General features: G+C 35.1%; 2 pseudogenes; both read left to right on the top strand.

The window, feature by feature from the left end:
• The first annotated feature begins 18,192 nt into the window (after positions 1 to 18,192).
• On the top strand, positions 18,193 to 29,256 carry LOC114735580 (casein kinase 1-like protein HD16; annotated as a pseudogene).
• A 1,875-nt stretch (positions 29,257 to 31,131) lies between these two features.
• On the top strand, positions 31,132 to 33,810 carry LOC114735581 (protein NEN1-like; annotated as a pseudogene).
• The last annotated feature ends 38,279 nt before the right edge of the window (positions 33,811 to 72,089 follow it).

A 72,089-nucleotide genomic window follows, 5' to 3' on the forward strand; every position in this document is an offset into this window, starting at 1 on the left:
TTCATCGTGACATATAGTCACGAGAGGGGTTAGATGTGCGAAAAATAGAAAATATGAAAGAAGAGAGAGAGGCTCTACTAGGGTCTTGAATTTTTGGCTTGGAGGGGGCATTTCTAAGGATCCATTACCTCAAGTAAGTGATTTTAACCTCTAATCTAATTTCTTTCTTGGAATTTCTGAGGATTTATGGTGAAACCCTAGAGTTCTCTCGTTGTGATGGAATTGAGGTTTTTGACCAATTATTTTGAGCTTAATTGATTGCTTTGGGTTAGTCTAAGTATTTAATCGGTGTAGTTTTCTTAGATTTAAAGAACTTTGAGTTTTGAAGTTAGGGTTTATGAAAATGGGAGGCTTGTGTTTGAGGATGATAATGTGGAGGTTGATTTTGAGTTTTGTGATTTGGGTTATGTTAAGGAGGGTTAAATCGGATGTTTAATCAGTTTAGAATGTTGTTAACACTTCAATTGTTCAAATGGGATGTTTGGGTGTTGAATTCCTATAGTGAGTCCTTGAGGTTATGAATTTTAATTGATGTTTAGAAAGGAATTAAGGTTTTAATGGATTTTTATGACCTTGGAGTGTTGCCTTGATGGTTATACCCCGTTTTAGTTGGGTAGAGTTTTGGTTGGAGCTAGGAATTTTGTGTCCCCAAGTGTTGTTTTGGCCACATTATTAGTTGAAAGCTAATACATGATGGTTGTGTGCCTGTGTAGACCAGTTGTGAGCCTTGTGGGTGCACGCGGCCGTATTGTTGGTTTGTTATTCCTTGCTCAGGCGAGACATAACTACTTTCCAATCCTTTGTACATGCTTTTGTGGTATTATGAATGGATTTATGTTTTGTGCTTTGAGTAACAACTGTGTTCAAAGTGTATGTTGTATATTGAAAAGGAAAACCGTCTTGTGGGGTTTCAATTGATATTGAATGAATCTGGAACTTATGAAAAATAAGCGATTGAAAGAAGTTAATTGTGAAATGATCATTTACTCTTTGATTATGGTTTGAGCATGATGCATGAATTGGGAATTGACGAGGGTTTTGATTATTACTACCACGTGGTAAGGCCTCCATTAATGCATGATGGTTGGCTCTTCACGTCCCCCCCATAGTGAGGGATAGGCCTTTTTTGGCTCCTTTTGTCCCCCATAATGAGGGATAGGCCGGGTTCAGCTCTTGAAAATCCCTAAAAGTGAGAGATATAGTTGATCGGATTGTACCATTGCACTTGCATGACTTGTTGTGGCTATCATTTATCATATTACTTGTGAACTGCCCCACTTGACACCTGTGACACCTCACGAGCACCTATTTAGTTGTACCTTAAATTGGAAAGGCCGGTTACTGGGACGTTGTCTCACCTCATGGTTTACAATGTTTTCAGGTGGTTTACAATATTTTCGGGTGAAGGTTTTAGGCGTGTGCTTTCGGGAGGAGACGCAGAGGCTAGTTGTATATTGCCACATTTAGGGCCCCTTTTTGAAATATTTTGATTGTTGGTCTTATTGTAAGCGGGAGGAAATGCTATCTCCTTAGTTTTGGTTGGCCGGAGGCCATTTCTAGTGTTTTGTGAAACTTTGATATACATTATTGGAAACCATTCGTATGGGCTAATTTTGATGTCTTTTGTTACCCGGCAGAGTGGATGTTAATGAATGATTTTAGTTGCATGCAACGGAGTTTGAGTTTGAACCGAGTTTAAATGTTAATTTCTAAAATTATGCAAATTTCTTTCTACTATGGTAGTTTGTTGTAACATCCTTCCTTTTCTACCATAGTAGTGATTTTATGACGAGTTTATAATGTTTTGAGATAAAGGTTTTACATTGATCGATTAGGTTATCGATAAACAAAGTGTTAGAACAGAATTTAGAGAAATAATTTTCGAACACATTATCGATAAATAGATGATAGATAACGTTATCATATTCAGTGAAAACAGGTTATGTGGGTTAATCAAATAGGTGAGATCACTTGATTGATAAAGAGGTTTAATCTTGTATAGTCAAAGAACTGATTTATCGATCACGTTATATGAAAAACATGACAAACATGAACTGCGGTGATCGACATATTATTGATAATGTGATTATGGTGATCGAAGAACCATGATTTAGGACGAGATTTACCGATGATTAATCATGTGATTGATAAAATATCATTGAAAACTTATTTTAGAAGCACTAGGAAAAACCTTGATCGTTATGTGAAAATAGAAGTTTTAGAAGATTGGGTGATCAATCAATTCATCGATAATTATCAATCAGGTGATCAAAAAATATAGCTTAACAAGTAACTCAGTGATCGATAAATCACATAAATCACATAAATCAAAATAGAAACAAACTGAGAGGGTTATTAAACAATGTTCGATCTGGTTATTTGATCAATAAAGTGATCAATAAATGGTGACTAAGACAAAACATAGAGTGAGTAGAGCGTATTATCATTTATTTGTCTTCTCATCGATAAACCATTTATCCATAATGTTAACCTTGTTTATAGATAAATACATTTATCAATAACATTATCTGAAAACTATTTATCTAACAGGTTATTGATAAAACCTTAATAATGCATATGAAGATAAAAGAGAAGTATCAAAGAGATAGTTCCTATCGAGTATGTAGTTGCTTGATCAGGCTAGAATAATATCTGATAATGGCTTTTTATTTCCTCATTTCTTCTAGTTCTTTTACTCAATAACATGTTTGAGTAGCATGTTACTCGAGAGCTTAATCAATCAATGTAGAACTTTTGGTCTTTGCCTCAATAAGTTCAAATTTTGATTCAAGCGAAATGAAGGTCAACTTTGAGTGATCATAAATCTTCCAATTCAACTCTAAATTTTGCAAATGACCTATGCTCAGAAATCTCTTTGAGTCTACTTTCTAATGTAATAAGAACCACCCCAAAATTCATTGTAATTACAAAGTTATCTTCATCAGAGTGACTGAAGGTTGGAATCAAGATGTTAATCCTTACTGCAATGTTTTGAACAACATATCTCCCTCATATGAAACTCTTTAAAGTTGATTTTGGTGTCTATGAACCATTTTCTGAGTCTAGTTTCATATGAATCAAGTTTTACCTCAAACAGATTTGTGGTTTAAGAGATATTAGAGAAATACCAAACCTATACTAGAGCTGAATGAAGAACAGAGCATAACAGAGTATGTGTTTGATAGATGGATGATCGATATAATTACCTCTGAAGCTTATTTTCAATGTTTATATGAATGGTGGCTCAATATATCATGGTATAACTTCTTGGTTGTATATTTTAGCTTCCGATTGAGCCATTCAAACTTCTGACTGAGCATAGCAACCTTTAACATCAAATCTATGAACTTGAATCTTGATATTTCCATTTGGTCTTGTAAGTTCTTCTTTTCTCAATCTCTCTTCTTCTTATTCCTCTTGATCATTCTCCACAACTTAAAGTTCAACATAATAACTCTTTTCTTTTCTTGAGGAAACTACACAAGATATTAAGTATGATAGTTAGTCAAAATATAAGGCAAATAATTTATGCAAATTTTTTGCTCTATTATTTGACATCATCAAACCTAATCATATCTAACATTCTCCTCCTCTTTGATGATGGCAAATCCTTTGTGAAAAAATATGGATGATATGAGATCAAATTAGATGCAACATATTTTTCATGCCTATCTCTCCTCCTATTTGACATTAGCAAAAAGTTTAAAGGACATCGCTCTGGTGTGAGAACTAATCTCTCCCCCTATATCATTTTCATCTCTTAGTACATGTAAACTATGTAATGCATCAATATTCATAAACTATAAAAGAAAGGGTTTAGAAATGCTCATTTGACTTTGGCAAGTTGATAAATTGATCCATGAAGTCCATTACGAAGCTTTGTATTGGTACTGGTGATTATGCTTTGAAAGTTGATGCCAATAATCTTTCTATCTTCAATCACTTTCTCTTTTCTCCATATCCTGATTGCGCATTAAATTATCGATCCTCAAATTTGATAATTTATCTTTGTAGTCCAGTAAGGAGTTTCTTTCATAGCACAAATTCTCTTGTTATGAATTCAACAACTTCTTACAAGGAGAATAGTTAGTACAATCAAACATCAAATGTATACATAATTCTTTCTATAAATTGTTTTTGAATCAGATCATGAAAAGAAAATGTGAAAGCAACTCATCATCAAAACTAATCAATTGACAATGAATACGGATGAGTACACTATTTTGATAAAGGAGATGAGCTCTTAAGATATAAGACACATGTGAATGTGAAGTTTTCCTTTAATCAGAAATTGATGAGGTGGGGACTTACGATGATCGAATAAGAATAGTAGAAATACAATACATAATTATAGTCAAATTATTGAAAAAGCAATTGATCAAATATGTCATGAATAATTTTTGCAGTGAGAAGTCATACCTATCTAAGTTGATCGATCACATTAATCAATGTTTGATTAATAGATTGATAAACCTTACCTATTTGACTAATTGACTGAAGAGTCTCTTTCTGCTATTGATTGATAAACTGTTCGATAATTGAGTGATTGATTAGGTTATCCATGATTCTACTCCCTATCATTTCTAGTCAGTTCCATATATCTTGTTGATCGATGAGTTGATCGATAAATTGGATTTATCAATGAGGTGATCTTCTTCGAGACAATTATTGATGCTTTTATCTATCAATCCCTACTCTGTTCACCTTTGTTTTTCAACGTTGAAACAAAGCTTTGTGGAAAATAAATTTCTATCTACTCTGATACTTAAGTTAGTTTCCTAATCATCAAAACTTTAAATCTAAATACTCAAAATAAAGAAGTAATGCAGAATTTCTTACAGCTCATTGAGATTTACATTCCCAATTCTTTTATGAAGTATTTGAACTTCTGGTTGAGAGGCTTTAGGAAAATGCTTGCTATTTGATACGGAATGAATTCTATCTTCACATCTTTCTTTTCAACATGGTCCCGAATGAAGTGATGTCAAAAATCAATATGCTTGGTTCGACATGATGAACTTGATTCTTAAACTGGTTGATTGTGCTTGTGTTATCACACAGGATTGGGATTTCCTTCAACTTGATTCCTAAATCTTGTAATTGTTGTTTTAACCATAAAATCTGAGCATAGCAATTGGTAGTGGCAATGTATTCTAATTTTGTAGAAGATATGGCCATAGTATTTTGTTTCTTACTAGACCACAAAACAAGACAGCCTCCTAGGAATTGACATTATCCACTGGTGCTTTTTCTGTCTGTTTTGTATCCTTTGTAATCAACATCTAAGTATCCCATTAGATATTCTTCTCCTTTCTTTGGATATCATATTCCAAGATTTGGTGTTCCGACAAGATATCTGAGGATTCTCTTCACGACATTTTCATATGATTGCTTAGGAGCTAATTGATCTCTGGCTTACATTCCCATCTGCTTGCTGTGAGGTAGAGTAGTGATCTAATCATTCCTCTATATTTAGTCAAGGTCACATCCTTGCCATTTTCATCCACGTCCAACGATATGGTTGAGCTCATAGGTGTATTTGCAGTCTTGGCTTGCTTCATACCATATTTCTTCAGAAGTTCTCTAAGATACTTTGTTTGAGATATGAACATCCCATTCTTCTTCTATTTGATTTGCAACCCAGGGAAGAAATTCAATTCTCCCATCATTGACATCTCCATCAATAGAATTTTATCTTATAATTCTTTAGGATGCCTACAACACAAATATTAGTTCTTTGGTGCCCAACTTCTCTTGGGTCCACACCATGTTATCAAACCATATGATTTTTGAGCAAAGAAGATATCAAAAGATTTTTATAACTAAAAAATCATCAATCATAAATTCTTTTGAAATCAGATTTGATCAGATCAACTTTATGAAAAACTAATAGCTCGCATGAAAACAAGTTTTCATGATGGAGGCTCAAAGACTTTTCACGATAAGATGTTAGCTGAAAGGCTTTTCATGATTTCATGATGGAGGTTCAAAGACTTTGCTCACACTCAAATACTGGATTTTTGAATGATGAAGTACATTAACTTATTAGTCCAGATGACTAGCAGGTTAAATAGATTCTAGAAGCTATAAAAGTCATTCTATTGAAATGGTTAATTGCATAATCGTGCTTGGAATAACTCAGTCAATGAGGATAAACACATTAAGCATAAGGCTTTGACATATTAGAATCTTTCTGTAAAGATAGACTTGAAACTCACATGGACGGTTAACTTGTTAGACTGAAGATCTAACTTGTTGAAATATAGGATTTAGGAGTTCAAGTATAGGATAGCATATTAAGATCATGTTAGAGATGGAGAAAGCTCTATTAGAAGGATTTGAAGCATTTCTGACTTTTAACACTCAAAATATTAACTTCCAATTTTGAAAATCATTTGAAACAAACATGAATATCTTTCAAATCATTTGTATGCACTTTCACAACGAGTTTTAAAAAAATTTGGATTGTGCATTTGAAAATACAAACATATAGAAAACTATGCACAATTCTATTTTTGGTCCATTTAGCAATTGGAAAATAATTTGAAGATCATAAAAGATTGATTGCTAATGGAATGCAACAAGGAACAAGCATTCATTACCCAAATATGAATTTCATATCAGCACAATAAAGGGTAAAGATTAGATATCATCATATTTCCTCTTATCCTTGTGACAACTTGCTTGATTTTGATGGATTAGTGTTGATTTTTTCGACATCTAGTACCAAAATCCATATCATATAAGTTTTCTCAAGATTTGTTCATCAATTCGTGTGTGGTCATGATCTTGAGGAAAGACTTGCTCCCTTCTTCCTTAGGTACTTGGAGGATTGCTTTTGTATACCCAATGCACCTTTCCGTGAGATTGAAACTTTTGATTCCTCGCTTTAGGTGCTTACAATATTCTCTCATAAAATGTAAACTCAAGAAGTCTTCTGCTTAATGCTTGAGAGATCCTCCTTTTCTTGTTCTCCTCAAGGTAATCAAATTTTACACTGTGGTAGTCCATCCTTGAGGTGCAACGCACTCCTTTGGCTTGTATCCATTGCTTCCTATGATTAGACTTTGCAGTTCTAGCAATGGGTGCTCTAAGAGTTCTCTTATTGATTATGTGAGTAGCTCTCTTAAACACTTTCTTCTTCTTTGGGCCAATATATCAGTTCTTAGAAATATCCTATAAAATTGAAAAACTAGAAGGACATTTTGGTACCCATTTTGCTTTAGGTCATTGAGTGTTAGCATTGGACCTTACTTGTCCTTTAGGAACCCAAACAAATTTAGTTCTCACATTAGGATTTCTTCTAAAATAGCATGCATGAGAAATGTGACCCGATTTACCACAATAATTGCAAATAACAGAATGATATCTATTATGAGATTTTATGCAGATATTGCATTGGTCAAGAGAATGCAATCTTAAATGATTTCTCTTTGTAAGTTCTTTCTTCTCGATAAATTTTCCAGCGTGATTAAAATCATATATTAAGTCACCCTTCATGTAATCAGAAGTTATATAATCATATATTAATAAGCTTGATAGGTGATTTTCATGGACATTTATCGATGAATTGATTGATCATCCACTCATCGATAAAACACAACACAAAACACATACTCTCTTCTGTTCTGTTCTTTGTTTAGTTATTCAGTTGTGATATACAGTTGTGATATAGGTTCGGTATTTCTCTAATATCTCTTAAACCACACATTTGTTTGAGGTGAAACTTGATTCATGACACCAAAATCAGCTTCAAAGAGTTTCATATGAGGGAGATATGTTGGATTAACGTCTTGATTCTGACCTTTAGTCACTTTGATGAAGATAACTTTGTAACTACAATGAATTTTGGGGTGATTCTTGTTGCATTAGAAAGTATACTCAAAGAGCTTCCTGGGAATATGTGATTTGCAAAATTTGGAGTTGAATTGGAAGATTTATGATTACTCAAAGTTGTCCTCTTTTTTTTGCTTGAATCAAAATTCGAATTTATTGAGGTAAAGACCAAAAGTTCTACATAAGCTCTTGAGCAACATGCTACTCAAACATCTAAGTAAAAGCACTAGAAGAAATTAAAAAATTAAAAGTCATTATCAGATTTTACTCGAAGCCAGTTATCAAGTAAACTAATGTTTGAGTTATCAAGTAAACTAATGTTCGAGTTGATGATCAAGCAACTACATATTTGATCACTTTATCAAGTTCTTGGTACTATCTTTTTAATTCTTCTCTTATATCTTCATATGCATTTCTAAGGTGCTCAAGTTATACACAAGTAATCGATAACATTATTATAACATTATTGATTAAAAGTTAATTGATCAGATAAGATTTTGTAGTAAATTATCGATCATTTAATCAGTAATTAGTTGACAGAAAAAGAAAAAGGTTCAACTTTCTCCGTCTCATAACAAAATTAACAAAATCAGGAGGTAATCAATAATGAGTAGCTTATATCGATATATGATATATCGCTCTTAAATCATGGCTCTTCTATCACTAGATCGATAATCTATCACTGCATTTGCATATCTACCTTGTTTTTCACATTACGTGGTCACAAGATTGAAAATTGAACCTCTTTATTGATCACCTATTCAATTAGCCTCAATTAGTCTGTGTTTTTACTGAATATACTTTTACTTATTATTTATCATACTTTTGCTTATTGTTTATCGATAAGGTTATCCGTCATCTATTTATCCATAGGTGTTCAAAAATTAGTGATTCAAAATTTATTTCTATAACACTTTATTTGTTCGATCACTTGTTCGATCATTACACAAGTTCATTTCATAACAGCATTTCAATTTCAAAGTATTTTATCTTTTTATCTTTAAGCTTTTCTTAGCCTTCTTTTTACACATAACTCTCTACTAAAAGGACACGAAGGCAAACGTAACTTGAAAAAGATTATCCTTGCATAATCCATTTAAAGCTCGCTGTATTCATGTTTCATCAATTATCTCATCATATGATCCATAATCTATTCAATAATTGCATATATCTACTATATTTTTTCTTTATATAATTAATATGATGGATCAAAGGATTATTGATTAAGAGATCGATCAAGTAAGTTCATCTTACCTTATCTTACCTTTTGAATACCTGAATATCTGATGATTGATTCTATGTTTTCCACCTTATTGTTTCTAAGATTATCATATACTTATCACTTGATTTGAGGAAGATTATTTTAGGTAAAGAGCCATAATGAATTTATAACGTGAAGAATCAACTTTTGTAATGGCTAGTTTGAATGGGAAGAAGATGCTCAACACTCAAATGCCTAATATCATCTATAAATAGAAGAGCATTCAAAACAAAAAAAAAGAGAAGAAGAGTCTGAGCTTACAGCGTCAAATGCTAAAATACGAAATCAACATATTTTTATTTAAAGCTCCGAGAGACGAGAGACTCCCTGTCTCTAAAACATATGTATTCATAAGATAGAGAGGAGAGTTTCTCAAACATGTTTAAGATTCATCTATCACTTCTCTGAGAGAAGAAATATTCAATCTTTCTTTACGGTGAGTAAGAAGGAGTATTTACCTCGGTGTGAGGTTGTTGTTAAATAGACTAGTTAGGTGAAATCACACAATATTTCACAATATTTCTGTAAGTCTATGTACACAGAGGAAGGTGAGCATCAAGAAGAGCTCTACGAATATGATGAATCATTATTTGGAGATCAAGATGTACGATCCCAATTCTTCTCGTACATTACTTATGAAAAATGATTTTGAAAGTTTGCATAAAACTGTTGATCAACTAGTCATTGATTCTATTTTCTATTTTCAAAAGTAAAAATATTTTTAATCATGCTAGAATGCTGGAAAATTTACTAGGAAGAAAGAACTTACAAAGAGGAATCATTTAAAATTGTATTATTTTGACCAACACAATATTTGCATAAAATCTCATAATGGATATCATCCTGTTATTTGCAGTTATTGTGGTAAATCAGGTCACATTTCTCATGAATGCTATTTTAGAAGAAATCCTAATGTGAGAAATAAATTTGTTTGGGTTTCTAAAGGACAAGTAAGGTCTAATACTAACACTCAAAGACCCAAAGCAAAATAGGTACCAAAATGTCCTTCTAGTATTGTAATTTTGCAGGATTTTTCTAAGAATGGACATATTAGCCCAAAGAAGAAGAAAGCGTCTAAGAGAGCTACTCACATGATCAATAAGAGAACTCTTAGAGAACCCATTACTGGAACTACAAAGTCTAATCATAGGAAACAATGGATACAAGTCAAAGAAGTATGTTGCACCTCAAGGATGGACTAATGGATATGAGTCAAAGAAGTATGTTGCACCTCAAGGATGGACTAATGGATACGAGTCAAAGAAGTATATTGCATCTCAAGGATGGACTACCACAGTATAAAACTCGATTACCTTGAGGAGAACAAGAAAAGGAGGATCTCTCAGGCAATAAGCAATAAGCAGAAGATGATCTCGGTTATGTCTCTAAGCCTTAGGTTGTTCTAAATTTTTTGTGAAGAAGGTTTATCTAAATCATTTTTGTTTTCTAAGCATTCTTTTGAAGGAAATTTGTTTAAAGACTTGCTTAAATCCAGTTTTTGATTTAAAAATTTTGAACGATCTCAGCATCATCCTAGATGTTTTGAAATCGACTCAGTATTAGCAAACGCAAAATGTATTGATTCTTCAATTGTAAAAGTTTGTTTGTTGAACACCCTATAGGCTTTACTATGATTAGAGTAACTAAGAAATAAACCTTCATCACTTGTGTAGTTCATATGGTGTTTTCCCAAGTAATGTTCTGATGTAAGCTCTATTAGAGATGTAGCAAGCTGTGCTTATTGCTTCTGCCAAGAACACTTGTGAAATTCCTTTCTCATTTGCTCTTGCCATTTGTGTGAGCACTCTGTTTTCCGTTCAACAACACTATTTTGTTGAAGAGTTCTTGGCACTGAAAAGTTGTGATCAATTCCATGCTCATCAGATTCATTGTTTTTAAATTCTCCTATGTGATCAGACCTGATTAACACAATGGAAATACCTTTTTCATTTTGGACCTTTTTGGCAAAAACAATAAATGTATTAAACGTTTCATCTTTAGAGGAAAAAAACAAAGTCCAAGTGAATCTTGAATAACAAGAGTGTACAAGTTTCCACCAAAACTTTTCACTCTCGATGGACCATGAAGCATTTGGAGTGGCCTTTCGGTTGAGACTATCTTCTTTGATTTAAACATGTTTGTTTACCCTTTTGACAAGCATCATAAATAATATCATGTTTGTACTCAATTTTTGGTAAACCAACAACCAAATCCCTTTTTGTTAATTTTGAAAGTTGATTCATGTTAACATGTGCAAGACGTTTATGCTACCCAACTTTTCTCCTTTTTGCTAATAAAACAGTTTTCATAAGATTTAGAGTCAATTTGAAGTGTATAACAGTTACCGTCCCTTGGAGCTCTCAGCTTTATATTCAACTCTTTTTTCTTCAATGGCAAGTCATCTTTGCTTATTACTAAGCACTCTTCTGAATCGAAGATCACTCAATTACTTTTGTCGGTACATGTGAGTAGATTGTGTACATAGTACACATTTTCAACCTTCATTTCTTTGTTACTTCCTATCTCTCTAATTTTAGCAATTCTTCCGGATTGATTGCCACCGAAGCTTACTTTGCCTCTGTCTTTTGGTTTGAGTGATATGAACTTCTCAATATCACTCGTCATATGTCCGGAGCGTCTACTGTCGATGTACCATTTGTTCATTTTGGATGCTTTGAGGCCTTATCTGTCTCTGATTCTTCGCCCTCCTAGGCCACAAGACAGATGTTGGCGGTTCTTCTTCGTCACTTTCTTCTTCTTCTGAAGAACTATCTCCCTAAATTGATGTGACAAAGGCTTTCTTCTTTCTGAATCTTTCTTTCTTCTTTTCTTTGTCCTTCATCTTCTTAGATAACTGGACACTCTGGTTTCTTGCATTTAAAGTAGATGATAGTTCTTTGGACTCATTCTGAGAAGTTGAGATTCTATGTTTTGACTGAAACTTCCTTTCAGCTTTGCTCTTGTAGAATTTCTTGAATTTTCTAACAATAAGACCATTTCGTCATCCTCCAGGTCTTCTTCGTTGTCATCTTCGCTCTCTTGAGTTCTGAGAGCGATACTTTTGCGGTTTTTCTCGTTCATCTCCTTTTTATATCTTTGCTTGCTCTCATATTCTGTAAGGCTTCCGAATAGCACTGCAACAGAGCCAATTGATTCTCCCTTCGTTTCTTCAATTACTATTACCTTCGGCTCCTATTCTTTTGTGAGACCACTTAAGATTTTTCTTACTTGATCCTCCTGACTATAGTTTTTTTGAGTGCCATGAGATGATTTATGAGATGCGAGAATCTGACTTCCATATTTTGGACACTCTCTCCCTCCTTCATTTTGAATAGCTCGAATTATGTGGTGAGAGTGTTAATTCTGCTATGTTTTATACTGGTGGTCCTTTCGTGAGCTATCTTTAGTGCTTCCCACATAACTAGTGCTTCCCAAATTTCTTTCATGATTTCTAGGCTAGAAACTCAGAAGTATTCCGTTGGCTTAGTGCACAGGTAAGTATGTTGATGGCTTTGTTGATTAGGGTCACCAACTTTCTGTCTTCTTCATTGAACTCTATGTACTTGTTGTCCGTTTAGGGTTTTCATAGGACGTAGTTACCATGCTCTATCACGTCCCATAATCCATACTCAGTCATCTTGATGAAGATTTTCATCTTTATCTTCCAAAAAGTATAGTTTTCACTGTGGCAGTTTGGACGTTGAACACCCTTTGGGTAGCATGCTGTCTCCGAATCCTGTCATGGATCTCTCTTTAGACTATTAAGTCTTTATTTAAGAGACTTGTTCTGATACCAAATGTTAGTGGCAGTTTCACTCAAGACGGGGTGAATTAGGTGAGTTATAAAAATTTTGCAAAATTAAAACAATGAACTATCAGAAACAGAGAGTGTAAGTCGGAAGGATATCACCATAGAAAAAAAGACAAGATTTATACTCATTCGGTCTCAACCACTTGACCTACATCCACTCCTCAGAGGTGCTCTCAGTATTCTACTATGTTCTGAGATTAATCGGGCTCTTGGCGCCTCAGTACAGTAATTGATACTCTCAATCACTCTCTCTTACTTCCTGTAAGGTTACAAACCCACTCAACAGTCCACACTCTTGAGTTTCACATAGATTGTAATTAATGAAGAAGGGTACAGCCTCTCTCTTATGGAGTGAATAATGATAATTACTGAACCTCGGTGTATGGAAGAACAGAGTATTGAATGCAACAGAAAATAATCATCAGAGGGTAGCTTTATTTAATGGTTCTTCATGCCTTTTTATAGTTGAGGTAGTTTAGTAATCGTTGGACAGAAGAGCTTCTAGCTGTTGAGAGTCCTGTTGCGTGTTTTCCCAAAATAGCCATTAATGCTTTTGACAAGGTAGGTTAGAAGAGTTGTTGGGTTTTTTTTCGTATTTTGTAATAATATATTGATTCAATAAGTTTTTCTTTACAAAGTAAAATGAAGAACAGAATCGAACAAATGAACAACGAACATTCATAGTTTATAAGTAAGATCATTCAGTTGTTAAATGTGCTGAGCAATAACTAAAAGTGCTTGATCAATTACTGCTTGATCGATCAGGTTATCGATTATTCTGAGTAAGAGTTTTTGAAGCAGATACCTGAGTTTATTGATCAAGTGATCGATCAATGATTTATCCATCAAGTGATTGATAAAATGACATAGTGACTTTCTATTGATATGCAGAGAAAAAGAAGATCAAGATCACTTTTGATTTTTAAACTCATTAAATAGAAGATTAAGACAATCATAAAGGCTGAAAAAGGCTTAAATGAAATAGATGATAAATTTTGAGAACATTGTAACTGATTGAAGTTTGAATTGAAAACACCTTCTGATCGAAGGGTTTGAACAAGTGATGGAACACTTGTTGATGGATCATGTTATCCATCAGGTTAACGATAATCAAACTGTTATAGAAATAAATTTTGAAGCATTAATTTTTGAACACATTATCGATAAGTAGGTGATGGATGGACGATGAACAATAAGCAGAAGTATATTAAGTGAAAGCACATGCTATGTAGGTTGATTGAATTTATTCTTGTAAAATCAAAAAACTGATTTATCGATCACGTTATGTGAAAACAAGGTAAACATGAAGTGCGGTGATTATCAATAATGAGATTAAAGAATCATGGTTTAAAAACGATGTGCTGATTATCGATGTGATCAACAATTTGCTGATCAAACGGGTGATCGATAAGCTACCAAAATAGATAAGTTATCGAAATAAATGCCTATCAAATTTGTATCCTAACATTTGATCATCCTGATTACTCCAGATTTTCATACACAACTAAGTTAACAATGCTCAAATTGATCGATCAACACATTATCTTATTTTAAACCATGATTCTTTGATCACAGATCAACACATTATCTTATTTTAAACCATGATTCTTTGATCACAGGATCGCTCATTATAGATAATATGATCAATCACCGCACTTCATGTTTACCTTATTTTCACATAACGCTATAAATCAATTCTTTGATTTTACAAGAATAAACCTCTTTAATAACATTATATCCATCAACTATTTATCCATCGCCTATTCAATCAACCTACATAGCCACTGAATATATTGCTTCATCCATCAGATGATGATCAATATTTACTTGTTATCGTCCTAACCGAGGTTATATATACAATAACGCGTGCCGCACGCACACTAGGACGGCCAATACCTTTCAAAAAAAAAATCATCCTCTAAGTTCGCACAGGAAGACACATCGCTGCACGCTGTAATCCATCATCTCGAGTTTTCATATTTTTTCGTCGTCCAAAACTACAACCATACCTCAATGCTGCTAAGTTCTTAGAACATGTTGTGACTGGGTTTAGATCCATGAGAAGCTAAATTCCCTGTGCTCTTTGGGATTGAATTTAGTTTGAGAGCTACAAAGGGAGTTTAATTCTAGTCCTTAGTTTAGACTATTTTGTTGATGATTTCTGGTTTGAAGTTTGTTATATTTGGTTTAAAGTTAGGAATTGGTAGTTGTAATTGTTGGGTTGGATTGGAATTGCTGAGATTTGGATTGGCACACTTGGTTTATACATATATTTATGTTTATGGCTTTGTTAATTCATTGTTAGTGTGATTTTTATGCAAGTTGTATAGAGATTATGCTTGAAGTAAATTTAACAAGTAATTAACGTTCTAGTTGAGTATTAATTTAAAAGGAATAACTTATATAAACCAATCATAACCACTTAAATTGCTCCCATATCATTAAACAAGCTACGATAGTTATTGATTCAATCCTTGAGATTTCTTACAATTCAAATTTGTATTTTTCATTCTTTCTTAAAAGTACCAAAAAAATGGTAGTTTAAAATTATTTCTTTATTTTCATAATTAGTTTTATTAAAAAAATTCTTTTTTCAAACCCCTCCTTTCAATTGTTAGGAATTAATAAAAAGCTCTTAAAACTCGACCCCGACCCCGAGCTGTGCTTTACTAGTTTTATTTTTGATTTAACAAAGGGCCAATCACTTAGTTTTTTTTTTTGAAATTGTGAATTATTAAAATTATTATTAATTAACTTAATAATGTGAATAGGTGGCTGCCAGGTAGATTATGGAGTGAGTTGTTTTTTCCTGATTGGACAGACCATGCCACTCCAGGTTCACCTAAGAATGTGGGCTGGCTGACGGGACCTTTTTGTGAAGGATTAATAAGATTGGGCCTTGAGCCTGTACTATTCACCAAAAAAAAAACGCGCATATTAAACCGGATAATAACAAGCGATTTTAAATTATTGACTTTTTAAATGATTGACTTTTACTAACCATTATTATAATAAAAGAATAGATTAGTTTTGAGGAATTGGTGATATTGTATAAGTTTGCATATAATTTATTATATGTGAGTAGGATGATGATAGGTATTCTGTTTTAGTATATTTTGGTATATTGTGAGGGGTTGAAGGTGGGCTACGTGGGAGAGGTGAGAATTGATAGGGGAGATAAAGATTAGCATGAGCTTTACATGTATTTTGTAGTAAAATATGTTTTGATTGTCAATTGACTTATCAATGATACCTCTATGTTATGTGTCATGCAGATTTACATTAAATGTGTTGTGCAGACACAGCTCATAACCTTCATCCGTAGAGGTTGAAGAACCACATGAGGCAAAACAAGAAAAATGGTAAAAAGAAAAAGCACAGGAGCAAAAGAATTTTTTGCAAGTAAAATATAATTACATGTATCTAATATCAAACTAATTATTTGTATGTATTGTGACAACTTATAAAAATATGACAACTTAGAAGTTTGGGGTTTTATCTTCTTGCTTGGGATTTTCAGACCAAAAAACATGGCCACTTAGAAAAGTACTTCTAATATGTTTTAAATTGGGAAAATGAGATTGAGGAACACAAAATAACACAAGAGGTCGAGAAAATTTGATAATGAATCTGAAGGGCGTTGAGTGTAAAAAGGCTTCTCTACTCATTCAAGTTAAATATTGCCTCCGGCTGTTTACACATTTATTTTGATTTCATATTTATTTATTTTTTTCTCAAATAATAATAACTTGATTAACAAAAATATTTTAAGAAAACCATATCTATTTATTTCAAATAATTAATTTAATTACAAATAACTAATTTAATTTATTTTTTTACCTATTTAAATTAGTCAACTACCTGTTAGTTTTTTTATTTTTAAAAACATTTTTAAGACACCAATATGTATATATATAATTTCCATGATAAATGTATTAAATTCTTTTACTTCTTCTTTCTAATTATTATTCATGCATTTATTGTACTTATATCATTTATATAAAATAATTTTTTTAACTTAATTATTAGGCTAAAGCATATATTTGCTTCTTTAACTTTGTATAAGATTTGAATTTGGCCTTTTAAAAAGCATACATTTACCCCTTAACCTAAAATTATTAGGCTTTTTGTAACAGAAAATTATAGTATTTGAGAATATTTTATTAATATCATCATTTTTTTAAAAAAACTTTTAGGGTCAAACACTAAAGTATACTTTTTAAAGGATGAAAAACCTTATACCTTAGCCTAGTTGTTATATTAACCCAACAACTTAAAAAGCTTCTAATTTGAGTGAGATAAAGAAGTTATATTCCGCCCTGCCCACTCAACCGTTCATACCTTAAATCCCGGGGAAAAAGAGTTAATAGTGGGAGAAAGAGAGAGAGGAGATGAACTAGAGGGATGCTTCAAAGATAAAAAATGAGAGTGAGGAAATTAAATATGAAGTAATTCACTAAATAAAATAAGAGACCTAAAAGGGGAGTCATTTTGTTAGAAATTTTGGAGGGAAGGAATCTCCCCTCCCCCCAAAAAAAAATTAGGGTTTTTTTTGGAAAGATTGCCCTCATTTATTTTATTTTATGATATTCCATAAAAATAAAAAAACTCTTCACGTTGTTCACCGTTCCAGACCCTTCTCACGTGGCCTAAACTCTCTTCTGATCCATTGGCTACGACAAACGAAAGAAAAAACACAATGCCCACCACTTTGTTTATCCATAGGATACCATTTATGGTGAGATTTAATATCAACTAGTCATTTTGTTTTTTTTTCATCTGAATTCATTTCGGTTGAACCAAGTTTAAATAAAAAAAAATTAATAATTTTACTAATGCTACCCAAGAAGTACTATAATTTTGATTTTCTGAATAACTATTATATCAACTAGAGATAGAAAAACATTGCTTTATACACATATTGACACGTTGCCATGAGAGTGAATTTTTATAAATTATACAATTTGAAATAAGATGTGAATTAATTTATATAATATAAGGAAAAAAATTCTAAAATAACATACAATAATAAATTAGTTAAAATCCCTTAACTCCCCTCCCTTTCAACTAAAACAAATAAGCTTAAAAACTCCCTCCCCATTAACTCTTTTTCCCCTTCCTGAGAGTGGGATGGGATTTAAGGGATGAACGGCTAGTTGAGTGGGCAGGGGCTGAGCAGCAGCAACCTTATCCGACGGAAGAAGGCGAAGAAGCAATTGTGAGAAGCTAGAGGAAGAGAACAGCGGTAGAGGAGCCAGCGGTGGAAGAAACAGCCGAGCAGAAAATGGACGATCGTGACGATAATGATGATAGTGGTGCTTGGAGCAGCGATAACGTCGATGCTGGTGACACCCCTCCTTTCCCTGAGGTTTGTATTATGTTGACCTGAGGTTTGTATTATGTTGACTTATGAAGTGTAATGCATTTCAAGCAACTTTTTTGGACACTTTTAACATTATATAAAAATCATCATGCGTAGTCTTACACCAGAAAGCTTAAATGCTTAAATGGATGCTTTCTTTTGCTTCTAGTTTTAAGCGTCAACCAGAAGTTGCGTCTGTGTATTCTTCTCGTTGACACAGAAAGTTTGAAAGCCAAACAATTTGTTACTATACCATTGGGTTTAATTTTCTCACATGTAATTTTTTTGTTATCATCCCATTGGTTTGGAGGCGCAACGCTCCTCAGAAGTCAGAATTCGTTTTCATTTTTTTATTGAGCTTTTTTTTTTTAGTTGCAGGATTAAAGGTAATTACTTTGGTTTCTATAATTGCCTCTCCCCCTTTCTTTTTTCCATGTTACTTTCTGAAAAATTTCTCATTTTCCTATGCTCGTTATGGTGACAGGTTCAAGTGGGCGGTTCCCCTTTGTATAAAGTAGGGAAAAAACTAGGGGAAGGTGAAAATGGCGAAAATATGAACGAGAAATCTGGACCTGTGGAGGTATAATTCTCCTGCCATTATTGGATAATTCTCCTGCCATTAGTGATATTTTTTTTAAAAAAATTATTATCTTTTTTATCTTTTTACAGGTTGCATTGAAATTTCAACATAAAAGTAGTGAAGGATATGAATATGGACCACCAGAGGAGTGGCAAGCATACGAGTGAGTTAGATGGTTGATTCTTTTTATTCTTCCCCTTTGTTTCTTGATTCTTAATTCTTATTTTTCTTTAGTTGTTTCGTGGAGTAGATTGTTGTGTATGATTAATCATACAATAAAAATGTTTTAGAATTTCTCCAGCGCTTTAGACGGTAGCCATGGTGTGCCAAAAGTATACTACAAGGGTAGGCAAGGTGGCTACTATATCATGGTATGTGGCTTGGTCATCTTCTTCATTTTTGGTTCTAAGTTTTGGGGCTGCTAAATTGGTTTTCTTCTATCTAGTTTCGCCTTGTTTGTTTGTTTGTTTGTTTGAAGACTTGAGACCTTTATGTGACTTGAGACCTTTATGCTTACAGGTTATGGATATGCTGGGACCTAGCTTGTGGGATGTGTTGATTAGCTCTTATATGTGAGTTGGCCTACACACACTGTCCGTTTGGATTGGATTGGATGGGAAGAAAAGCTGAAAAGTAGGAATGGGAGAAATTTTGGGGGGGGGGAAAGCAAATAAAATAACTAAAATAAATGTATTTACAATCAAATTAAATTTTACAAGGAAAGACTATATTAGCATTAACATCATCAAATTATTTATTTGGTGAAAATATATTTTCATGATGTTAATTTCAAAAGCAAATAGTTTAATAAAAATGTTTTTTTTCTTTTCAAAACCAAATAGTTTAATAAAAATGTTTTTTTCTTTTTGCCTAAGTTCCGATGTATTTTTCTTAGTTGAGAAAAGATGTTAACCAAATGTTATTTTAAAATCACATTTCTTTTCCAGAAAATCCCAAAAAAAAAAAATTCATTTCAAAGTTCCAAAAAACAAATAACAAATAGTTACTATTTGGAATTTTAAAATTGGATTTTCCCTTTCTTTTCGGCAGCTTCGATAAATCATCGTTTCAAATTTAATTGGGCAAATGGGCTTCCTGCATGGCATTATCTATGTGCAATAATGATCATGCAAACCATGCTTAATGAATCTATCCCCAATTTTCCCAAATTTCCTCTCAATTAATTAAATAACAAGGTTTAATATATGGGAAAGCCGTAAATGTATGCTTTTATCTCCGTAAATGTATGCTTTGCACCAACCTGCTTTGCGCCAACCTTTTTTTAAATTTTCAATTTGTGAGTTTAATTGTTGTGAATTTCAGAATGTCCGTTCAAACGATTGCATGCATTGCAGTTGAAGCTATATCCATATTTGATAAGATGCATTCTTGAGGGTAATTCATTTTTTATTCTGGGGTGTGTATTTGAAAATCAATGCATGGCAGCCTTTTGATAGATCAATATCTACTTAAATAATGCAGGTATGTGCATGGGGATGTGAAGCCTGAAAATTTTCTGCTTGGTTCTCCGGGGACCGCAGATGAAAAGAGACTGTTTCTGGTTGATTTTGGATCAGGTATTTTTAGGTAGTTCAATTAGTGTTTTGTGTGACTTTCCCCATCTTATTGCAGCATTTAGTACTCAATTTTTTTTGGCCTATAGCCTCTAGATGGCGGGATGAATTAACAGGTTCACATGTGGAGTATGACCAAATGCCAGGTTACTTTAGGTAATCATTGAAAAGTTCACCTATCTGTCTTCATGTTTACAACTTTTATCCATATTTAACATAACATTATACCCTATCACAATTGTATATGTTTCATATGAATGTGATTGATATGAAAAATTTAATGAACTCAAAAAATAAGTAGGATAAGCAAAATTAAATAAGATAGGATAAGAGAAGTAACTGGGGTTTACGTGGATTTGAGGGATAAGGAAAGTATTCAACACGAGTGAAGCCGCGAGGTGGTAACATGGAGGTTTTCTTACCACCTTCCCTTGTAAAAGCTCTTTTTTCCCTTTTTTTAATTAATCTAATTATAGTTTCATGATTTTTAATTAGGCCCCTTCCTTTATTTAAGTCCAAACTATTTATTAACTTTATTCTTTAAAATTAATTTCATTTTAAAATTAATAATTATGTGATTGGACAAAATAATTAATATAGTCATTTAGTATTATAAATTATTATAATTGTATTCTAATTTTAGAAAATTTTATTATTATAATTTGAATTTTATAATTATAAAAATTAGAATTGAAAAATAAATAATATATATGTTTAACTAAAAATTTAAAAGAATATTAACATAAGATTATTATAGTAATTTATTATTTATGGAATAAAGAATAAAAACTACAAGGAAAACAAAAAAAAAAACTATAAGGACATGTGAAAAATAAAAAGAAAAAAATAAAAATAATAGGGAGCTGATTAAAATTGGATTGACTTGCATATTAATTATGAGATTTTGATGTTATTGGCACAAATGTTGCATTTTTTAAATATATATTTATTTTCTTTGAAAATTTGTGTAAAAAAATCCAAATCTCCATCATCCCCCCAAATATCATGTCATTTTCTGGTCCTTAAAATGTCATATAAATATCATTTCATGTACATTGGGGGGGGGGAGAAAAGAAAAAGACATTTGGGAGGGCATTAGAGGCCCCTTACCCACTATGGCTTCCTGAGTCATGATATTCCATTTGGTAGGGGCACAATCTCCTATGCGAGTGTGCATGCACATTTAGGGAGAACTGCCAGCAGGAGGGATGATCTACAATCCCTTGCTTATACCTTGGTTTTCCTTCTTCGAGGTCATCTCCCCTGGATGGGGTGCAAGGTTAGACATCTTTTAAATTATTTTTGGTGTTCTCATCCCTTCATTCGGAAGATTAGTTTTTTAAATGTACGTTTTTGTCAGGGAGAAGGAAGTGGGTTTTTGGTTTGCAAGAAGAAGATGGAAATAACTCCAAAGCTCTTATGTGGTTTCTTTCCCCAGCCTTTTAGGCATTTTGTTGAACATGTAGTAAATTTGAAGTTTGATGAAGATCCTGACTACGCAAAATATATTTCTCTCTTTGATGGGATTGTTGGTCTAAATCCACATAGTAGACCAATTAATACGGAAGGTGCACAAAAGGTATTGATAATCTTTTTCACTATTTCGAGTTTGAATTGTATGGTGTCAACATTGAATTCTAAGCTATCATTACTCTTGGTGAAGCTCATTGGTCATAAGAGAGATCGTTTGGCCATGGAAGAAGAGGATGAATGATATAAGGTACGGATACGGATCGGCTAGAAACAAGTTAGGAAACTAGACGAACGATCAAAGGTAGGACCTTAAGAGAACCTGTCTCTTACAACCCTAGCCATGGAGACACCACAAGGATGATCAGTCCTTGATACAGTCGAGTATTCCCACGAGAATACGAGGCGGCAAGCAAAGCTCACTCAAGAGAAATAAAAATTCTCTAAAATTCATTCATTCAAATCTGATCCCCAATTACAAAAAAACGTAGCCTTACATAGGCAGCAAAGAACAATCTAGAATAAAAAAAACCTAGGTCATAAATGCCATAAATGTGCCTTAATGATGATTGACTATCTTGGTTGGCACCAATTAAGGCTAAAGGAAATAGGAAATTACCTTTTCTTGAAGAAAAAGGCTTCTACCTAAAAATAGGAAACTAACCTAAAATATTCTTATGCAATCTTTGACCAAAAGGCCTTATTTAATGCAAATAAAAATGGAAACTTAAAAAAACGAAATTAACCATAACTAATACATAAAGACGTCTTCTTGATGCTTCTTGAATATTCTTGGACCTTCCAAATGGATCTTCATAATTACTATTCACGTCCATAAGCATGCATGGGCCTTTTAGGCATCCATTTGGGTTTGAATATATTTGAATCACGTTCTGAAACTCCCATGATCCATAACAAAATGCATTTGGGCCCCAATTTAAAAGATTATAGCTCTAATGGATTCCTCCAGGCACATATAATTGTGTTGGGCCTTTAATAACATGAGAATTGGCTTCAAATGCTCCTTTTGGGCTCTTAGAACGTGCTCTTATCTTTCTCAAGGTCCAAGTGTTCATACTCCAATGACTTATATGCCATGGTGGTTTTCGGGGTGGCCTTCCATATGTCACGTTAAGCTCCGCATGTATCCGTGTCATCATCCAAGGAATGATCCATGTCCTCCTCTATGTAAGCATTTTAGAGCTATAAATCCCTTGAACATTCTGGAGGGCTTGCTGGGTTTCTAATTGAGGGAGTGTTATTTGGGCTTCATGACCTTCATATTCAATGCCTCCTCGTATGTTATCATTCCCTTCCTCTTTGAAAAGATTCGTCCTCGAATCTTGACCTGGATCAAAAGGAAAGAAGTTAGAATTTGTAAAAATAATTTGAAAACAATACTTACTGAGTAGAAAAATCATGTAAGTTATGTTATGGGTCCTGGCAAGATCTTGAAAAGGATCTTGATTCCTTGAAGTCACATGAGGATACTCTAATATTGAAAGTTGGTGAAAATTGCTCTGGGTTAGAAAGCTTTTCTTTCTCACATGCACCCAAATATAAATGATCATTTCAATTCCTCGTGCACCGACAACATAAACTAAAGCAATAACAAAATCCAAATAATAGGAAAGCCTCTTAACCACAATATGCATACGATAAGAACACCAATGAACAACAAAATTCATGTAACAATTAAAATCCAATGTATGAAGTTCACAGCATCTTAAAGACAACAAGTCATTAGGAATAACAAAATTTAGGCTATCAGCATGTTTTTCAACATTGCTTGAATGAAATGAGAATCCATCGGGTGGCACTTTAGGAATCAAATCAGTTACCTGCAACACACCAGAAACACAGGGCAAAGGATGATTAAGATGGTTAGTAATAAAAGAAATATCCTTGCAATCACCTTTAACCTCATTTTTCTCACAACTCTTTCCATGTTTCTCTTCACTCAAAGAAACACTCTCATTTTTACTCTCATTGTTTTCACAACACTCAATGTTCTCTATCGCACTTGTTTCTTTGCTCCAACTCTCTTCTTTTTCACAATTATTCGAAATAATGGAATCCATCTCCTTTGAATTTGATGTAGAGATGACATCTTTCTCTTGATTATTCTTCTTTGAAGAGGAGCATTGTCTTTCTGAACATTTCTGTCTCTTGAGTTCTCGCTCATGCTTACTAAGTAGAGAAACCAAATCTTTAATCTCCATGAAGCTGCACATCTCTACAACACAAGCTAATCTAGGATTAAGCCCATGTATAAAGCGATCCATAGTGGCTTCTGGAGTCTCCTTTATCCCAGCTCTAATCATTGCTAACTCCATCTCATTATGATAGCCCTCAATAGTCATGGAGCCTTGTTTTAACTCCTGCAATCTTCTATGCAAGTCTCTTTTAGACTTGGAGCTGCGATTAGACTTCAAATGGTCTACTTCAGCATTTAGCTTTTGGACTTCTTTTAGGAAGAAGTTAAGATCTTCCCTAAGCTCTTTATGACCATACATATTTGGTACCTGAAAGGTTAGAAACAGGGAGAAGAATGGACCTCACCACTCTACTCACGTGTTTCACTCAAAACAATTTATGCCACTCATGTTTCTCTCAAATTTGGCTTTTAAATTGATGCATAGCACTCTTGCCTTTTACCACTCAAGCTTGCCTCTTATAATATTCTTGATTGAAACTCAACAAAATCAAGAGACAATGTCAGTTTGTGGTAATCTTCACAACCAAAATTGGTAAGAAACCAGTGACTATGTGAAAGAGGGGAAAAGAAGGATAGGCCAAACGTGAGGATGGAATAAAAGGAGGGGCAAAATGAGGAGAGAAGAAGTTTATGATTTAAAAAAAATGGATAGAAAAAAAAAAGGTGGAAAAAGGGAGGCAGAAATTGCAAAATGAAAATAAGGTTGTGAAAGTAAAGGAAAATAGGAAACAAAGTAATTAGGAAAGGTACTACCTTGAGACAACTTTAGGAAAGTGAGTACCTTGCAAGAAAAGAACTGAAATTAGGAAAGTAATATGAAAAGGAAGGAAAAGGAATAGGAAACAAAAGAAAGAAGGAAACTTGAAGAAAGAAAATAGGAAAGTAATATGAAAAGGAAACTAATTCAAAATAGGAAACTAGATAAAATAAAGTAAAGTAGAAATAGGAAAGTAGGAGTCTTACCACCCAAGTATAAAGATTTAGGAAATTAATTGTGACTTGCAATGGAAGCTCTTTCAAATTAGGAAACTTGTCTCTTATGCTGCAATCTCCAAAATCTGAAACTTTCTCCTTTTTTTTTTTTTTTAATTTTCGAATTTTTTTTCAGCAACTTTGCAGCCCCTTTTTTCTTCTTTTGTTTTTTTTGGTCTCAACACAACAGCACTTTTTTTTTCTTTTTTTTTCACGAATTTTTTTTAATTTTTTTTTTTTGCTACTCAAAAGAGCAAAGCAAGTCAAGTGAATAGAAAAAAAAACAATGGGTGGGAAGGAGAGGAAAGGGAAAAAAACGAAAAAAAAATAACAAAAGGAATGAAAATAAGGAAGAAAGGAGGAAGACAGAATGAGAAGAATGGAAACGAAAGGAAAACGGAAGCAATAGAGAAAGCAACAAAAATGAAAACACCAAAAGGATAGAGCTTGAAAGCTAGCAAACCTTAGCTCTGATACCAAATGATATAAGGTACGGATACGGATCGGCTAGAAACAAGTTAGGAAACTAGACGAACGATCAAAGGTAGGACCTTAAGAGAACCTGTCTCTTACAACCCTAGCCATGGAGACACCACAAGGATGATCAGTCCTTGATACAGTCGAGTATTCCCACGAGAATACGAGGCGGCAAGCAAAGCTCACTCAAGAGAAATAAAATTCTCTAAAATTCATTCATTCAAATCTGATCCCCAATTACAAAAAAACGTAGCCTTACATAGGCAGCAAAAGAACAATCTAGAATAAAAAAAACCTAGGTCATAAATGCCATAAATGTGCCTTAATGATGATTGACTATCTTGGTTGGCACCAATTAAGGCTAAAGGAAATAGGAAATTACCTTTTCTTGAAGAAAAAGGCTTCTACCTAAAAATAGGAAACTAACCTAAAATATTCTTATGCAATCTTTGACCAAAAGGCCTTATTTAATGCAAATAAAAATGGAAACTTAAAAAAACGAAATTAACCATAACTAATACATAAAGACGTCTTCTTGATGCTTCTTGAATATTCTTGGACCTTCCAAATGGATCTTCATAATTACTATTCACGTCCATAAGCATGCATGGGCCTTTTAGGCATCCATTTGGGCTTGAATATATTTGAATCACGTTCTGAAACTCCCATGATCCATAACAAAATGCATTTGGGCCCCAATTTAAAAGATTATAGCTCTAATGGATTCCTCCAGGCACATATAATTGTGTTGGGCCTTTAATAACATGAGAATTGGCTTCAAATGCTCCTTTTGGGCTCTTAGAACGTGCTCTTATCTTTCTCAAGGTCCAAGTGTTCATACTCCAATGACTTATATGCCATGGTGGTTTTCGGGGTGGCCTTCCATATGTCACGTTAAGCTCCGCATGTATCCGTGTCATCATCCAAGGAATGATCCATGTCCTCCTCCATGTAAGCATTCTAGAGCTATAAATCCCTTGAACATTCTGGAGGGCTTGCTGGGTTTCTAATTGAGGGAGTGTTATTTGGGCTTCATGACCTTCATATTCAATGCCTCCTCGTATGCTATCATTTGGGCTTGAATATATTTGAATCACGTTCTGAAACTCCCATGATCCATAACAAAATGCATTTAGGCCCCAATTTAAAAGATTATAGCTCTAATGGATTCCTCCAGGCACATATAATTGTGTTGGGCCTTTAATAACATGAGAATTGGCTTCAAATGCTCCTTTTGGGCTCTTAGAACGTGCTCTTATCTTTCTCAAGGTCCAAGTGTTCATACTCCAATGACTTATATGCCATGGTGGTTTTCGGGGTGGCCTTCCATATGTCACGTTAAGCTCCGCATGTATCCGTGTCATCATCCAAGGAATGATCCATGTCCTCCTTCATGTAAGCATTCTAGAGCTATAAATCCCTTGAACATTCTGGAGGGCTTGCTGGGTTTCTAATTGAGGGAGTGTTATTTGGGCTTCATGACCTTCATATTCAATGCCTCCTCGTATGCTATCAATGAACAACCAAAAAAAAAGTTACTAATGGGTCTACCAACAACACAGTGGATAAGTATATTTAATGCTGGCAGACCCATGAAACAAAGGTATATATTGCTACATAAACCTACATAAGTCTTCAGCCATGCTACTTTCTGGGTTAGCTATCAAAATTTATAAATTATAAATTTTATTGTTGATTTCTACATGTTATACATTGATTGATTGGGACTAAGGACACCATATAACTTCTAACTTGTGTGATGAAATTGAGTTATGTGGAGCTAGTACTCGCTACAAGGGCACCTTGCCAAGAGACTTGAGAGCTTGGTTAATGAGGTTCAAAGATAAAATCAATATTATCTAATCTATCCAATTTATTTAAATCTAATCTGCAAATAATTAAAACAGAGAAGAAGAAATGCTTTCTCGAGAAGGTGGGGTTTAATCCCCTTGACGTAAGGTTGTTTGGGGCTTAGCCTTTCCTTGTTACCCAAAAAAAAGAAAAAGAAAAAAAAAGAAGCCACTTTAGCCTTGCTACCCAAAAGGCCACTTTAGCTCGGGAATGTTGCTTCTGTTTGTTTCTTTCTTCCACGAATTTCAGGTAGATTTGAGATAGAGTAAATAAAATCTATGTTTGTTTCTTTCTTTCAAACTTTTAATGTTGAGCTACGAAGTTGAGATGGATTTGAGATAGAGTAAAAGTAATGAAACTGATATTTTGTGAGTTATGAGAACATTGTTAAAGCAAGTGGTGGTAAAGCAAGTAAATCACTTACAAAGCAATGTTTAACCATATCACTTCGCGTAATAATCAAGAGAATAGAGAATAAAGGGGAGAATTGATACAAATATACTACTTCACGCCTCAACTTTCTGCCTAATTCTATCCCAGCAAACATCTCTCTATCTCATTATATCGTGCGATAAAGACAGGTGCTTGTATTTTCACTGCAGATATCACTATGATGTGTCAGATGCAAGGCTTTCCCAGCTCATCCAAAAGTAAAATGAGGATGGCTTTTATATAAGCAGTGTGGCTTCATGTTCCAACCTATGGGCAATAATTATGGATGTCGGTTTCAAAAAACAAGTTTATGAACTCTCTCCTTACTTTCTTCATAACGTAATAATGATATTTATGACACGTGACTAGTAAATGTTCATATAATACCTTTGAGACAGCAACAGCATCCCTGAGAGTTCATTAATTAGTAGTAATAAGTAGTTTACTGTTGTTTGTTGTTTTCTACTGTTAAAGGAGTGGATAATGGATCAGTGGGAAAAAAATTACTACATCACTGCAGTAGCTGGAGCTAAAAACGGGAGCTCATTAGTAGTAATGTCCAAGGGTTAGTTACTCTAATATATGTTTTGTTTTGTTTTTTGGTGGATTATTATGCTTCTGTGCATTATCCTTCTAAAAAATTTGTCTCCCAGATTTATAATTTTTTTCCCTCAAAATATTTCCTATTCATTATTCAAGAGGTTCATAGTTTCAGATAAATATTGAAGAGCTAGTGGCATTTGTTACAGACTAAACTAGTTTCCTGACCTAGTTAATGCATTCTAGGCGCACCATATGTACAACGGTCTTTCAAAGTTAGTGATTCATTTCCTTTCAAGTGGATTAACAGAAAATGGAGGGAAGGCTTCCATGTTACTGCAATGGGTACCTCAGGGGTGAGGTGGGCAGTAGTTATGTCACAGGGTGCAAGATTTCGTGATCAGGTCATGCTTATGCTTTCCCTTTACTATTTTTATTTATATAATAATAATGTTAGTCGTCATTGGAAAAAAAAAAAAAAAAACCAATGACTAAGTTTCCACTAATTTTCCAGGTGGTTGAACTTGATTTTATTTATCCCACCGAAGGGATTCGCAGGCGTCGGGACAGGGGATATAGAATAACACCAGCAGCAGCTAATGACGACCGGACTGCGTTTGTTCTTAGTGTGCCAAGGAGGAAACTTGCTGCAGATGAAAGACAAGAGACCCTTAGGACTGGGCTTTTTCCTAGCATGCATGTGAAGGTGGGACTTGGGACTTCTGTTATTCCTAGTTTGTGCTTAATCTTTTGTTTCTTGCGTGAACATGTTATGATCGGTTCTGCACATGTTATTATCGGTTTTGCAGGACAAATGGGCAAAGAACCTTTATATTTCATCAATTTGCTATAGGAGAACTTTGCATGTTTGAATGGGAGGAAAACTACTAAATCTAGCAATTTTTTTTTGCTATTTATGGTAGCTTTTCTTAAAATATGAAGTGGCTTTCAGTTCAAGAAATTTTTGTTGACTGGGCTGAGTCATTAGGATTGGTAATCAAAAACTGCTGATGGTAATTATTAGTTGTAGCCGAAAAGACAATGAAATAGCAAAATGTTTACCCTGATAATAATGGACCCGGGGCATAAAAGAATCATATAACAGTTTGTACTAAGTACTTATGCAAGTTAAATTACAATATATTTAGTTATTGACAAAGCTTTTTCTTTTTAAAATTTTTGCACATGTTTGTGCTAAATAAAATATTTATTGGTCAATTATTACTTTTTCGTTTCAATATTACTTTGTTTAGAATGCATGGAAAGTTTTCTATTTTATTTCACTTTCACTTCAATTCTAATTCTGGACTATGATTTAATAGAAAGATCTATTAAAAACTAATACAAGGGGGAAATCCCAATTAAATATAGCTAAAACCTACCTTCAAATTTCTAATAACATTATTCTCCCAACTTTTTAAAGAGCAAAAGAGACTTTGACCTAATTACACATATCTTCTTTTCTTCATTTTTAAAACCGTCTTGCCTTAATTACACATCTTTTTCTATTTTGAAAATATAAATATACATTTTTACTAAAATGAAAATTTAAGTAACAAAGACGTGTTTTATGAAATACATTTAAGTAGTTTGAATTATGACATATAAGAATCTCCAACATTATACCATTTTATAATATAATTGAAAATATTTTCAGCTAGTATACAAGTTTTATTAAATAATAATTATTTAAACGTGACTTATTAAAAATAAAAAATTTTGTATTTATAAAATGAATTAAATTGGTAATATAATAATACATTTAACACAATAATCCATTAAAAAATATTAAAACATGTATTAAATTTATTTTTTAATTTTAGATTAAATAATAATTATTAAATAATATCTGTCTTTAAAGCATTTTGACCAAATAGCAAGTTGTCAAAATATTTGGTTTGGTGTGTGGGGTGGATGGAGGCTTTTCAACAACGTCACGTTTTCAAAATAAAACTCCTTTTTGAGTCTAGTTTTTTATTTTTTATTTTTTTGGGTTACAATTTTCCCAACTAGACTAGACCGGGTTCTTTTAGGTTGGACCGAGTGTAACTGGACCGGATATTTTTTGGAGAGCCCCGCCTTTTTTCATGTCTTACTTGTAATTTTGTTAAGCAATTTTATTAAGCCCCAAAAAAATCCTAAAGAAAAACTAAAAGAAAACAAAGCTGGTAGATGGCTGGTCCGTTAAACATGATGCCTGGTCCTGGTTCATGGAAAAGGCTTTGTAGGAGAGGCTGTGATCTCTACGCTACCACTTGGTTTCTACTACAAAAAAAAAAAGAAAAAGAAAAAGAAAGGGCACGGACGGGAAGGTTGGTGATTTGCTGCAAAGTAAGGGCTTGATCTAACAATAGCATGGTCAAAATTTCCTATTAAAATGCCGAAAGTGCTCTTGCATTAATAACACTGTTTCTGTCTCCTTATCATATCGGTTTGGTTGGATAGAAACAAATCATAATTTTAGCAAATCATAGTTTTAGAAGTAAAAACTCGTTTTGCGGAACACGAAGACTCTCTCCGTCAGTATGAGAGCTTTATTCTCTTATGTGTTGAGACTTCGACTTGACTGGAATGAGGGTTGCCTTGACTTGTATTATTTGTATTGAGTTTACCACCCACACGGCGACCAACAATACCAACCTTGCAATCAATCAATTCATGTTTAGTAACAAAAAGACTCTCGCTCTTCTGCTTCCCTTCCTTCCATTGTATCCTTGAACCTTAGCTTGAAATTCTAGTCGACCTCCATGGGTTCCACTGAAGATAGGTCAGAAATTGTCTTCTTCGACATCGAAACCACCGTCCCGACCTGATCCGGCCAGGGATTCGCCATTCTTGAGTTTGAAGCCGCCTTGGTTTGCCGAAAGAAGTTAATGGAACTCAGCTCTTACTCCACCTTGGTCCGACCCACCGATCCTTCACTTATCTCTCACTTTTCCAACCGCTGCAATGGCATTACTCGCAATGCTGTTGCCTCGGCTCCTACTTTCGCTGACATCACCGATACGGTTTATGAACTTGTTCATGGTTTGTTTCCTCCTCTTTTGTTTCTCTGCTTTTTGATGGGAGAAAATGGAGAAAACGATGGACTGGACGCGGCAAATTGCGGTTGTAATTCTGATTTTTTTTTTGTTTCTCTGAATTTCTTGTAGAACAGATTTGGGTCAGAGATGCATTTACGGAGGTTAATCGGCTACCATTGGAACCAAAGGGTACTATTGACTCATTGGTTTTGTTGACCGACATGTTTGGAAGAGGAGAGCTGGTGACATGAAGGTACTGCTCCTTTATTTCTAGAACTTATAAACCCAAACCCCACCACTAGTAGGTGCCCTGCCCCCTCAATCTAGAGCCTCTTGAACCTTATCCCCATCAACTCTTGACCCGATGATTACCTCTGCTGAGCGAATGTTTGCATATGGTATGTATGGTATGACATATGGAATGAAGAATTGGAATTGGGAGTGGAAGTGGAACCCAGACTTCTATCACATTTCCACTTACAAAAAAAAAACCTTCCATCACATTCTATCTTGTAGTTTGGCTTTGCCTAACTCAAGTTACAACGCATTCGTGTGTTCATTGCAAATGGCAACTCTAGCAAGATATTTTGGGCTTCGACCGCAAACGCATAGGTAACTATACTGATACTCATCGATTTTATGTAATGCTTTATTGTAAATCGACTATAATAATTTCATTTTGCTTTTTTCTTCTGCATTATTTCTGCATTAGATCCTTAGGAGCTTAGATGATGTTCGCATGACTTTAGATGTTCTCAAACACTGTGCAGCTTTTCTGTTCTTGGTAAAATTTTATTTTGATGCATTTCATTATGTTCTATTCTTGGTAAAATCTTCAAGAGCATATTGTTATGTTTTGCATCAAGTGCTAGGTGCAAATAATAATTGGCTCGTATTGATTCAATTGGACTACTAGTTAAATGTGATAATTCTTTTCATGGTTTAATTTTAAGCAGTGAATTGAAATATTGAGTTCTGATTCTACTTTATAATCCCTCCCTCCATACAGGAATCAAGTCTTCCAAAAATATTCACAGCGAATAGTTGGGTTTCTCCTAATGCTACTACAAGAAGTCGTAGTAATGGAAAATCTTTATCACCTGTTGAGAATTCTCCAGCTTCTCCTATTGTGACTTGCATCTTAGAAGGCTCTGAATCAAGTTTAGTAGATGCTAATAAAGCTTAACAGCGTCATTTTGATTTGCGAGGCCTTTGGGATGAATCGAACAGAGAATCAATTCAACCAGCTGTAGTGGTTGATGGAAAGCCCACTCCAGAGACACCCCAGATGTCTTCTTCTGCTGCTGTGTCTGATGCTTGTAGTAGAAGCTCTATTGCTGTCTTAGATCCTTAGATCTTGATGAAATATTTATTTCTTGCCTCACAACATCTCTTATATCGTGGCAGTCAAAGGATACAACTATTGCACGAAGGTTTCCCCTTCCAGCTTTGTTGCACTGATCTTGAAATACAGTTTCGAGTAAACAAGTTTAAGGATCGCGCTGGCCGACCGAAAGTTGAATTTTTTGGCTGTTCTTGATCCATCACAAGGCTTATGTAAGGTTCTTTAAGAAGCTTGTGACATACTGCACAGGGCTTATCCTTGGAGTCCTTGGAATCCGGTAGCAGCAGCTCTGATTGGATTGGAGATCAATTGTTACTAGAAAAAAGGGCTTCTTCCATTATGCTACTTCCATTATGCTACTGTGCCATTGAAGTAAGTTCATATTCTTCACATGAAGTGCACCACATGCTTTCACTCCAAATATATGATGGATAGCATAAAATAATCTTGGGCTGGGTTTTTCAGTCTTCCACGTGATTGACCTAGCTATGATATAGCTATTGGGAATGTGATTTTGAGATTTTAGAAGCTTTGTCAGTTTAAAATATTTATAGGGTCCTTTTATTAGCTGCAGAATTTGGAACACGGATGTAAAGATTTAGCTCTGGATAAAATTTAGAAGCAGTTCTTTATGTTTCATGAGGTTCTTCAATAGAAAAAATTTAGCAGCCATAAATGTTATAGGCCATTAATACCATAACTGAATCCTGCCACTGGGTCAAAGATCTTAGCAGAAAATATCTAGCTAAACTGTTTGCTTAATATCTAAAGATCTTAAGAAATCGAGCCTTCGGAAATTTCACTGATTTTTGTAAATATTGTCATTACAGCATACCTACGGTAATATGTGAGAAGGTTGCCACATATGCAGCTGTAATATGCCAAAAAGAATCATCGGGCACCGTTCGGAGGCTGCTCTTTAGCAAGATAGATGCGGAGGAGCTCGGTTCCTTGCTCAAAGCTGGGACATTTGTTGATGTGTGTTCTCCTTAGATTCCTATGACTATCAGCAGCACGCAGGGATTAGATTGATTGCTAAAAAATTGACCATTAATTGAAGTAGAAGGAATATGTCTCAACTGGCAGAGATATAATGAATTTTTTTTTTGTTTTGAATGAAAAAATTTATTATCATTCATGATGGATGTGGGAATTCAATGGGAACCATGGTTTTGGTTTAAAACCAAAACTATTGACTCAAAAATTCATAACAAAACTAACCACTCCACAAATGCACACTAGGTGAGATTGATGCAATGGTAATAATAACTTGAATACAATAGCCAATTATGAACACGATAACCAATTATGCCAGCAAGCATCATATTTAATCAAAACTGAATTTTGATTAAACACCAATCAATTTCATAAGATTAAATGTAGAATTCTCATTACAAAACAAATACCAAAGCATATATTCTCACAGTTCAATCCAAAACGAAAAGATTATAATATTAAAGTTCAGTTTTAACAACAACATAAAAATTCTAACCAACATAAAAATTCTAGCCAAGGAGTAACCAAGGACAACTGAAATGCTATTAAAGTAATGAAAAAGATAAAATAAACTCCCCAAATTAAGTCCGAGCTTAGGCCCTAGGGCAACACGTCTAGCCTCTTTGACTTCAGTTATATAGCTCCTCCAAAATCACAGCACCAGCCATAGCAGATGAAGATGCAGAAGGCTGAAGGATTACATAAGAAAGTGATAGATTGAGATGGAAATGAGGTGGAGATGGGTGGAAATCGATAGGGGAACCTCAAGAATCCTTGAAGAACCCTAAGAGACGAAAATGGGAGTGTCTAGAGGGTGACTGGTAGCTAGCTTGTGCGTTATTATCCCAAAATTGAAATCTAAGGTTTAAAACTTGATTCTAAGTTAGTTCTCCACTACCAATTGAGCAAGACTAGCTGCATTTAGTTGGCCCTCTTCTGTAACTTTTGCAATTAACTATGATTTTCTTGAACTTAGGTCTTTTGGAGGTATTTTTCACTTGACCTTTGACCTGAAAATCAAATCAAGCACTTGTAATGTCCAATTCAATTTCATAAAAGATGATTAATTAAAATGGAGGAAGAAATGACCAATATGCCCTTGCAAAGTGCTTAATAAGAAATCAACTCAGTTCTAAATGACCACAATTCATATCAAAACATGCATTTTAAACCAATCAATCCCTTTAAAAACATGTAATTAGAGATGAACTAGTGCAGTAAAACTTGGTCAAATCACTCATCCATGGGCAAGGGCAAGGAATTGGTGTTAAATTGAAGGAATAATATGAATTATGTAATGTTATATGATGTAATATTTTTACAACCTTTATGAAGATGTTGTAATGGATTTTGGATTGTATTGCCTTCTATCTATGTTTAGATAATGTGCTTTGATGTTGAAAAATATGGATCATGGACTGCTCAAATAGAATGGCATATGGAAGAAGGAAAAGAAATTAAAAAAAATTACTGAATTAGGGGATAAAATTGCCTAAAATAGGGACAATATTGTGCTACATAAAATAATGAGCAAATGAAAGAATTTGGACTCGAAATTTGGCAGGTTTATAGATCTCATTTTTATCTTTAAGATCACTAAATTTGGAGTTTTGTGCTAAGAGATATGCCCTTCTAAAGTTGAGCTAAAATATTAGAAATTCAAAAATTGACCAAATAAAGAGTGTAACCTGTCAAGTTTTCTAATTTTTTTGGCTCTGTTTCAGATGGATATGAGTCCAATGAGTATTTCTCCCCTATAGAAGGCATGACAAAAATAGAAATTGGAACCACCTCATTTTGATTTTTTTTACATTTAGTTATGAATTTTCAAAGTTGGCCTAAAATTTTGTGAACAGTGTACGGAAATCCGAAATTGGAAATTTTGAAATTGAAAATTTTCCATCCTTAAGCTTTGGGTAATGACTTTAAATGGTTCTAATAGATATATAATGAGGTAATAAAGGAGGTGTGATAATTTATATTCATTACCTGATTTTGAGCTATTAGTTAACATTGATCATGCCCCTAATATAGAGATCTTTGATTTTGATCCTAATGTTACTTCTGAAATGAGTGCTACTGATAGCACTTCTTTTGTGAATTGTGATGTATTACCTAATTCTTCTACTATTACTATTCCTACTAATGATTCCCAAGTTGGGAAAGTCTACTCTTCTACTTGTGAGTCTTTAGTGTAGGTTTCTAGCTTGACTAACATTGATTTGAAGCCCTTATACCCTCAACTAAGCAAGCCCCTTCTTTGGAGCTAAAGTCGCTTTTTGATTCGTTGAAATATGCCCATTTTGTAAAAGATGAGACATTGCTAGTGACTGTAGCAAGCTATATAGTTGTTGATGAAGAAATTCACCTCCTAGAGGTGCTGAAGAAAATGATGAAAGCTATTGGATGGACTTTTGCAGATATTCCTAAGATTAGCCCTAATATGTGCATGCACTATGTTTTTTTAGAGGATAGTGCCAAAGCTATATGTAAGCCACAGAGGTGACTTAACCCATTGATTCTTGATATGGTAAAGAAAGATGTTTCTAAACTTCTTTCTGCAGGTATAATCTATCCTATTTCTGATAGCTAGTGGGTTAGTCCAGTTCAGGTAGTTCCAAAAAAGACTGGTATTACTGTTATTCGTAATGATTAAGGTGAGCTTGTTCCAACTAGAGTCCAAAATAGCTGGAGGGCATGTATTGATTATAGGAAGTTGAATTGTATGACCAGAAAAGATCATTATCCCTTTCTCCTTACAGATAAAATGCTTGAAAGACTGGCTGGTGGATCCCATTATTGCTTTTTGAATGGCTTTTTTGTGTGTGGATATTTTCAAATTTCTATTACACTTAAGGATCAAGATAAGACCACATTCACATATCCATTTGGAACTTTTGCATATAGACGCATGCTGTTTGGCTTTCTGGCACTTTTTAGCATTACATGATTTCCATATTTTCTTATTTTCTTGAGCATTACATAAAGATATTTATGGATGATTTTAGTAGAAACAGTTGTAGAGATCCCAATTATGGAAGGTACAGGTGGTAATGGGTTGAACCCTAATAAGATTAGGCAAAATGAGCCAAATAGGAGCAATGGGTTGAATGGTAATGCTCATGAGTGGGTTGGTGAGAATATAAGATTCAATGGTACTAATGGGCCACTTAGAGGGAGAACCATTAAAGACCTTACTTAGTCTGATGCTAATTTTGATCCTTTGCCTGGTGCTTTGCCTATTTTTGAAAATGATTTTGAACTTAAAGGTCAATTAATACACTCACTTCCTAACCTCAATAGTTTGTCAGGTGAAAATCCATATACTTATTTGAACTATTTTCATATGCAATGCTTGTCCATGAAGCCAGTTGGAGCAAGAATTGAATATGTGCTCTAGAAAGTTTTTCACCTATCTCTGGAAGGGAAAGCTAAAGAGTGGTATATGAATCTGCCATTATATGTGGACAACCCGTATGAATCTTGGACTACATTGAAGAGAGCTTTTCTTGACAAATACTTTCCATCTACTAAGATCTTTGCTGCTAGAAAAGAGATATCGGCTTTACCAAGTGCCACAACCATCATATCATTGAGGAGTACCTTGTTCAGTACTTCTATAATGGTTTGTTGCCACATGATGCTAAAATATTAGATGTTATAGCTAACAGATCAGTTGAGTTAATGGAGTCACAAACTGCTTGGGCCTTAATGCGCACCTTTGCCTTAAACTGCCAACATGTGAGCCCTATAGATGCTAGAGGGTATAAGGGAGATAAAGATCCACGTCTTGTTAAACTAGCCTAAGACATGGCTAAATTAACTTCCACAGTTCAGAATCTAAGGAGCAACCAACCTTATATTGAGCCCTTAGCTTTGGTCGCTGCTTCTTGTAGCATATATGACTCCTCAATGCATAGGACTGAGGATTGTATCGGTCCCGCTGAAAATGTATTGGCTATGTACCAACAAAGGCCGAATCAATACCAAAAAGTTGATCTATATTCTAATACTTACAACCTGGTAGGAAGGATCACCCTAACTTCAAGTGGGACAGGAGGCAACAATCAAGGTCAAGTTGGGAATTATCAAGGAAATAACTACTAAGGTGCTTCGTCAAGTAACTATGAGAGACCTAATCTCTTTACTGGTGTAGTTCTGGTCAATCCTTAACCACAACGAAGTAGTGGAAGTAGTGAGTTGCAAATTATCTTGAAAGGGATTGAGAGCTTGTCTAGCCAAATGTCTAAGAATGGCAGCAAGATAGCTTCCCTAGATAGTAAGATGAACCAAGTAGAAGGAAAGATGGTGGCCATGGGAAGTCAATTTGAGAACAATTTCACTACTGTCTATTCAAAGATTGAACAGCTTAAAACTAGACACGAGAATCTGAATGTGTTTGTCACTCAAATGTCTTGCACTCTGAATGATCAATAAGCTAAAGCTAGTGGTACAATGCCTTTAAACACTATCATAAATCCTAAGTCTCTCAATGCCATTGAGCTTAAGAGTGGGAAGCGAGTTCAGTTTGCTCAAGAGGAGGGAGGGCAATGATGATGAAGTTGAAAGCCTACCTCTTTTACCTATGAAGCTTTTTGAAAGCTCTAAAGAGAAGGCATTGATCAAGAAATCCAAGGATCCATAAGAAAATGATCAACAAAGTAATGACTCCAATTAATGCCAAGAGGAGCAACCCAAGGAAGTATAGAAAAATCAAAGAAAAGCTACTATAAAGAAGGGAGACTCAAGCCAAAAAAGAACCTTAATGCATGATGGTAAGGAGGTAAATTCTAAGGAACTCTCTTTTCCAAATTCATATCTTATGTCTAAAAGAGTTGTAGCATCTAAAACATTGAAAGAGGTTGTGGATTTCTTTAGTAAGTTTGAAGTAAATTTACCTTTCATAGATTTGATTAAGAATTTCCCACCTTTTGCTAAATACCTAAAAGAGATTTATACTGATAAGAGAAAATTTAAACCCAATGAGTTAGTTCAGGTTAGCCTAAATGTATCCTCCTTGCTCAAACCCCAAATTCTAGTCAAATCCCAAGATCCTGTGCCTTCACTATTCCTTGCACTATAGAAAAAGTTGCCATAGTGGGAGCCTTACTTGATTTGGGGGAGACCATAAATGTTATGCCTTTGTCAGTGTATAGAGCTTTAGGAGTCGGTATCCTACAAACCACTACTGTTACCCTCCAACTGGTTGATAGAACAACTAGGAAACATGAGGGGATTCTAGAGGATATCCTAGTGCAAGTCAAGGGTTTACATTTTCCTGTTGATTTTTATGTGCTGGACATGGCTAATGAGTTGTCTCATGAATCCACACTCATTCTCCGTAGACCATTCTTGAGGACTTTGAATATGATGATTCGAATAAAAGATGGTGTTATAACCATGGAGGTGGGAGAGCAAGTTGTTTCTTTCAATATGTATGAGGCAATAAGGCATCCATATAAGGATTATTCTCTTTTGGGTTTAATTGTTATTGATGTTGCTTTCTAAATTTGAATTAAGTGAGGTTATCTCTAATATTTCTGAATTTTATTCACGTGAGTCCTTGCTTAATGAAGACGATGTCTTCTTGTCTTTATTCTTTTCCTTTTGTATGCTCATCTGGCAGCACAAGATGTGTCTTAACTGTGTAATAGTTAGTTGTACACGAACGGCCCTGCATCCACTTTTATTGTCATCTGGTGATTTTGAATCCTGCATTAGCACTATACCTCCAATTATCAATGATGATTCTGTAGGAAGTAAACCTGTTCAAGTCCAAAGTCTTTGTTTCCCGAAATGTTCATGCAAGTGGACGTCTCAATTTCAGCCAAACACTAGGTATCAACCTTACTGCTGACTTAGGAAAATACTTGGGAGTACCACTTTTACATTAAAGAGTGGTGAAATTGACATTTGCTCCAATCATTCAGAAAGTAAAGAAGAAATTGGCAAATTGGAAAGGAAAATTTTTGAGTATTGCAGGTAGAGTAGTGCTCATTAAATCGGTGTTGACCTCTCTACCAGCCTACCAAATGCAGACTCTATTTCTTCCCAAAGGAATCCTGCAGGACGTTGAGAAAATTAGCAGAAACTTCTTTTGGAACAATGCTCAAGAGGGAAAAAAAACTTCATACTTCATCTGATAGCTTGGGACAAAATTAAAAAGGGGAAAAAATAAGGGGGCTTGGAATAAAAGACTTACAGCCTAAAATGAGGCTTTCATTTAGGAGCTGTGCTGGGGCTAGTATTGGGAAAACGGGCCAGCCGGCAGTGCCTGCCGTTTAAGCCCGAGTTTTAAAAATGAGTCATTTTTTCAAGCCCGGCCTGTGAGATGACTTGGGCTGGCCCGTGGGCTTTTGGCTCTTTTAACTAAAATGAAATTCTTTTAATTTTTTACATATTTTATCAAAATAATAAAAATAAAACAATAAAATTACTAATAAAAGGTATAAATATAAATAAAATTGAGTCACAAATATAAACATCATCATGTCTAAACATATATCACAATGTAATAGAGTCTATTGAATAAACAAACTAAATAGAGGACAGATATAAACAACTAAATAAGCACTAAGTTCAGTAGATAATTACAATGCGGATGATCTAGTTTAATTATAAATAATTAACAAAAAAGTTTAACTAACAAACATAGTATACATAAAGAATAATCATTTGTCATACCGACAAAAAAGAAAAGAGTCCATCATCCTTAGTTCTAAATTTGTTTCTAACTATAAAAACGATATAGATCTTTATTTTAGTTCAAAAGATTCTTTGATCAATTATATTTCAAGTATAAAAAATATGGGAGAATAACAAATAAAGATCGTAAAAATTACACATACAGTATTTTAACAGGTTTTGACAACTTATAAATAACAATATATTTTTGTGAATATACCTAGTTTTAAATTTTGCCATTTTCATGTTTTTTTTGTTATTTTTCCCACAACTATAATGATTCTTTTTTTTTTTTGTGAATGTATCTGTGTGAGTGGTTGGGATAAGTAAAACTAAGAGTATGCTATGTCTAAAATGTTAGGGTTTCCTTTTTTAAGTTAAGAAAAAAAATATAAATTAAAAAAAAATGGCGGGTCCAGCCCGTTTATTTTTCAGCCCTACAGGGCTGGCCCTTTTAAACCCGACTTCCATTTCAAGGCTTCAAAATACAAGCCCGGCCCTCGACTTAAACGGCTTAAACGAGCCAGCCCGACGTTTTCTCGGCTCTAGTTGGGGCTGCTCACTAAACCAGATCAGTTATAGGTGAAGTGTTTGAAACACAAATATGGCTGTGGTAAAGAGAAATATCCAAGAGTAAGTAAGAAGCATGCCCAATATGATGTTTGGAGAGCCATAACAAAGGTGTGGGATAGTTTTTTGGAAGGGGTTGGGAGTAAGTTGCGAAATGGTATCAGTACAAATGCCTAGAAAGAGAGATGGGCCCCTATAGATACACCATTGCTGAATTTAGTGGTGAATAATCATCACTACCTCGACCTAGAAGCTAGTATGAGTCATTTCAAGACAAATAATAGGGAATGGGATGGGGAAAAGTGGAGCCAATTCCTACTGGCATAGGTGGTAGATAAAATCCTTAGGACACAACCCCAAATCAGACAGGTGCGGATAGTTTATACTGGAGGTTTTCCTGAGACAGTAACTTCAATGTAAAATTAGCTTATCAAAGAATATGTAACAGGAGACATCAGACACAAATGTGGACTGGTGTAATTTCTGGAAATGGGGCATACCGGAGAGAGTGAAGCTGTTCATGTAGTAGGGTTATCAAGAAAGTTTGCCCATAAACTCCATCAAAGCAAAACGAGTGAATTCTCCCCAAATTGAGTGCCCGTTTGAGTGTTATAGTGAGGAATCTATCATACATACTCTATGAGATTGTAAGAATGCAAGGAGAGTTTGGCTTTCATTGATTAACCCGATTTATATACCTATGTTTGTTAGTGGCAACCTGCAGGTTTGGCTAGAATGGAACGAAATAAATGAAGGTAGATCCAAAAGAATGGGAAGATGGCCATGGAAAAGACTGTTCGTAAATGCTTGCTGGCTCATATGGAAAAATAGATCCAAGCAAATTTTCGAAGGTAGCTGTGAGTCAATAGAATCCACTATACAATGATGTGTCTTTCAATTGCTAGAAGGAGTTAAAAATGATAGATATAAGCATCAAATTTTCCAGATCCCAAATAGAGCATGTTGTAAATGGAGCCTACCTCTGGAAGGATTTATCCTCATTGATGTGGATAGATCAGTCCAACAATAGGGACAAGCAGCATGCAGAGGTGTGATTAGAGATGATAAAGGCAATTGGATAATGGGCTCACCAACGGTAGCAGAGGTGAAGGCAATCCACAGTGGGCTCAACTTGTGTAAAAGTTTGAAAATCCCCAGAATTAAGCTACGCACCGACAGCTATTGATGTTTGACTGTGAGACAAGGCACTTGATGTATGAGGAAATAATAGAGATAAGATCCCTTATTACAGAACCTTGGGACATTAAAATAGTACATGTGTATAGGGAAGCTTTGAAGTGTGTGGACTTGCTTACTAGAAATGCTCATGGAGACCTGATGGAGCTGCGACCTATGGTAGAACCCCCGACTACTATTTACGAACATTACACCGAGACTTAGAGAAAGCTATAGGGGATGTTTCCCCAAACTAGTAGCTTGACGCTGTCTTTCTTTAATTTCAAGCTTTAGCTTGCCTTGTTATTCAAAAAAAAAAAACAATCAATGATGATTCTCTTGGAGAGGGGTTTTCTGTTAGTGTTTCAGGAGATTTGAACCTGGAGGAGAGGGACTATAATTTCTGAAGATGAAGCTTACTGTCTTTCTTGTTCATCATGACAAGATGGAGGTTTGGTTGTGATGAACAGTTCTAACCCAAGAGGTGTCAGCTCTACTCCTTCAACTTGTCGTGACGAACACCTTACTATAAATCTAGAGCACCCATCCACTATTGCTATTCCACCTTCTCACCTACTCCACAGAAAGAGCCTTAGTTTAAGGCCATAGAAATTCCTTCTTCACCTTGTGAACCAATTTCTTACACCATCTCTTCTCATACTCTAAAGTATTTGTTTGATAGTACCCTAACTTGTTGTTTAAGTGATACAGATATGGTGTCCAAGGCCGTTGCTAACAATGATCAACTACTGGTTGATTCACCCCTTGAATAAATAGAGGGATTAGTGGTGAACTCGGTCAACCTTGGGATTTATTCCACAGTCGAGAAGGGGAAGGGGAGTAATCTTGCACTTTCTCCTATTAATATTTCTCAATTAGTCCCTTCTCTAGTCCAGCCCCTACTCTTAAGCTTAAACCCTTGCCACCCAACCTTAAATATGCTTTCTTGGAGTCTAATGAGAAACTCCCAGTCATTATTGCTAGCTACCTATCCTTAGCAGAAGAGGACATGTTGCTCAAGATGCTGAAAACATATAACAAAGCCATAGGATGGACTCTAGCCGACATACCTGGTATTTACCCAACTGTATGCACTCATAGAATCCTTTTAGAGGAAGGAGTGAAACCGATAAAACAAAACCAAAGAAGAGTCAATTTAAGAAGGAGATCTCAAAGCTCCTTAGTGCTAGGATTACCTCTGCGGGTTGACTATAGTGAAAAATGAAAAGAATAAACTCATACCCACTAGAGTCCAAAATACATGGCGTGTCTGTATTGATTATAGAAAGCTTAATGATGCTACACGCAAAGACCACTTTCCCATCCTTTTTGTTGACTAAATTTTAGAAAGATTAGTAGGCAAATCCCATTATTGTTTCCTTGATGGTTTCTCTGGTTATTTTCAGGTACCTATTATGCTGGAGGACTAGTAGAAGATAACATTCACTTGTGATTTTGAGACTTATGCTTACAAAAGAATGCCATTCAGACTCTGTAATGCCCCAGGAACCTTCCAACGATGCATGATGTCGATCTTCAATGATTTCTTTGGGGATTACATGGAGGTATTTATGGATGACTTCAGTATGTATGGTAACTCTTTTGCTGCTTTTTTGTCTAGCTTAGAGAAGGTTTTACAAAGATGCATTGAAAAGAAGCTAGTTCTGAATTTTTAAAAATGCCACTTTATGGTCAATGAGGACATAGTTTTGGGTTATTTGATTTCTTACAAGGGTATAGAAGTAGATAAGGCAAAAATTGAAATTATATCCTTTCTCCCATATCCCACTAATCTTAAAGAAATTCGATCCTTATTAGCACATATGGGATTTTATAGGAGATTTATAAAAGACTTTAGCAAAATTGCCTTACCACTTTCTAATCTTTTGAAAAAGGATACGGGGTTTGAATTTAATGAAGCCTGCAAAATTGCTTTTGATACCTTGAAAGCCAAACTAATTTCTCTGCCATCTTGGCTGCTTCGAATTGGGATTTACATTTTGAGATTTCTTATGATGAATCTAACTTTGCTGTTAGAGCCATGCTAGGGTAGAAAGAAGATAAACTTTCAAGAGTGATCGCTTATGCTTCAAATACCTTGGATGCTATGCAAGTCAATTACACAAACACTGAGAAGGAGCTTTTTGCTGTAATTTTTGCTCTAGTTAAATTTAGACCGCATTTGATTAATTCGAAGGTTGTTGTATTCATTGACCATGCAATAATGTAATATCTTTTTAAGAAACCACATTCAAAACCTCAGTTGCTTCGTTAGGCTCTCCTCTTACAAGAGTTTGATCTTGGGATAAAGGACCGAGCAAGAGCTAAAAATCATATAGCTGATCACTTAAGCCGGTTGCCTTAGTTGATAATTCTAACCTTACCATTAATTCTTTTCCTGATGAGATATTACGTTCCATAGTTCTTAGAGAGGCTTGGTATGCTTATATTGTGAATTATCTTATAATGGGACCGACCCCACCTTCTATGTCCACTTATCAGATGTAGAAGCTCCAAGCTGAGTCTAAGTATTGTGTATGGGATGAGCCATTCCTATGGAGGCTATGTGGAGGCTGGGTCATAAGACAATGTGCACCTCAAGAAGAGCAATGATAGATTATCACTGCTTGCCATACGTTGTCTTCTAAGGGCATTTTAGCCCAAAGAGGATAGTGAGGAAAATTTTAGAGAGTGGGTTTTACTGGCCTTCCCTATTCAAAGACTGCTATGAATTCTTTAAATCTTGTGACACATGCCAAAAGTTTGGGGGGGTTGAGTTGGAGGCATGAAATGCCTCAAAAGCCCATGTTGTTCCATGAAATGTTTGATGTTTGGGGTATTGACTTTATGGGCCCTTTTCCTCCTTCCAATGGCTTCAATTATATCCTTCTGACAGTTGATTATCTTTCTAAATGGATAAAGGCCATCCCCACTCAGAAAGATGATGCCAAAATCGTGGTTGAGTTTGTCAAGTCTAACATTTTTAGTCGGTTTGGGATTCCTAGGGCCTTAGTGAGTGATCAAGGAACCCATTTCTGTAATAGGGTTCTTAGTAGCCTACTTGTCAAATATAGGGTCACACACAAAACATCTACTGCCTATCACCCTCAGAAAAATAGCCAAGCAAAGGTCTAACTGAGAAATCAAGCGGATCTTGGAGAAAATGGTAAAGCCTTTAAGAAAGGATTGGAGTTTAAAGCTCAATGATGCACTTTGGGCATACTGAATAGCATTCAAGAACCCCATAGGGATGTCTCCATACTACTTCGTCTATAGGAAATCATGCCACTTACTAGTGGAATTGGAGCACAAGGCTTATTGGGCTATTTTGACTTGCAACAAAGAGATGGATAAAGCTGGCAAAGAAAGGTTCTTTCAGCTTCAAGAGATAGAAGAAATGAGACATGAGACCTATGATAACTCTCAGATGTGCAAGGAAAAGTGCAAGGCTATTCATGATAGTGGTAGCTTAAGAAAGAATTGTAAGCTTAGTGACAAGGTCCTTAAACTCAAGGCCTGATTCAAATTTGGAGACGGGAAGTTGAAGGAGAGATGGGATGGACCTTACACCATCACTAAGGTCCTTGGCTATGGAGCATTTGAGCTCAAGGATTAAAAGGATGGCACTAAACATCTAGCTAATGGACATCTTCTCAAGCTTTTCTATGACAAGCCTGCAGAAATGTAGCCTCAAGTTGTTTCTTTCCTCTTCTTATCCTTTATCATTTTGAGATTGCTTGTGATATCAATTATTGCTTAAATTGTTAGATTTGTGTGAGGGAGGAAACTCTCTAGTAGTGTAGATGTTGTTTGACTTTGTTGTTTGGTTTTTGTTTGTTTTTATTGGTGTGTTTCCTTGCTTTGTTTTGTTCCTCCCAAATTTCGCTGCAAGCTCTGGACTATGTTATGCTTTAGGTTGTTTTTTTGATTGAGGGTTGCTTTGTTGTGCTATTGGGGATAGTTCTGGGTTTAATTTTGAGGTTTTTGCCTTGAGAAAGGTTGGTGGTTCTTCTCAAGGTTATTCTGAGCCTAAACTTTAGTCACAACTAACTCATAGTTTGTCGCGATGAACTTTGCCTTACCTAAAGTCCTGAATGCCATTAGAAGAATTTTAGTCATGGCTAAATTGTTATTTGGTCGAGACAAACACCTTAGTGCCAGCAACTTCAGATTAGTGTCTTCTTTGTTTTACCCTTATTTACTTCGTGGATTTCCTCCTTTGCCCTTTGAATATTGCCGCAAAACCTTCCAAATTCATTTTGGCACTCAAAATCTCTAAACCCTTTGGTCTTTTCATGTTTAAAAGGACCCTTCTATACAATTTTCCTCTCTTTTAGTTTTAGTTTCAATTCGCGTTTCAGTTTCTCTCCTTCACAAGCTTTGGTTTTTCTCCCATACCTCCAGTTGTCCACTCAACCAAGGGCTAGCTCCGCCAACCTAACCTTCCTATTTTACTTCTCTCCTGATTCATTGAAGGTATTTCGGTTTCTCTCCCTTTTCCTTTTGATGTCCAGTTTTTCCTAAGCTAGAGGGGTGGTAACCAATATTTTTTCATACTTTGAGGGGGGTAGTGATTATAGAATGGTGTTTCTAAGTTCATAGACTGTTTATGTGCTTTTGCTTACTGATAAGATGAACTGGTGTGTGAATGTTTTGCTTGGCATTATTACATTTTTGGTTACTTTGTTTCAACTCTGGCTTTCATAACTCTACCATTTTTTGTCACGGTGAGTTCTTGTATTTCGCTGTGACCAAATGCCATTGTAGAAGCTAAGATAGGGACCATGTTGCATATTTATTACGATCAAGTACATACTTTGTCGCGACGAATTGGTTGCTTGTTCTCTGTTCCAGACTTTCCTGCTATGTTTGAAACTTGTTTTGAAACCTCTCTTGCAAACTACTTCCTATCTTTCTTTTGAATTACTCTTCAAATCAGTTCAGCTTGCTCAGTTTTAGCTTGGGTAGCATTTAGAGGAGTGCAGTGTCTTAGTATTTGTCTAACTTAGTTCTTTTTTTTCCTTCTTAGGAGTTTAGGAAGTTTGGTTTTGTGTGTTTTTTTTCATGTGTGTTTGTGTTCTATGTGCTGTAATTGCTTTTATAGATGCCTCCTTGTACTGCCCAAACTGAAACCAAAGAGCAAGCTCGAGTAATCATTTATTCCAAAAAGCTGCTTCCCGAGAGAGAATTCTCGAAAACTACTAAATGTGAATTTTACCAACTAGCTATCCAAATAGGTTTTGGGGACATGATAAAGAAAAGGGAGTAGGGTAACACACATCTAGTGAGGGAATTCTACACCACCACAAGGTTTGAGGATACCCTGGTGATTAAGCTGCACAAAATAAGGGTGAAGTTCACAAAGGACAATATTTGATAACATTATGATTTACTAGTTGTGAAGAAGTGCAAGTTCCAGCGTTATAGAAAGAATCTAAAAGATGTTAACTAGGCCAAAAGGGACAAATATCAGCTCTACCTAGAGAGGAAGGCTATGAACAATGAAGCCCGTATCTGGTTAAACTTTATGTGCTATAACATTATGCCCAGTGGCCACATCTCTAACACCACCAAGGAAGGTGCTTTGCTGTTGTACTTGTTGATGAAAGGGGAAAAGATTGACATCGTACAGTGTGCTCACTCCATTAGGACCGACTTTGTATTCCCTCACTTAATTTCTGAGCTTTGCATTGAAGCGGGAATACTGGTGGAGGACGACGATGATTTCTTTGAGGGAATGCAAACCAAGTGCTATAGACCTTCCAATGAGAAGGCCGCAGAAATGCGAAGCAGAAAAAGGGTAAAAGAGTTGTTGAAGAGGAGCGTGCTGACACTACAGAAGTAGCTGAAGAGGCCGGTCACTCTAGTATCACCTCGGAGAGCCTCAGCCAGCAAATTGCATTGTTCTAAGACAGCTTTAATAAGAGAATGACAACTCTCTAGAATTATGTCCTCACCCAAGAAGCCCGGTGACATTAATTCTTTGATCCTTTGATGTCGGCTTTGGCTATACAATTTGAGATTCCTCTACCTCCCGGGTTTAAGGGAGCATTTAGCACTCACTGTCCATTTGAAGCATCAGCTGGATCCTCTAGCTCCCAGCCTTTAAACATGGATCTGCTTATAGAGGAGAAGAGGGAGAATGAGGAGGACTAGAGATTTCTTTTGCCCCTGCTTGTTTCCTATTTACTGTGTTTCTTTTTCTGCCTACTGATGGTGTTGGATGTCAACTGTGATTTTGTGATGTTGTTGAACCTTAACTTTGAATTTGATAATGATGTTGTTTATTACTTTAAGTTGTGGTGGTAATTGTATGACTTCCCTGTTGCTTTAAGTGATCTCAATGCCTTGCTTTGATCATATTCGTCTGTGTTTCATTGTGCCTTGATCTTTTGTGGTGTTGTCCTCTCTAATGAGGACATTGTTGCCTTCAAGTATGGGGGAGGGGAGTGTTTGTGCTTAATTGTGCCTAATTTTGCCTCTGCCTTCATTTTTGTCCTGGTGAGTGGTGAATTTGGTTGCAACAAAGTGATGATTCTTGTGTGTGTTGCTCTCAGCCTATTTTTTTCATCGTGACCAGTTTATATGTTAGCCGTGACGAAGTTTCATTTCTGTGGCTCTATGATTATTTTGGTCGCAGTGACTGCTTGTGTTCATCATGATGAATATGTAATGTTTTCCATAAAATTTGTTTCATAAGCTGTGCAGAGGTCTAACTAAAATTTACCCACACTTAGACTTTAACCGCTTGTTTTTGAAAATAAAAAATTTCAAGTTGGATTGAAGCCTTTTTAGTTCTTAACTCACTCATGGGTGATTGAATCTTTTTAAATGGTTTTCATTCTTTGATTTGCAATTTTGGTGGATTTATACATGCATTGGAATTAATCTTGCATTCAATTGAGCATTATGGATGAACACAAGAGGTTTAACCTTGTTGGAAGTTGTTTAAGGCCAAATTCCATTCTAATGTGATTTCTCCACTTGATTTTACATTCTCTAGAACTTGTCCTGTTTCTTTGTCAAAACTTCATATGCATTAGTGTTTTGGATAGGATAAAGGCATTCATTTCTAAACTCTTTACCCCAAACACAAGCTACTTCATCTGTCCCTTGTTCCCCTTTGAGCCTTCTTCAATTTTAAGTACCAACACATGTATTGTTTATTCAAGTTCCAACTACACTTTTTTACTACTACATCTGTGATGTTATACTTTTTTCTTCTTCAGTTTGGAATTGCCAAAATCTGAAAAAAAAAAAAAAAGAGAAAAAAAAAAAAAAAAAAAGGATCCATAGAATGAAAATTTTGAATAAGGCAAAATTCCTTGGTAGTTTGAAGATTAAAGATTTGAGCTTCAAGAATTTCAATGTAAAGCTAGTTGGAAGTTAAATTTGGTTGTTTGGTACTTGTCCTATTTCATTTTATCATTCACTCAATTTAGCCTTCATTCATCATTACATCCTTTAAAGGCCTTTTGATCCAGTGCATCATTGTATTCCTAGCAGAGATGGTAGAACCATTATAAGCTTATAGAAGATTGTTTTGCCAAGTGGATTTGAGAGAAAATGACCCAATTAAGGTGAGTTGAGTGATACACTTTTACCTTTTGAGTGATCTCTAATGCTCATTCCCTTTGGTTGATTGGTTGTTTTGGCTAATCACCTTGTATGGTTTATCTTACTGCTTTTGCTTGTAGGAGAATACTGCTATTTGACTTATCACTTTTACCCCATGGGTCAGTTGAGATGTATGCTTGATTAGTCGTGGGGAGTACTTGTTACCGTTGTGCCCGACTCTAGTCTTTTCACAACTCTTGCTATTTCTATTTTTAATTTGCTTAAGAGCGTAAATGTCTAAGTACAGGGGAGTTGATTTGATCAAGTTTTATTGCATTAGTTCATGTCTAATTGCATGTTTTTAGAGGGATTGATTGGTTTAAAATGTATGTCTTAATATGAATTGTGGTAATTTAGAATTGTGAGTTGATTTCTTATTAAGCACTTTGTAAGGGCATATTAGTCATTTCTTGCTTCCATTTTAATTAATCATCTCTTGTCAAATTGAATTGGATACTACAAGTGCTTAATTTGATTTTCAGGTCAAAGGTCAAGTGAAAAATATATCCAAAGGACCTAAGTTCAAGAAAATTATAGTTAAGGACCAGTAGATTGCAGAAATTATAGAAGAGGGCCAACTAAATGCAGTTGTTCGTTTTGCTTAATTGGTCGTGGTGAACTAGTGTATTAGTCACGATGAAAACGAGCTGATGCAGAATTAGGTTCTAAACCTCAAATTTCAATTTTAGGATACATAACACATGAGCTAGTCCAGGCACTCCCATTTTCTTGCTTCCCATTTTCATCTCCTAGGGTTCTTCAAAGGTTCTTGAGGTTTCCCCACTGATTTCCACCCATCTCCGCCTCATTTCCACCTCAATCTATCACTTTCCTGCATCATCCTTCACCCTTCTTCATTTGCTATTGCTGGTGCTATGATTTTAGAGCTTGGAGGAGCTGTAACTGACATCATGAGAGGCTAGACGTGTTGCCCCACGGAGTTTTGATGAGGGCGGCCTGAGCTTGGGACTTAACTTGGGGAGTTTATTTCATCTTTTCTATTACTTTAATAGCATTTCAGTTGTTCTTGTTAGAATTTTTGTGTTGTTGTTAAAGCTGAACTTTAATGCTATAATGTTTTCATTTTGGATTGGATTTCGAGAGTTTATGCTTTGGTATTTGTGTGGTAATGAGAATTCTACATTTAGTCTTGTGAAATTGATTAGTGTTCAATCAAAATTCGATTTTGATTAAATGTGGTGCCTTGCTAGCATAATTGGTTATTGTGTGTAAGTTGTTATTACCATTGCATCAATCTCACCAACTGTGCATTTGCGAGGGTGGTTAGTTTTGTTATAAGTCTTTGGGTCAAAAGTTTCGTTAACATGCTAATTTACCTAAGTTCGAAAGGTTTTCTAAACTAGCTAAGATTGGTTTTCAAGTAAACTCCCAACATATTTTGAATTGAAGTGATGAAGGCTTAGGGGCATTTTTATTAATTAGGTTTACAAACTATCCATTCAATTGCTTTCTTGCATTACTATTTTAATTCACTAAAAGAAAAAGACTAAAAAGACTTTTCTATTTCATATTTTAAATTCATTGCAACTCAATTCAGTTTTCTAAACCCCCCAATTTTACCTCTTCGCATAGTTTTGTCACTTAGATTATATAGGAACGATTCAAGCTCCTCGAAGTGAACACGACTCGGATTGTACCACTGTAGTGCATTCCTATTCGAAACTAAATCTTTTTGAGAGCCCTTAATGACTAAAGCTTCATCTTTTTTAGACATAATTTGACATAGGGGGATGAGATTTTATAGAAATCTTAGCAGTAATGAATTGTAATTCTCATGTAAATCAAACAAGATATAATGTGACATGCTTTAGAACTTCAAGACATCCTCAAGTTATATAAAATCATGCTTTGCATCACAACAAGAGAGGAACATCAAAACTTTCACATCAATATATTTCATGCATTTGGCTAAAGCACAATCCAATGTCATCAAATCAATAATTATCATAACACAAGTTCCTCAACTAAAGCAATCAACATAATCACATTAAACAAACAAGATAAACATTCAAATTATAACTCAATGCTACCTCTTAGTCCTTGCACAATTTGGTCTCCTCGGGAGAATATGATTCTCCTTGTTTCCTCTCCTCAAAGACTTGATGAGTGCTTGATCAAAGCTAGATGATTTCTTGTCCAAACTCCCTCACAATTTTGATTATTCAGGTTTGGAATCAAAGTGGCAGAACTTCTATAGGCAAAATTTTTGGGCTTAATATAGGGCCCATAAATGGTTTGGGATGGTTAAAAAGATGGCCCACAAACTAAATCAAAATCCCAAATCATTTTGAAACTTTATCGGTTACTATTCACTAGTAACATTTTATAATTTTTCTAAACCTCCAAAAATTCATTTCTCTCCATGAAAAAAAATCCCTTTTTCATATAAGGATGTGATTGGAAATATTTAGAATTTTTCTCCACTTCTAGCTATTTATTTTGAATTTTTCTTGATTAGGCCTCTGCTAAAAGATAAATTCCCTAAAATTAATCTCTGAGCTTCCAAGGCCTAACAACAATTTTATAAATTCAAAAAAATATTTGCATAATTTTTTCTGAAATTATTGAGGCCTCTAACTAATTAAAATAATCATTTTCTTCTGATTTTCTAATATTTTTATGAAAAACCCCGTATTCCGGAAATTCCTTAATAATTTGTTTTTCCATGATTTTCATCTTTGGGGCGTCTATCGAGGTTCCAAAACTTCTAATTCACATTTTTACTATTTTCTGAGAATTTCTAGAATTTTTTTCAAAATTTTCTGTTTTGCCCTTCCTAGATCGATAATTACAAAAATACTAGCCTAAACCTTATCAGAGTTTCACATTAAAAGTTGTTTCATCTCCCCATCTAGTTTTTACATTGGCCCTTATCCTAATTTTTAACTTCTTATGGTCACGTGAAATTTCTCAGGATGTGACATGAATCAGTTCCAACATTAATCACACTAAGCAGCTAAGAGAGTCCACGTGTGAGAGAGTCCACGTGAATTAACACAAGTACTAGATGAGGAATCACTGAAAGTACTAAGCTTATGTGCATATAAGAATCAAAACTAGAATGTCTGACAATCTCCATGAAATCAGTGAAAACATCAATATCAGTAGCATCCATACCAGTGCAAGTATCACAAGTTCACAACTACCAATTGCAGAACATGAACATGAGATAGAATAATCTAAGCCAACAATATTACATGATCTATGTAAAACCCTTAACCTCAAAACATTATAAACTCGTCATAAAATCACTACTATGGTAGAAAAGGAAAGCTGTTACAGCAAACTACCATAGTAGAAAGAAATTTACATAATTTTTGAAATTAACATTTAAACTTGATTCAAACTCAAACTTCGTTGCATGCAACTAAAATCGTTCATTTACATCCACTGGGCCTCCAAGCCTCTGGCCGGGTAACAAAAGACATCACATCAGCCCATCCAAATGGTTTCCAACAAAATAAATCAAGTTTTATAAGACACTAGAAATGGCCTCCGGCCAACCAAAATAAGGAGATAACATTCCCTCCAATTTACAATAAGGCCAGGTAATCAAAATATTTCAAAAGGGGTCCTAAATGTGGCAATATACAACTAGCTATACATATACAAGGGCTAGAGGCCTAAAGCTAACCAAGCTCAAGCCTCTGCGTCTCTTCTCGATGACACGCGCTCAGAACCTTCACCTGAAAACATTGTAAACCACGGGGTGAGACAAACGTCCCAGTAACCAATCTTTCCATTTCAAGGTACTACTAAATAGGTGCTCGTGAGGTGTCAAGTGGGGCAGTTCATAAGTAATATGATAAATGATAGCCACAACAAGTCATGCAAATGCAATGATGCAATCCCATCAACCATATCCCTTACTTTGGGGGATTTTCAAGAGCCAAACCTGGCCTATCCATCACTGTAGGGGATGTAAGGAGCCAAAAGGCCTATCCCTTACTATGGGGGACGTAAAAAGCCAACCATCATACATTAATGGAGGCCTTACCACGTGGTAGTAATAATCAAAACTCTCACCAATTCCCAATTCATGCATCATGCTCAAACCGTAATCAAAGAGTAAATAATCATTTCACAATTAACTTCTTTCAGTGGCCTATCTTTCACAAGTTCCAGATTCAATCAATATCAATTTAAACCCCACAAGACGGTTTTCCTTTTCAATATACAATATACACTTTGAACACAGTTATTACTCGGAGCACAAAACATAAATCCACTCACAATACCACAAAAGCATATACAAAGGATTGGAAAGTGGTTACCTCTCGCCTGAGTAAGGAATAACAAACCAACAACACAGCCCCGTGCACCAACAAGGCTCACAACCAGTCTACACAAGCACATAACCAACATGTATTAGCTTTCAACTAATAATGTGGCCAAAACAACACTTGGGGACACAAAATTCCTAGCTCCAACCACAACTCTACCAAACTAAAAAGGGTATAACCATCAAGGCAACACTCCAAGGTCATAAAAATCCATTAAAACCTTAATTCCTTTCCAAACATCAATTAAAATTCATAACCTCAAGGACCCACTATGGAATTCAACACCCAAACATCTCATTTGAACAATTGAAGTCTTAACAACATTCTAAACCGATTAAACATCCAATTTAACCCTCCTTAACATAACCCAAATCACAAAACTCAAAATCAACCTCCACATTATCATCCTCAAACACAAGCCTCCCATTTCCATAAACCCTAATCTCAAAAACTCAAAGTTCTTCAAATCCAAGAAAACTACACCGATTAAATACTTAGACTAACCCAAAGCAATCCATTAAACTCAAAACAATTGGTTAAAAACCTCAATTCCATAACAACCTAGAAAACTCTAGGGTTTCACCATAAATCCTCAGAAATTCCAAGAAAGAAAGTAGATTAGAGGTTAAAATCACTTACTTGAGGTAATGGATCCTTAGAAATGCCCCATCCAAGCCCAAAATTTGAAACCCTAGCAAAGCCTCTCTCTCTTCCTTCAGATTTTCTAATTTTCGCACATCTGACCCCTCTAGCGACTATATAGGTTCGACCCTATTCGCCGCGGCAAACCTAGAACTTCACCGCGGTGAACTAATCCTAAGAGGGATTACTTGCCTAAAAACTTGACTTCACTGCGGCGAACTCTAATTTTCACCGCGGTGAAAGCTTCCTGAGAGGAAATTCTCGCTCGCCCAGAAAACCTTCACCGCGGCATACCCCTAACTTCGCCGCGGCGAGACCTTCCCGAGAGGAAAACCTCACTCACCTGAACAACTTCGCCGTGGAGTCACTCTGATTTCACCACAGCTAAACCTTCCTGAAAAGACACTCCCCCTGGAACTCTCGGTTCGCTGTGGCGAAGTAAAACTTCACTGCGGCGAACATACCCTGAGAGGGGTCTATTCACCTATTCCTCCAACATATCTCAATTCCAACCCGAACACCAAGATCAACATTAAATCACTAATCTATCCTCAAAATCAACTAAAAAGAGGCTATTAAAACCCGATAAAACTCAGGATGTTACAATCTACTTATCATACTATCTCTAAAATCTATGATAGCATCATCAGAAATAATATCAATAAAACTAACATCAATCTTAGCACAATTATCAGGTGGATGTCTCATAAAGTCAAACACATCAAATCTAATGATTTTACCAGCAAATTCCATAGTAAGGGTACCAACATGCACATCTATCATGGCCCTAGTAGTCCTAAGAAATAGCCTACCCAAAATCAAAGTCCTTTTTACCTAGGTCTAGCATCATCCATATCGAGAAAATAAAAGTCTGCCGGCAATATGAGATCTTTTACCTTAACCAAAACATCCTCCAATACTCCTTCTTGAACTACACAACTTTTGTGAAGCAATTATATTTGTAGGCTTAAGATCTGTTGAGCAAAAAATGATTTTGGCATAACATTGATAGCCACTCCTAGATTTGCTAAAGCATCTGAAAACTCAATGTCAACCAATGGTGCAAGGTATGAGAAAGCTACCACTCCTAGATTTGCACTTCACTGGCATTGGCATCTAATAAAGAGGAGAGACAACCATCCCTAAGTCAACCTTGCCATTATGCTTAAGCCTTCTCTTAGTAGTACATGACTCCTTCAAAACCTTTGCATATTTGGGTACTTGTGCAACTAGATAGACTAATGGAACATTGATCACTACCTTTTTAAAGATAGCATAAACCTCTTTGAACATCTCAGCTTCTTTCTTTCTCCTCATCCCTCACTACCCATGTAGGAAAAGGTAAGACTTGCTTGCTCACTTTCTTTCCTTCCTTATCTTTTTCTTGCTCTTCTTGCAATAGCACTTGTGATTTTGATAAAGTAGACTTATCATGTGATATGGAAGCAAGGGGAGAATCTTTAATGATAGCTTTCTTATCCTTTGAAGTATAGGTAGTGACAGCATTTATGGAGGTAATTGAATTTCTGCAGTAGATATAGCATTAACTCTATCAATATTAGGATTATGTTCGGTGCAATATTAAGGTTAACTACTATCTGAGATGGCAGGCTTTTAAACCTTGACTTTCTATATTACTAAGTGCATTAGATAACTGCCCAATCTGAGTTTGAAGATTCTGAATTTATTGGCTATATTGCAAATCCTTTTGTTCAAACTTATTCATTAGGAGTTTCATTATGCCTTCTAACTTCAAACTCTCATCCTGATTTGACATAGTTTGCCTAACTTGTTAGAACATTTTACCACTAGAAGAGCTTACACTTTGATTGAACTGTGATTGTTAAGGCTAGCCACTTTCATATCTGAGATTTGGATAGTCATGCAAGATTGTATGTATTTGAATAAGGATCATATTTCTGGCCAACTTGAGTCATAGGATTAGTATGGTATATTGCATTACAATAGTCAACTCTATCATTTAGGTAAGGACAAGAGTCAGTGGTGTGAGTACCTAGAGAGTAAAGCAAAATGACCCAATTAAAGCTATAGATTCAGCTCGTAGGATGAAAGGGGAAGAAGATCCCACAAGAGCAACAATATTCTAGGAGTTTTTAATTTGAAATACAACTATTTTCTTTATAGCAGATGTCAACTTATCAATTTTGCTCTCAAGACAAGACTTAGAATAAGATGACTGCAATCCCACTTTATTTACTTTAGCTTGCGACCTAGTACTAAATTGTTAGGTATTTTCAGCTTTCATTTCAATCAATCTCCAAGTAGCTTCAATAGTCAAGTCAAGAAGAGCACCTGCAGCTGTAAAATCTAGTAAATCTCTCTCAAGATGCAATAGTAATGTATCTGAAATTTGGTGGTGAGGACATAATACTCATATAAAGGGTAACCACAAATATCCTTCCCGATGGAAGAAGTACGAGATACTGGGAAATTATCACATCTCAATGTTTAGGCCTAAAAGCCCTAGAAGTAGCCTAAAGAAGGGAGGCTACTAAGCCCCTTTTGAGCAGAAATCTCAAAAATGAGAAAGGAAGTCAAAGTAGTTCTAGGGATTAAACTGTAAAATAAAAGTTTTTAGGAGCTCAAGTATAATCAAAGTTAGAGACTCTAATAAAGTCTCATTGGCCCAGAAGGAGACCAAAAACTAGAAACAAGCTAAGGATTAAGGTAGAAACCTCAAAGAGATGGTTGTATGAGGTTTAGTCCAAGTAGGGACTAAACTGTAAATTCAGAAAGTTACGGTCAATAGAGGTAAAAATGAAAAGTATATAGAAAATTTTAAAAAAATTCTAAAAAATGGAAAATAATATTTTAAGGCTCTTTTGTGAAGAAAAATGATGAAAATATCCCTAAGACAGCTTAAATGGAATTTATAAGATTATGGCTCGTAAAAAGTATACTGTTTGAGATAATTATTTAAAATAGCAAGAGACCTCAAACATGTACACAAAAATGAGGTTAAATAGTTAAAAGATTGTACTAATTTATAAAATTAGTCTTGCAACCAGAAGGCTAGTAGAATAGCTTTAATAAAATATAAAGATGATTATGTTGTCAAAAGAGTATTTTAGTAAATGAATTTATGCAAGGTTTAAAGGAAGTGTTGTGGCCTGAGAAAATTTATAGATATTTTTTAGGATTAAAGAGAATTTATGGAGTAGACGGAAGAATTTTTTGAGTTTTGAAAGGCTATCAAAAAAGCCGGAGAAACGTGAGCCATGTAAATTAGGAGGAAACTTAAGGATTAAGTTTTGATTTAATGGCTAAGATTTAATCTCCCTTCTCTACCACCAAATTGTTGACACCTAGTACCTTCTAGAAGAATGATGTAAGAAGGTGATACAATGATGATGTAAATGTCTATTCAAACTTTTCAAGTTTGTCTTTACTCTTTCTATTAGCTTCTAAGGGCATTTGGTCCATTCAAACTAAAGTTTTAGTTATAAATAGAAACCTTCGTCCCTTGTAAGATGAAGTTTTGGCCAACATAGGAGAAACTCTTGCAAAATTGTTTCTTGAATTCCAACCAAGAGGAAGACACCTACCTTTGATCAACTAAGTTTGGATATAAGATTACTAGGTTGTTCTCTTGTGCTTCTTGCTTAGTTTTCTTGGTTTGGTCGGTTGAAAAATCTGTTTTCCCCTCAAGTTTGTTGCTGGCCAAAATGTTTAGGGTTAAGGGTGGAAGTTTTGGTGTTAAATCTAATTGAAAGGCTTTAGTTATAGCTAGAATCAAAGTTGAGATTTTTTGTTTTTAACCCCTATTCGGCCAAAATGGATTGGAAGGAAGGGGTTGGTTTTTCACAAATCTAAATGGATATTGGATTCTTTGGGTAAAATTATGTAGGATTAGCTGAAGAGAATAATTTTTACAAAGCCAAAACATTAATCTAAAAATTAAGAGAAAAAGGATAAGTTCAAGAAAGTTAGTCTTGAACTTTGTGTAATCCCTTGGTTCTAATGGATTGTATGAGTAATGTGACTATGGAATATCTAAGAGGATGTTTATTGATATTGATCAAAAGCTATTATGGTTGGGAAGTCAAGGGAATCAAAGGAAAAGTAAGAGGAACGCTTGAAGTACAAGGTAGTGGACTTACCCTTTATGTGCTTGATATGGTATGCTTATGTGTTGGTTTGTATTTGTTGATGTTTGCATGATGTTGTGACAAGATGATTATTGTTGAAAATGCTATTTTAATATGTTTCCATGACCATGCATTTTTATACCAAGTATAAAGCATGATGGCATGTCACTGATTAACTTAAGTTTATGAAAAACTACATACCATACATTAGCATCCATCTTGTACATGTATGTAGTAATGTTTGCTACCAGGGTTCTATAACATCCCAAATTTTGGCTCATAGATAGAAGTAATAGCACAAGAAAAGGATGATTACTAAGTCCAATACAATAAAAGTCCTGAAGATCCCTCAGAAGGAAAAAGAGATTTTCTAAGGGCAAATGTGTAAAACAATAGTGTTCGGGGACTAAAGAATGACGAACTGGAAATAACTAAGGGCTAGAGGTTATGCCAAAAACCTGCAAGAGATGGTTCTGAAGGTTAGGCCTAAAGAGGAACTAAATTGCAAAGAAAAGATTCTAGGCTAAGTAGGGACTTAATTATAAATAATAAAAGTTCCAGTTGGCCAATGCTCAGAGTTAGCGAAAAGGGCGACTTAGAAAAATTTTAGAAAAATGAGAATAAGATCCCAGAGTCGATATAAGGCTAGAAATGATGGAAATGCCTTGAAGTCATTCAAGGGTTTTGGACAATTTGAGATAGTAATTTAAATTGAATTATGTAAGTTATGAGACAGTCTCAAATAATCAGGAAAAACTAGAAAACAGTAGTTGAGGAATTTACACATATTGTAAAATTAATTCCATCCCTAGAAACTAACAAGGTTAGCTTTAATTAAATTTAAAGCCTATTTATACCTTATCTCAGGAAAGTCAAAATAGTTGTCTCTAGTTTGACTTTTGACCTGAAAAAAATTAGAGGAATTTCCTGTAATGAAAGGGAAAGAGTAAAACCTAGAGACAGATCAACGGAGTTACAAGTCTATAGAAAGAATTCAGAGAAGGTAACCTCGATTAAGTATTATTTAATAATATTTCTAGGAAAAAGGAGAAAGAAAAAATCTAAAGACCATCATGACGATACTGAGTCAGCATGCTGAGTCACCAAATGCAATCATGACACCTACGAGTCATCATGTTGAGTCAGTAGAAGGTATTTATAGACAGCATAAAAATCAGAACACAATACGAGAATATTTTAGACAGTCCTTTGTCTACCCGTTATAGTGAAATCTCTACTACGTGACTCAGTAAGGTTAAGTAGCCTGTCAGTGGAGCTAATTATTTTCATCTATACTCCTCTAAGATGGCGCCATATATGTACTTAATTAAGATGAGAAAATGGTGCCAAAACATGTCCCAGTGGTACCAGATCAGTCAGGACTAAGAAAAAGTACCTGATATGCTGCAGAATGGCAAAATAGGTGGAGGAATGTCTAAGGGCTATATTTTGCACGAATTTTATATTAATTTCCTCCCTATTTTAATGCCAAAATGATGAAGGAATATGAAAACGACAAGTGTACTGTTAGATGAGAAAAAAAGATATTACGTGTGTGTAACATCCTGATTTTTAGGCCTAGAAGTATCAGAAATAGCCTAAATGAGATAGGCTACCAGACCCCTTTTTAGTAGAGGTCTTAAAGATGAGAAAGAAAGTTAAAGCAGTTTTAGGGACTAAACTGCAAAGTGAATGTTTTAAGGGGCTAAAGGGTAATCAAAGTTAGAGGCTCCAGTAAAGTCTCAAAGGCCCAGAAAGAGAAAAGAGGCTAGATACAGACCAAAGGTTAAGTTAGAAGCCTCAAAGAGATTGTTTTATGAGGGTGAGCCTAAGCAGGGGTAAAACCGTAAATTCAGAAAGTTACGGCCATCAGGGGTAAAAATGGAAAGTACTTAGAAAATTCTAAGAAAATCCCAGAAAATGGGAAATAATATTCTAAGACTCTTTTGTGAAGAGAGATGATGAAAATACCCCTGAGGTAACTTAAAAGGAATTTAGAAGTTTATGGCTCAATTTAAGATGTAGAGGTAGATTTAATTGTTTGAGTCATAAGGAAACCTCAGAAAATTATGGTAAAATGGGGATGTATGATCTAAGAGACTGTAGAAAATTATAAAATTAGTCTCATCCTAGAAGACAAGCAAAATGGCTTTAAGAATACTTAAAAGCCAGTTGTGCCCAAAAAAGGCATTTTAAAGAATGATTTTTAAGTGGGGCTATAGGTTGAGTTATGACCTGAGAAAATTCACAGATTTTCTCTAGAATAGGAGGAATTTTATGATATTTTTGGATGAATTTTTGGAGCTCTGGACTGAATAAAATGCTCCAGTCAAATATTAAATAATTTTGTCCCCTAAATAGGAGACAAAACCAAAGAAAATATCTAAAAGCCATCATGACGATGCTGAGTCAGCATGCTGAGTCATCAAGCGTAATCATGACACCGACGAGTCATCATGCTGAGTCATCAAGCGTAATCATGACACCTATGAGTCATCATGCTGAGTCACCAGAAGATATTTATGGACAGCATAAAAATCAGAACGCAGTATGGGAATATTTTAGACAATCTTTTGTCTACCCATTATAGCGAAATCTCTACTGCATGACTCAGTAAGGTTAAGTAGCCTGTCAGTAGAGCTAATTATTTTCATCTATGCTCCTCTAAGGTGGCACCATATATGTACTCAATTAAGATGAGAAAATAGTGTTAGAACATGTCCTGGTGGTACAGGGTAAGTCAGGACCCAAAAAGTATCTGATATGGTGCAAGATTGGCTTGATAGGTGGAGAAATAATTAAGGAGATATTTTTGCACGAATTTCCATTTATTTTCTCCCTATTTTAATGCCATAAATGATGAAAGGACATAAAAGTGACAAGTGTACGGTTAGATGAGAAAAAGAAAATATTACGTGTACGGCTCGATGGAAGACACGTGTACGGTCGGATGCAAGGCACGTGTGCGGTCGGATTAAAGACATGTGGCTTGATGATGTAAGCATGATGTCATCATGATGAGGTAAGCATGATGTCATAGGACACTTGTCACCGTAAGATCAAAAGAGAAATGGACGGTCCAGATCGAGCCACGTATTTTTAAGATCAACGGTCCAGATTCGGTCTGTTTTTCTATAAATACCCCCTCCCCTCCCTACCATTTCGTCCAAGCATAAGGAATCCATGGGGAAGCTCTTGCAAAATGGTTTCTAGAGAGAGAAAGAAGAGGGAGAAAGAAAGGCCAAGTGGTTCCAAGCCAGATCAAACTCTAAAACACGGTATGTGGTGGTTATAGCACCTGATTTTATGCCTATTTCGGATTAGTTACTGTGCGTATCTGATTCTGAAATTTTGCATGCTTAAAGTACACTCTGTGAGCTTTAAATCCATAGGTAGAACACTTCATTTGGATATGTGTACGATTTATGGTGATTTTTCAAAGTTAGGGTTTGAAATCTGGAAACAGTGTTGAACTTTTGGAAGAGTTTCGAGTTCCGTACAGTTCCGGTACTGTTCTGCGTAGAACTGGTTCCTGAAACTATTTTTCATTTAAAGTTAACTTAATGATCTTTCAGTGAGACTTGGAAGCACTCAATTTGGAGTTTTCTAGAATTAATTATGAATTTTCAAAGTTGAGCAAAAATTCTGGAAGTTCTGCGTGAACAGTACCCGCGAAGCAAAATTTCCAGATTTGGTATTCTTGAATCTAAGGCCATCTAAAGTGGTCCTAATTGACAAGAAATGGATCTTAAGGATGGGAAATGATAAGATTTATGTTAGAAAAGTTGGAAAGAAAACCCTAAGACTAAGAGAAAGGGTTGAGGTTCAAGAAAGCTAGTCTTGAACTTTATGTAATCTAGTGGTCCTAATGGTTTGTATGATCAATGTGACTATGTTTAGGACCTTTGGAACATCCAAGAGGATGTTTGGTGATGTTGACGGAATGTCCACATGGTTGGAAAGGCAAGGAAACCAAAGGAAAAGCAAGGGGAAAGCCATGTTACAAGGTAGTGAACTTACCTATACTGTGTGCTTGATATGTATGCTTGCATGATGTGATTGTGTTGCCATGATGTGACTAAGCTATGATGAAATGTTTACAAAGTTATGTTTGTAAGTTTATGTTATGTTTTGCCTTGGCAATATGTTATGGAAGCATGAAATGCTTTAGCTTACTTTCCATGGCATTCATGTGTTAATGTTATAACATGTCATGCATGTGCATTATGTCTTGCATGCTTATGGGTAGTGTTTGCTACTGAGATTCTCCCGAATCTCACCCCTCCCTAACTAACCATTTAGGTCAATCAATGATGGACAATAATGGCATGAGAAGCAAGGAGAAGTAAGCAGAGAATTATTCTTGTTAATGGATGAGACTGTTAATAAATGTATAATTCTACTATTTTGTGAATTATGTTATGGATGCCAATGATGCCATGTATTTGGTTATAATATTTATGGCATGAATGAAAGTGTATGAGCATGAACGGGAAAGAGTAAGGCCATGTCATGTATGCCAAAGAAATAAAAAGAATTAAAGAGATGTTAAGGGATAAAACGTAAGTCCTGGAGCAGTGAGTTTGTAGCTCCAGTTTGACCTATCAACGAGTTAGTTAGGTCATAAGATTTGGTAAGCAAAGAGATCTGATGTTTCTCTTTAAAATGAGGGGTAGTTTGCCCGATTCCGATAACCGAGCAGAAAGTTGTGCCTTTCCAAAGTTAGGCAAAAATACAGTAAAATCCGAAAATGACCAAATGAACAGTAACTTTTTCAAAGGAAATTGAGCTTGAATTTCAAGGCAATCAGTTCAGAAACTATTTTTCCTCAAAATTTTATCCGAAGAGCTTTCTGTAGAACTTGGAATCACTCAATTTCAATTTTTCTACAATTAGTTATGAATTTTTGAAGTTTGTCACATTTTAAGGTGACAATGAATAGTAACACGTAAATGAAAATTGTCAAACTTGATTTTTCATCAATTGTAGCCTTCAAAAGTGATTCCAAATGCTTCCGCAAGGAAAGATAATTGATTTAAACATGAGGTGTTACAGTGTGCGGTTGGATGCAAAGCACATGTATGGTCGAATGCAAGACACGTGTGCGGTTGGATTAAAGACATGTGGCCTGATGATGTAAGCATGATGTCATCAAGATGAGGTAAACATAATGTCATAGAACACATGTCATCACAAGATAAAAAGAGAAAATAGACAGTCTAGATCAAGCCACGTATTTTTAAGATCAACAGTCGAGATTCAATCTTGTTTTCTATAAATACCCCTCCCCTCCCTATCATTTCATCCAAGCATAAGGAACCCATGGGGAAGCTCTTGCAAAATAGTTTCTAGAGAGAGAAAGAAGAGGGAGAAAGAAAGGCCAAGTGATCCCAAGTCAGATCAAGCTCTAAAACAAGGTATGTGTGCCATTTTGATGTAGTTTCTACCTCTGTTGTTATTTTTGAGCCTGGTGGTTGGTTTGATTGGATTTTTTATGATTGAAATTCTAAGGAGGCATGTTGCACGAAATTGGTAATGTTAGGGAAAGATGAAATAGATGTTAGAAACATGTTTAAAGACTTAGAAACAACAAGAATCAAGTGGTTTTGTGTTGATTTTGCAAGAAATCCAACTTTCCCTTAGTTTATGATTTTGTTCGGTCTTGACTATTCTGAATGGTTAGGATTGGATTTTAATTGTTTTGAGCTTGAAAATGGATTCTGCATGCAAAATTTTGTGAAAATAACATGTGGAAATAATTATAGGAAGGTTGGAATTGAAACTCAAAAGTTAGAGTTCAAGTATGTTCAAGAAAGAATCAAGTAGAGAGAAGTTGATGAATTGATTCTAATAATTATTTTGCATCATGTATTTGATGTGTTTAGGACCTTGGAACATCTAAGAGGATGTTTAATGGTGTTGACCAAAAATCCATAGGGTTGGAAAGACAAGGGAATCAAAGGAAAAACAAGAGGAAAGCTATGTTACAAGGTAGTGAACTTACCTATATTGTGTGCTTGATATGTATGCTTGCATGATGTGGTTATGTTGTCATGATGTGACTAAGTTATGATGAAATGTTTGGAAAGTTATGTTTGTAAGTTTATGTTATGCTTTGCCTTGGCAATATGTTATGAAAGTATGAAATGCTTTAGCTTACTTTTTATGGCATTCATGTGTTAATGTTATAACATGTCATGTGTGTGCATTGTATCTTGCATATTTATGGGTAGTGTTTGCTACTGAGATTCCCTCGAATCTTGTAACATCCCAAATTTTAGCTCATAAGTACAAGTAATAGCATAAGGAAAGGATGATTACTAAGTCTAATGCAACGAAAGTCTCGAAGATCCCTCGAAAGAAAAAGAGATTTTCCATGGGCAAATGTGTAAAACAATAGTGTTCAGGGACTAAAAAATGACGAACTAGAAATAACTAAGGGCCAGAGTTTATGCCAGAAATTTGCAAGAGATGGTTCCAAAGGTTAGGCCTAAGGAGGGACTAAATTACAAAGAAGAGATTCCCAGACCAGTAGGGACCTAATTATAAATAATAAAAGTTTTGGTCGACCAAGTTATCAAAAATGGCCCAAATGTTTCAGAAAAATTCTAGAAAAATGAGAATAGAATCCCCGAGCCGATATAAGGCTAGAAATGACAGAAATGCCCTGAAGTCATTCCACGGTTTTGAGCAATTTGAGATAGTAACTTAAATTGAATTATTTAAGCTATAAGACAACCTCAAATAATAAAAAAAAATAGAGAACCCTAGTTGAGGAATTTACACAGATGGTAAAATTAATTTTGTCCCCAGAAACTGATGAGGTTAGCTTTAATTAAATTTAAAGCCTATTTATATCCTATCCAGAGAAAGTCCAAATAGACATCTAAGGTTTTACTTTTGGCTTAAGAAAAGTTAGAGGAAATCTCCATGATGAAAGAGAAAGAATGAACCCGAGAGACAGATTAATAGAGTTATGAGCCAGTAGAAAAGAATTCAGCAAAATCGACTCTGATTAAATATTATTTATTTAATTACGTCACTGAGGAGAGAGGGATGAGATATTCCTTTCTTTATAAGTATGTCATGAGAAAATTAAGTTAAGAGTAAATGAAAGATACATTGGCAATGCTAAGAAACGATGTCGATCCTTAAGGGTCAAAATGAGAAATTTATGAAAAATTCTCAAAAATTTCCTAAAAAGAGAAAAAGGGTAAATTAGGAGTTTTGAAGTCATATATGATGTTTGGGAGTGAAAATAGCCCAAAATAAATTATTGCGACATTTCCCAAAAATAATAATTTTTTAAGAAAATAATAAAAATTGAGGAAATATAATTATTTTAATTATATAAGGGCTCAATAATTCAAGAAAAAATATGGGTAAGTTCCTTGAGAATATATGTGAATTTATAAAATTGTTCCCATGCACTGGAAGTGAAGGAAATAATTTATGGGGAATTTACTTCTGAAATTCTATCGGTAAAAGCCCGATTTCGGAGAAAAATGTGAAATAAATAGTTAGAGGTTATGAAAAATCCCCAAACTTTCTAGATCATACTTTTATATTAAATTTGGATTTTTCATGGAAAGAAATAAATTTTTGGAGGCCCCGAGCTATTTTTCCTCGTAAAGGCCTAAAAGGAGAAAATCGAGTAAAGGATTACGGTTGGGATTGAACTAGATTAATCCTTTTGCTTCCTAACCAGATTTGGGGCACTTAGTTAGCCCAAAGAATCAGAGAATTTTGTACTCCCTAAGCCCATGCACATGGTCAAGTTGGTTGGATAAGGTTTAATCATGACTTTGCAAAATATCTCAAATAAGCTTGTGAAATAAGCTTGCATATGTGGCTGATTGTTTCCCTTCCACCTGGTCTGAAATTTTGAAGATATTTTGGGCAGAAAAATTCTGACTAAGAGTAGAGAGGAAGGACAGCACATGTGGCAAATTTCTTGGCAAGAAAGAAAAGAAATCTAGGGCCAAGATTAAGCCACCCAAAATTGAAATCAATCGCCAAGATTCATTCAAGTTTTAATAAATATCTCTTCCCCTCACACTTGCAACACTTTTGGCCAAGGGAGAGAAAGTGGAGAGGAAACTAAACAGCAATGAGGAAGAAGAAGAAGATGAAGAACAAGAGGTCCCAAGCAAATCCAAGCTCTAATTCAAAGTATGTTTATGGATTTGAATGTAGTTTTCATTCCCCTTGCTATTTGTGAGCTTGGTTAGTGATTTGGTTAGATTTTCATGGTTGAAACCCTAGGAGGGAGGTGCTGCATGAAATTGAAAGAGTAGGAGAAAGACGAAATAGATGTTAGAAACATGTTTAAAAGCTTGGAAACAACAAGAATCGAGTAGTTTGATATTGATTCTTAGAGAAATCCAACTTCCCCTTTCAATTGTGTATGTTTCTACCATGACTGGAAATTTATGATGGGTCTAGAAATTGATGATTTTGATACTTCTACTAAGTTTAAATGATGATTTTGTGTAGGGATATATGTAGAAAACATGTTTGGAAGCATTAGAATTAAAAATAGAAATTTTGGACATAAATCACCTATGTTTCAGCCAAACCAGAATGGGGGGAAGGAGTTGGATTTTGATTGTTTTGGGCTTAAAAATGGATTCTACATGCAAAATTATATGAGATTAGTATGTGGAAATAATTTTAGGAAGGCTGAAATTGAAACTCGAAAGTTAAAATTCAAGTATGTTCAAGAAAGAATCAAGTAGAGATAAGTTGATGACTTGATTCTAATAATTATTTTGATGTGTTTAGGACCTTGGAACATCCAAAAAGATGTTTAATGGTGTTGACTGAAAATCCATAGGGTTGGAAAGACAAGGGAATCAAAGGAAAAGCAAGAGGAAAGCTATGTTACAGTATAGTAACCTTACCTATATTTTGTGCTTGATATGTATGCTTGCATGATGTGGTTGTGTTGCCATGATATGACTAAGCTATGATGAGATGTTTGCAAAATTATGTTTGCAAGTTTATGTTATGTTTTGCCTTGGCAATATGTTATGGAAGCATGAAATGCTTTCGCTTACTTTCCATAGCATTCATGTGTTAATGTTATAACATGTCATGCATGTGCATTATGTCTTGCATGCTTATGGGTAGTGTTTGCTACTGAGATTCTCCTGAATCTCATCCTCCCTAACCAACTATTTAGGTCAATCAATGGTGGGCAATAATGGTATGAAAGGCAAGGAGAAGAAGGTGGAGAATTATTGATGTTAATGAATGATGTTATTATTAAATGTGTAATTCTCCTATTATGTAATATATGTTATGAATGCCAATAATGGCATGTATTTAATTATAATGTTTGTAGGATGAATAGAAATATATAAGGATAATTGAGAAAGTGTAAATCCAGTTTACGTATGCTAAAAAAATAGAAAGAATTAAAGTAAAAAGAGGTTAAGGGATAAAACATAGGTCATGGAGCAGCAAGTTTGTAGCTCTAGTTTGACCTATCAAATGAATGAGTTGAGCCACAAGATTTGGCAGATTCATAGTACACATCCCAAGCTTTAAAATGAGAGGTAGATCGTCTTAATCAGATGTGTACACAAAGAGATATGATTTTTATAGAATTAGTTATGATTTTTCAAAATTAGACTTGTAATTTGGAATTTAAACATTGAATAATAACCTGAGTAATTATGTTGAAATTTTAATCCACGGGCTTGTGTCGTGATGCGCTTGAACCATAATGCTTCCAAACACATACTCTGAGGGGTTAAAAGAATGATGTTTCAAGTTCTCCTAAATCTCACCCCTCTCTAATCAACCATTTAGGTCAATGATAGGCACTAATGGCAGGAGAAGCAAGGAGAAGAAGATAGAGAATTATTGATGTTAATGATTAACATTAATGTTGAATGTATAATTTTCCTATTTTGTAAATTATGTTTATAGATGCCAATCATGCAATGTATATGTGTAGAATGTTTATGGCATGAATAAAAGTGTATGAGCATGAATGAGTAAGCCTAAGTTTTGCATGCCAAAGAGATAAAAGGAATTAAAGCAAGTAAAGGTAAAAAGGTAAAATGTAAGTTCTCAAGCAGTTTGATTTAAGCTCTAGTTTGACCTTCCAAATGAATGAATTAAGTCATGAACTTTTGCAAGAATATAGTATTCATCCAAAGCTTTAAAATGAGTAGTAGATTACCTTAATTGGATGCGTACACAAGGAGATACGAATTCCCAAAGTTGAAGCACAGGAAATACTCTTGACTCCTAATGACGCATAAACGGACTTAGACATGACATTAATGGCTATCCCTAAATCTAACGAGGCTTCCCCTATAGTAACATTTCCTATAGTACAAGGGATGGTAAAAGATCCAGGGTCTTGCTATTTCATAGGGATTTGAGGTTTAAACAAAGGGCATACATTAGAGGGCAATTGAACTCTATCATTAGGTTTAAATTTCCTCCCTTGCGTGCACAGCTCTTTTAAAACCTTAGCACACTTGGGAATCTTTTTAATCAGGTCAAGCAAGGGTATATTCACTTCAACTTTTCTAAATATTTAAAGAAAGTTGTTATCTTGCTTTTCATTAGCCATTTTCATATTTTTCAAGTAGGACTGAGAAAAAAGGAGTTCATTGATATTTACCTCCTTACCCTCATTACTCAAGACTCCATGAGTGCTTGGTTCATACTTCTTTTTGTTTTCCTTACTGTCATGCTTTATGGTGGACTCCTTCTAAAGTAGTCTCATTTCCTTATAGCTCTCTGAATTCTTGACCCTTATAGGTGATGGTAGCAGCTTATCACAATCAATCTCCTCATCAACTACTTCTTCCTCCTCATCACTAAATTTCACTTGCTTCCCTACTTCGAAGAGTGATAGCATTCAAACCTTTGTCTCCTAGATTATTGTTCACTCATATTGTTTTAGCTGAGTAACATAAGAGCTGATGTTGTCAACCTTTGTCTCCTATTGCTCCATCCTTTTCTCTAGGGTACTGAATCTGGCATCATTCTTAGAAGAGTGTCGTTGAGTCAGAGAAGTTAGGGAATTGAACTTGTTATCATTGGAGGTCCTTTCCTCTTTCATTAATGCCATCATATTATACAAGAGTTGATTAGTGTCCTCCTTTGGTGGAATAGTTAAGGCCTACTATTGGTTTTGTAATTGGTTAGTAGATGGACTAGCTCCTCCACCTTACTAAAATTTGTTTGGAGGGCTACTCTCCTCATTTCTCTAACCAAGTCGAGGGTTTACTTTCCATCCTCGTTATACGTATTAGAATAAGGGTCCCACTTCTAATTTGGATGACCCTGGTAGACCGCAGATACTTCTTTATACTAGTTTGGACAGACACTAAAAATATGTATCACCAAACCATAAGTCCTAGTTACAGTAAGATCCATAGGGGGTGGTCAGTGCACACTCATATTCTTCAACTGTGCAGTGATAAAGGATAGTTGAGAGGTCACTTTACTTTCCAGAGAATCGACATTAGACTCAAGAGTGTCCATTCTTCTATTGTGAATTATAGAAGCTCCCAACTCATGCACCCTTCTAGTATCTCTGACACTGTATTGCTGATGATTCAGAGCCATTTTCTTGGTTAGATCCTAAGCCTCTTTAGCAGTGAGGTCAATATCTAGCATATCCTTCTCTTGGTTTTTTAACCCATCATAAAAGTACTGCACCAGTTGCTCCTTCAGTATATTATGGTGTGGGCATCTTGAAAGTAGATCTTGAAATTTGTTCCAGTAGTCATACAGTGACTTGTTATAATTTTGCTTAGCCGAGTAGATCTCCTTTTTCATCGATGAAGTCTGAGAAGCCAGAAAGTATTTCTCTAAGAACACTTTCCTTAAGTTTCCCCAACTGTGATATACATCTGCCACGTGTCTTGAAAGGGTCATGTACCATTCTCTAGCTTTTCCTTCCAAGGAAAAATGAAAGACCTTCCACAATACTTGGTCTAAAGATGCTCCCACAGGCTTCGTGCTCTGACACACCATAGATAGATATTACAAATGGAGATAAGGATCTTCTCCTGTTTTAGAAGTGAGTTTATCAATAAACCTTTAATCTCAAAATTGACTTCAAAATTTAGACATACAACACTAAATAGATCAAAATTGATGTCAGAAGTTATGGCTTCCCTAATTGTCCTTCTTCTAGGGTTGTCATTATTTTCTCCCACTCTCTCATGCTCCCCATTACCTCATTACCTCTATTGCCACCGTTTCTCAGTTGGTTAGCATTAAGGTTAGGGTTGAGTAGATTAGGTGGTATATCAGCCATGATCTCTTCTTCAATAGGTTCACTACTAGATAGGCTAGACTCCACTAAAATATTTTCTTGCTCGACCACCACTTCACTTGTCCCCTCAATTCTCTTTTCTCTTCTTATCTCTCTTAGTCTCCTTTCAATCTCAGGGTTATAAGGCACAAGTTTAGCTTTGTAGGGCATGCAATGGAAAGTTCAAAAGGGAATAGAGTAAACAAAATTGACTCGCAACACACCAAGTCAAATGAAAGGATGAAATGTGATGGATGTAAGTGGATGTGTATGTATGGGTATGTATGAACAGATCAAGGAATAAACCAAAGAAATTTTCAAAACTGTGTAGAAAAGTTAGCCACGATGAAGCCAGGAGTTTGCCATGGTGAAACTGTCATGAGGCTGAAAGTGACTCAAAAATTACAGGTTGGTCGCGGTGAAACTAAAAGTTGGCCAAGCGAAGGTGTCCTAAGAGGAATCTTCAAAGATGTTTGCAGGTTTACCACAATAAAACACTAAGTTGGTCATGGCAAAAGTCCACAGACAGTAAGAAATAGTTTAGTTCTACACAAATGCAAAATGCTAAGTATGAAAAGTGAAAAAATTAGTATCTTTGCTTGTATTTCCAAAAATTTTGATGCTATGCAAAATGAAAACCTATACTATGAACAAGTATGAACCTAAACTACTTAGAATGCAATCTAAAAATGCTCTTAACCCCAATTAGTAGTAAAAATAACACGAGCTAACCTAGAGAACCAATTTCTTGGCTCCCTGATAATAGCGCCATCTGATTCAGACCTTTGCGTTATGCCCTTGGAGGTTAAATCAAAATTTTATTTAAGGAATGCACTATAGGGTGCAACCCTTGGTCATTCACTTAAATGGACCTAAGTTAACTAAGTGTCATGAAATACAAACTAAATAGAAAAAGAAGGGGGTTTTCTGTTGAAACTATGAATTAAACT

The sequence above is a fragment of the Neltuma alba genome, unplaced genomic scaffold, assembly GCF_004799145.2.
Source record: "Neltuma alba isolate B1F8T4 unplaced genomic scaffold, ASM479914v2 tig00013236_pilon, whole genome shotgun sequence".
NCBI lineage: Eukaryota > Viridiplantae > Streptophyta > Magnoliopsida > Fabales > Fabaceae > Neltuma > Neltuma alba.